Below are 60948 nucleotides of genomic sequence, written 5' to 3'. Positions count from 1 at the left end.
TCCAGACCTCAAGGACGAACTCGCCGCTTGACTATGCATGGTTCTGTCCCAGTTCCAGTCTGCCAGGCTCCAAGTCCAAAGGGGTGCGTGCCATCTGGGTGTCATGTCAGCTGAGTTCCTTGGGTTCCAAGTGCATGCTTCTGAGATACACCCGACCATGGCCCATTCAACAGGCTCCAGCACTGAAGTCTAGGGCAGAGCTACAGGCATTTTTAGGACTTCTTCTATCATGCCTTCCTGCCAAACAAGGCTTCTGTGACTGAGCCCTGCACCAACTACTCAACAAGCACACACAGTAGTCATGGACTAAGCAGCACCAGGCTGCATTCAACAATATTAAGTGCCTGCTGTCGTCGGACAGCATCTTGGTGCATTTCTCTGAGCACCTTTGATTGACCTTAGCTTGTAACATTTTGTCCTATGACATCAGTGCCTTTTTGAGTCACCATTTTCCCAAGGGATGGGAGGCGCCAATTGTCTTTTACTCCTGGACCCTTTTTGCATCAGAGCAGAACTATGCTCAAATTGATAAGGAAGCCTTGGCAATTGTGGTGGGAGTGAAAAAAAATCATTATTTTCTATTTTTTTATTTTTTTTTATTTTTCTATTATTTTCTATTTAGTCGCCCCTTCTTGATCTACTCATACAAGCCTAATGGCTTGAAATCCATTTTCATGTGGAATGTTGGTATATAGGAATTTCACATGCAAAGTGGCTAGAATAGTATTCTCTAGAAGGTTGTTCAGACTGTATTTCCCTCAGAAAATCTGTGGTGTCGTGAGCATTACTAGGAGTGTTGATGGCATAGGGTCTAAGAACAGAATCCATATAGCCAGATACCCCTGTGATAATAGTGCTTATGTCTGAGACAATGGGGCATTCTGAGTTGCCAGGTTTGTGGATTTTGGGTAGAAGATAAAAGGTACCTGGTTGAGCTACCTTTGGTGTGCCTGAAAAGTTTTTTTCTTGAATGTGTGTGGGCAATTCCTTCATAATTTTGTGTAGTTCTTTTTGCATTTCTGTGGGGTCTGGGTCCAGTTGTTTATCAAAGGTGGCATTGGACAGTTGTCTTTGAACCTCCTGGATATAGTCTGATCTATTCATGATGACAACAGCTCTTCCTTTGTCTGCTTCTTTAATTATTATATCTGGATTGTTCCTAAGGCAGTCTATGGCTTTCCTTTCAGCATAGCTGATATTTTGCTGTGTATGATGTTGTTTGATGATCACATCGGTTTGGACCTTGTAGCAGATGTATTCTATGTAGAGGTCCAGTGTGGCATTGCAACCATCGGGGGGGGGGGCGTGTGGAGTCTGTTTTCTTGTAATGTTGTTTTGTTGGTATGTGGTGATCAGCATCCTGTTCTTTGGTGGACTGGAGGGATGGTAATTACACTGAATTCTACATTTGGACCGAAACCACTGCAACTGTTGCCCAACTCTGACTTAACCTTATAGGCTCCATCTGTATAATCACCAAATATTGCTGAGATTTGCTATCAGCCTCACTAAAGCAACATTTTTGGTAATAATTTTTTGTTATTAAAATACAACAATACATCATCAGAGTCAGAAGTAGAATATCTTATTTCAAAGTAGCAATCTTAGAAGTGAGCCAAGGAAACTGTACAGGTTTACTCTCTGGCAAGTGCTTTGAGAATTATGGGTATACGCAATATCAAAAATGTTAATTTCAATCGACAATTTGCATTACCATTCACTGGATCTTGAAATTACATTGGGGGGGTCCATGAAAGCTAAAAGAGTGGGTTATAACTACTGTAAGCCTTGTAAAAATGTTTATTATTAAAAAGTGTGCTACTTGCTTTCACCTGTGTAGAAGGCCTAGCCTTAAAACACTGCCCTCTAGAGCAGGGGTAGTCAACCTGTGGTACTCCAGATGTTCATGGACTACAATTCCTATGAGCCCCTGCCAGCAAACGCTGGCAGGGGCTCATGGGAATTGTAGATCATGAACATCTGGAGGACCACAGGTTGATTGCCCGGGCTCTAGAGCAGCCTTTTTCAGCCTTTGGACCATGGAGGTACTGCTGAAATATTTTTCAGACTTTGAGGTATCAGGAAGTGATGTCAGCTGGCCACGCTTCCCTGCCACACCCCCAGAACTGAGAAGAGCCTCAGCCAGCAAAGGTTTAATTGGCTGGGGGCCTTCCGCATCCTAACCCCTCCTGGTCCATCCTTCACCACTTTGGAAGGGGCAGGTTAACCTGCCCAAATAAGGGTAGGCATTTTTTTAATCAATCCTTCCCTTTTTGCTCCGAACCAGAAACAGCAGGCACAGAGTGGGAGGACTGCAAAACAAAGTATTACTACAAAGTTATTAAACTCTCTGCTAAGAGCGAGTTGCATCAAAAAACAGCTCAAGCAGGTCTAGGGAACATAATGTTCATAAAAACAATTTACAAAAAAATGATTTGCCCCCCCTCCAGTGTGTGAGAGAACAAAACAGAGTTAAGGAAGCTTTGTTCTAGCAAACAGTGCCTGGGGCTGAATTTCTGTGCTACAGGAAGGTTATAACAGACAAAGACACTAAATTTTTCCCACCTGCAGAAGCTGAAAAATTCTATAACAAAAACTGCTCTGTAATTAACTTTAATTACTTCAAAAACAGTTCCACTGGCCTTATAAGGGTTGATCTTCACATTATCCAAACAAATCCTTCCAGATAATCTCTACAACCCCTCTGCGCTGGCTTTTTTATTTTATTTTTTCATGGATTGGTTCAGGCTAGTATATTTACCCACATCAAACACCATGGGGGAACGCTCTGGTGATTTCCAGCAACCCGCTAAAAGGTAACACAGCCATTCACAACCATTTTTAAAAGCCCACATGCTGCTGTTTCAGGGGTGATTTAAGACCCAGTTTAGATGCTCTAAGAGTCATGTCTGACCTGATGACAAAAGCACCTCTCAGCAGCAGCTCACATGAGCATTGAGAATAAATATTTAGCCACCATACTGGCATTACCACTGTGAAGCCTTTCAGTATAGCTGAGCAGACGCCAATGTTGTTTTATCCTTCTGGCTCATCTGCCGGAGGGTGCCACTCCTCTGCTAGCCCAACTGCCCCCCACGCACACACAACACCACTTCAAATGGTAAAAAAAGAAAGTTGTTTGGTTTCTGCTCAGTTCCTGAAGGCTCACTTAGACTGTTTATGCACTGGAGATTATATGCTGGGCTGCAGGCTGGAGTTTTAGTCATGGCATGTTGCCCCACCTCTTCCTGTACCCACAACGGGGGAGCATTTGGCCAGGTATGCCCTTGATTTGTGCTCCTGCACAGGAGCTGGGGCACTGATGTTCCCAGTGCGTAAACGGTCTTAGAGGAGCAGTGTTGGTTGGGGGTTTCCATCTTCTTCAAGGAAATGGCAGAAGGTTCCAGGAATCATAACATTTGGCAGCTCAGTGTTAAAGATTGTGTTGTTTGGAGAGTTCTTTTTAGAACACTAATCCCTTGTGTTGTATTACTAAGTTCAGTGTCCCCAAATGTTAATAAATGTTATTTATTTATTTAGATTTCTATACCGCCCTTCCCTATGGCTCTGGGTGGTTTACATTAAATGTTGTCGAATACTTACATAGAATATTATGATAATACTATAAATAACAATCATAACATGGCATAGCATAATCATAACTTAACAGATCTTGCACATATTTCACATCATTCATTTCCTAACCCTTTAAAATGGAAATACTGGGGATTGAACCTGGGACCTTCTGATTCTAAGTAGATGTTCTGTCACTGAGCCCTCTACCACTGACCTCTCCACCAGCCACTACCCTGTGCTGGTTCTGTAGATGGGCTAATTAACACTCTGATATAGCATAAAGCAGCTTCATATATGTCGACATGTGGAAATATAGAGGGATCCCATCTTGCTTTTTATGCTATTTCAAGAAATGCTCTGCAGTTGGTGCCTTGGGGATTTATATAAAGGGAGAAATGAAGGAAGTGACAATTTATGTAGAAGAAAAAATATTGTACCTGTGTCAAATAAATCATTGGCTCATGAGATTCTTTCCTCTGAGTAGGGCTCTATTTTTGTTTTGTTTTTCCTCAAACTGTCGCTGCAATTTGCTGACACTTCAGGTCTTGTGTCCTTGCAGGTTAGCACTACTCAACAGAGTTTATAATGACTTTGATCATGAGCTAGAAGTCTCAGATCTGTTTGGCATGTCATCCATCACTGACCTCAAAGGGTCCTATACAAATGCAAGGTTTTGATCATGTAAATATAACAGAGTTTACCAAGACCAGATATATGCACTGAAGATAAACTAGTCTGTTGTCTTTTATGAAATATCAGTACAGATTTTACTCTCAAGGTTCCATCTTTTAATTTGACAGGGAATAGGCTCTCACAGTTAGAAAAATACTCAATTTTCCAGTTCCTAGAAATGTCTTCAAACCCCAGGTACACTTCTAGAGGGGACACCACCTAAGGATACAAATGCAGCAGAAAATCACACAGTGGGGAAACTGACAGCAGTTTCCAAAATGCTCACTCCTAAAGCATGGTTGGGGAAGAAAGTCAACACATGGAACATGATAGAACTTGGCTATGCAGGTATGAATCTGCTGATGGACCCAGGACCATGGGAAGCACACCTAGCCTCGAATCGGGCCAGGACTTTTTCTGTCCTGGACCCTACCTTGTAGAACAAGCTCCCTGAAGAGCTGCAGGCCCTGATGGAGCTCTCTAAGTTTTGCAGGGCTTGCAAAATTGAGCACTTCCGCCAGGTGTTTTTCTAAGGCCAGGTGGTGGTCCCGGGGTTTAAGATCAGGTTCCCCCCTCCCCTTAGGGCAGCGGTCCCCAACCCCCAGTCCAGGGACCTGTACTGGTCTGTGGATCAGTCGGTACCAGGCCGTGGCTCCTCCTCGTCTTCCTCCCCAGCTGCTGCCTTGGGGGCTGCCCTGCCACTCTGCTGCCAGCTTGCCTTTGGTGCTCTCCAGCAGCCGCCATAGCTGGGGCTCCCCCTCGGCATGGCACTGTGCAGCTGCTGCTGGCAGCACCCCCCAGTGGGTGGCGGGAAGTCAGGGGCGCTGGCAGGAAAGCAAGCAAGCAAGCAAGCAAGCAAGCAAGCAAGCAAGCAAGCAAGCAAGCAAGCAAGCAAGAAAGCAAGAAAGAAAGAAAGAAAGAAAGAAAGAAAGAAAGAAAGAAAGAAAGAAAGAAAGAAAGAAAGAAAGAAAGAAAGAAAGAAAGAAAGAAAGAAAGAAAGAAAGAAAGAAGCAAGCAAGCAAGCAAGCAAGCAAGCAAGCAAGCAAGCTGGGAAGGACCCAGAAAAGAATACTGTGAAAGGCAAGTGTGAATCAAGACAGAAGGTTGTATGTCAGAAACAAAACTAGGACACAAATGTACTGGACAGGGCAGCCAGTGTGACATATGTCTCAGAACATCAGACTAAAGCCAGAAAAAAACAGGATGAGCAGTTCATGAGCTTACTGTGTGACTTTGAGCCATTCACTCTCAACCTATGTTACCTCACAGCGGTAAAGGTATATAAGATAAAACAGGGGAAAGATACACATAGGACAGACCAAAATCCATGAAGAATGGGAAGGGAAAAAATAAACCTGGGCAGATTTTTAAGATTTAATATTTTAAAACCTCTAATTGTTACTGATCTGTTTTTCTGGTAAGACCATAAAATATGAAATGGCTGATTTTCTTCTTGATGCATCACGTAGCCTGACCCTTTGCCTGAAGATTCCACATCATGCTTTTCCTGTACTAGTCTGGAAAAGCCTCAAAGATCAAGTTTCTAAAGTCTACAGAGATCAGTTTCCCTGTAGAAAATGGCTGCTTTGGACGGTAGAATTCCAGCCAGTCGGGTGAAGGGCCAATCGGAAGGTGCAAAGTGCCTTCCAATTGGGCCCTCACCAGGACAGAACAATTCCATCCAGTTGGACGGCACAAAGCGCCTCCCGACCCACCCACCCACTCAGTCCAGCCAGGGGCAATCTGGAGACATTACTGCCAGTCTGCTCCTGACCACCGCAGGGAGAGGAGGTCAGTAGGGCTACCAAGGGGGATGAGAACAGAGGCTTGGTTAGGATGCACCAGCCCTTTTCACCCGAAGGCTGTCCTAACTGTCATGTCCAACTGTAACTTGGCCTCAGAACCCTGACAGAGCTGGCAGGAGGCTGGTGAGTGCGCTCCCCCCCTCCCTTCAGGCCTGCTGGGAAGGAGCCTTTAACAGCCCCTGACTGAGGCGTTTCCGAGAACAACACAGGGGAGCCTCAGGGCATGGGGGTGGGCATTCCTTTTTTTGGGGGGGGGTATTTCTCCTTCTGCCAAACGGCTGACAGGGAGGCCACAGAAAAGCCCCTTCTCACTTAAAATACTGCTCTGGACAGGGGTTAGACACAGCCAACCCACGTGTATTTCTTATTTGCAACTCTTTGCAGGTTTGAGGCCACTGCACAGTGTTATTCTGCAGACAAAACTGTACATTGTTGTGGAGGTTCTTTTGTCTCCTGTTTCATCTGAACAACAACCCTGTGCAATGGGTTTCAAGTCTTTCAATTCAACAACAACCTGTGTGGGAGGCCTTACATTTTTCTTGTCTATCACAACCCTGTCCAAAGTAGCCCTTTCTGCCTGGGGGGCTGATCTTTATACTATGAAGATGAGCTGTAATTCCAGGAGCTCTCCAGCCCCCGCCTGGAGGTTGGCTACCCCTGGGTTCGAAATATTCCTCGAGTTTTGGAGGTGGGACTTCAAAATCATACAATGCCTCAGAGTCCAGCCTTCGAGGAGGCCGCAGGTGTGCTTCTGGGCCCCGGGGGGGGGGACGCCTTTCCACCAGTCCCAAAAGCACACCTAGTGTCCATTGTATTTACAACGGGCTTGGTCCCTAGTACTAAAATAAATCCCTCCTAACTGGAGTAACCCCTCCAAGGCTCTGGAGTAAAGCTGGGGTTACTAATAATTCTGGCTGATAATGACTATTCGAAACCCTTCCCATACCAGTTAATAAATTGCTGAGCTGCTTTAAGAGGGTTTTAAAATTTGTAACTGCATTTGCCTTAATCAAAATGTTTTTCCTTTGATGTTTATCCACAAACAAAATGCAATGCAATAGTCCAGCCTACAGGTAACTTGGACATGGATCACTATGTCTAGATCCGACTGATCCAGGAACAGGCGCAGCTGATACATCAGCCAGAACTGGACAAATGCACTCTGAGGCACAGCAATGAGCTGGTTTTCCAAGATGGTAGCTGTGTCAAGCAGCATTCCCAAGATGCAAACCTGGAATTTCAAGGGGAATACAGCAGCATCCAAGATAAGGGAGATCTGAAGCCCATAGTCTGCCTTTCTACTAACTCAGAGAGCCTTTTTCTTGTTTGGATTAAGTTTCTGCTCATTCACCATCATCCAGTCCATTAACGACTCCAAGCACTGGTGCAGAACATCAACAGCATCCTCAAAATTAGCTGGAAAAGGTAGCGCTGACTATCTTCTACATATTGGTGATATTGCAGTTCATACCTTCTGAAGACCCAGTGACTTCACATAGATATTAAACAGCATGAGGGATAAGATGAATCTCTGTGGTACCACACAGGCCAGCAGCCACAAGTCAGAGCAGGAATCCCACAATGCTATCTTCTGAGACTGATCCCCTCCACCAGACTGCAGTGCCCTTTAGAACCAGCACTGAGAGATGGCTCAGTAGAATACTGTGGTCAATACCATCAAAGGCCACGGGAAGATCCAACAGAACTAGCAGGGTCACATTCCCCATGTTCAGTTCTCAATAGAGGTCATCAACCAAGGTGACCAAAGTAGTCTCTGTTCCAAATCCTGAACTGGGGCCAGATGGAAATGGGTCCAGAAAATCAGTCTCTTCTAAGAACTCCTGGAGATGAGAGATAACAACCTGCTCTAGCACCATGCCAAAGAATGCAAGATCTGAGATCCACTGGAAATTTTCTAACATAGTAGGGGCTAGGGACAGTTTTGTTGTTGTTTTCAAAACAAGTCTAATCACACATGAGGTTATTTTCAATTCTGATTTAATAGCTCAAAGACCAGGTACATTAATCCACTCAGTGTGCAGGCGAATGGAAGAGACTGCCAGTTAGAGGCAGCATGCAAAAATCCCAACTTTGTATTAACGTACCTAGTACAAAATGCTAGTTTTAGTACTCTTCAAAAAGCCCTGACGGGATTGATTTTGTACCATTTCCTAAATGAAATAAGGCTGGCAGGACCACATAGATATTTTAAGGCATTAGCATTTTTTGTCACTTGATGAGAAAGCATTTCATACAAAAACTCATATGATCAGCAAAACATGAACGCTGCTAACTTATTGCCTGCCTGATTTTCATTTTCCATCCAGAGCTTTGAATTATTAATCTCCTTCTAAGTCAACTGATGTAATTTCTCTTCAGAGGAAAACAAAATGCTTTGTATCTCCCCCCCCCAAAAAAAAAACCATATTCTGAAGGGCTTTCAGAGATCTAAAGCGCCAAAGCTACTAATCACCCTTGTCAACAAAAGGTTAGCAGAGTAATAAAATGATACACCCTTGTCAAAATTAAACTGTCACTCAGAGCAAGAAATATAGACCCGGGGACATTGACTCCCTTTTTAAAAACAGACAGAAAGAGCTTGTAACTGACACAGCCATTAGGGAATGGCAAAAGGGCCATCCATAAATTATGGGGTAGGAACAAAAGAGCATCCAAGGTAGGATCAGACCTAAAGTTAAACATTCTGTTCTCACAGTGGTCCGCCAGGCACTCCTGAGAAACTTACAAGTCTGACTTGAAAGTAATAGCCCTCCTCTATGGCAGGGGTAGTCAACCTATGGTCCTCCAGACATTCATGGACTACAATTCCCAAGAGCCCCTGCCAGTGTTTGCCCTTTACCGCAGCTGTGATGAAATCAAACGGTTAAACAACGTTCAACACTTAAAACGTGAAAACAGGGAGGGTGGCTGGGAAACTGTCCCGGAGGCAATCAGCGGCGGAATAGCCGGGCTTGGACAAGTAGCGCCCCAGGCCCCGCCCCTATGTCATGCATCACTGCCACACCGTGCCACCGCACATGCCAGGAGCAGGCCTCGCCAGTCACGCCTCTTTGTGGCCCGCCCTCTACTGCATCAACTGGTGGGTGCTGGTAAGTCACGGCTACTCTTTATTCCCCTGCATCTGAGCTGCCAATCTCAGGGTGGGGCTTGGGAATTTTCCAGAATTACAACTGATCTTCAGAAAATATAGATCCCCCTAAAAAAAATGGCTGCTTTGTAGGGTGGAATCTATGGGGCTAGGGACTGAGGTCCTTCCCCTTCCCTCCCCAATCCCCACCCCTCCCCAATCCCCACCTTTCCCAGGCTCCACCTCCAAGATCTCCATGTCTCCCTACCCAGATCTAGGAACCTACATTCACTACCTATGCAAAACCACGAGCCCCTTTCTGGAGGTGGTGAGGAAGGTACCCATCCAGCTGGATTTGATCAATTTCCAAGTAAATGTGCTTAAACCTGTGCAGCAAGCAGAAATGGAAATGAAAACATTTGTCACTTTAGAGGAAAGCATGTTCTGGTGTTTTAGATGTGCTGTAAGACTGCATTTAAACTGACTGGACAAATGACTTTTTTGCCTTCCTGCTGTTATGGATTAATTTTACATGTTGTCTTCTGAAGTTTCAACTTTTTTCCTATAAGCTATCTTATCTAGAGGAAAGGCAGGGTAGAAGTAGTTTAAATAAATAAAAATAGCTTTGCACAGGTGTACTGGTAGCAGATAAATATTCACATTTATCTTATGAATGCTTATGACAGCTTTTCTCCATTTTTTTACCATTGAGAAACCCCTGAAATTTCCATTTCTTTCTTTCTGGTCCGTTTCACACTCTTGTTAAGTTTTCTCAGGTCCTGCCTGTCTCACACACTCATTCTCATTATCTTCTTTCTTTCTCCCCTCCCCAACCCGCTGGGCCACCCATTCACTGGCTCCTACTGTTCCTGCTTCTGTAGCTTGCAGGAGGCAGTAGTTCTCGTTCCTCCTTCCCTTATACCCACCAGCGCACCAGGAATGCAACCACTGACTCAGCTCCCCAACTATTCCTCCCTTTCCAATATCAGAAGCCACTAAGCAAGCTTCTCCTCCAATTATTGCCTTCATGGTTTCGAATGCAATAAGGTCAGGGTCATGTTCAGTGCCCAAGCACAGATCGTCTCACTGTGTTGTTGGTGAATTTAAGTCTTCCTCCATTTTTGTGTAAAGTTCTCAGATTTTTTTTTACAGATCAGGGAGGGGGGTTCCCTCGTTTTTAGAAAAATCTTACCATGTAAAAGGACCCAATCCATGGCTTGAAGTATCCTCAGATTGCCCTCCCATCACTATTAGATATATATATGTTGTCTCACTATGCATATGAAACACTCACAATCATAGGGTGTCATACTTATGCTGTGTTAGCCACTGCTGTGTTAAGACAAAGATGCATAGTTACCATATCACATCTAACATTCCTATATTTAGTAAGCAAGCATGTTGTTTTTATATTGCTAACACCCACCTGAGGTACTTGGAAGAAAAGTGGGTATATACATTTTTAAAAATAAAGGTAGCCAGCATGCGCATACCAAGCATACCTAATCTGGCATACTATTAGATATAGTTGTGTGTGTGTAAAAATGGCAAACAGAAACAATCATGATAAATAACTGCAAGAACACAGTTAAGTAAGTTTGACATAAACACAAATCCATCAAAAGAATACAAAATTATGTCATGAAAATATATACCACCTCTGATCTTTAACGAATATTGACTCCAGTTTCATTGGAAGAGCCTTGGAACTCAATTAGATTGAGAACAATATTTCAAGGCACTTTGATCCAGCCCAAAAGATTTAACCTGATGGCAACAACATTGAATTTTGAAAGAAACCTGCATTTAACTATTACTTGGCATTTTTTGTTATATACCGCTAAATACTCTTGATTTATAGTCAATCAAATAGAAGAGTTCTGTTCTATTTTTCTTAATGATAAAAGTTAACGATTACCTGGCAATAATGGCTTATGCCAAGGGCCAAAAAATGTTATATGGAAGATTAAAAATTAAACTATTACTTAGATATATAGAGACTTGGTTGAGTTTGAACAGCACATTCTGCCATGAAAAGAATATGCATACTCAAGTTCTAAAGCTTAAATAAATACTGGCGATACTTTTATGTTCAATTAAGAATTTATACTGGAAGCAGACAAGATTGCCCTTATCTGCTATGCTCGTTGTCAGATCATTAAAACTCTTTGCTCCCCTGTGGTTAAAAGAAAATACTAAAAGTCTCCAAGATAGGAAATATGATAAAATTAAATTTTTAATGCTGGTTATGATTCTTTGTATGATAGATATGGAAGGAAAGGATTGTCAACCTTCCAATGTTATCTGGAGATTTCCTGGGTTTACATCCTACTGAAGTCCCTCCCCTCCTCAAACTCCACCTATCTCAGGCTCTGCCCCCAAAATGCCCAATGTTTCCCAAGTCATAGCTGACAACCCTATGGACAGATCATGCATAGAACCGAAAGAATACAAAAACTCTGGAAGTTATCAGGTTACATCAGCCTTTCTCAACTTTGTTACCATTAAGAAAAACCTGAAACCCCAAAAGTGGCACAATCATACTGGACATGGTTGGAAGCATGGCTGTCTTCATGCCCACCTTGATTGGGTGAGGGGTGAGACCAATCTCTTTAACTTTTTGCTTAGTAAGGAGAAACTTGGGCCTCTTCTGCATGATGGATAAGCAGATGAAAACTCACTAAATACTTCGTTGTTTTTCTGATCTCTGCACAGAAGAGTAAATTTACTCCGCAAAACTGATTTTGCTCTGCATGGTGAACTGCCTCTTCGGTGCTTTAAGCATCTTTTACGTGTTGTTTCTGAAAGATGCTTTTCACCTATTCATTTCTGTCCTGCCTGCTGAGACAGCCTATTAGTCATGCAGAGAAGCTCCTTAGTTATGGAGATTAGTGACTGCATTAGAGAACAAATCGGAGTTGGCAAAACTACAGGGGGCAGGGCTATGAATTGTTTCATGCAGAGAGCATTGCAACATAGTTGCGGACTAAACTGATTTGTTTTTTAAACTGTTTTATTTGGCTCGGTGCAGAATACCTCCTGACCTCCAGGACTGTTTTCTTAATCAGAAGGCCCAGCTTGTACTTGGCTATCCCTTGAAATATTGCCAATGCTGATATGTCAAACTGACCTGTTCTCAAGGCTCATGTCCCAGTTGGGGCTCATGTCCCCGATCCCCACCACCACCACTGCCATGGTGGCAGAGCGCTCCCTGCGCTTCTGGCCCTGCATTGTATGTGCGGGGCTGTTGCATCGGGGTAACCAGCGTGCACCAGGGAAGCCCCTCCCCCGTGCATACGCAGGGAATGGCAGGGCTTTTTGCCCACCGCAATGGAACAGCAGCAGCCCACTGTAGCTGCCGCTGTGCATACTGGGTCTTTGTCAGATACAAGAGTCATGATTTGACTGTGAATTTGGCAGAGCAAGAAGCATGCCTTAAATGCTTGAGTATACTAAAGAATATGAGATAAATTAATGTGTTAAAAGGGAGACATTTATATTAATGTGATAGAGTATAATCCAAATTTAGTAATCAACGTACCCCACCAGTTTCCCTACTGACCTCTGGAGTGAGAGATTTAGATTTCATCCCAAAACAAGTCTTTGTCGCCTTTAATAATTGGGAAGCATCTGGACTAACATGCTGGAACAATATAGTCTTTCTTTTGAAACTCTGTTCTAAGTGTTGATAGAATAATTGTCTTTCAGTATTCACAAGCAAGGAATATTGCTAGTCCAGAAAATAAATAAAATGGTTCTAAGGGATTCGCTTTGAAAAATTGGTTGTAGCTGATCAAAGAGTTGATTTTTCCCAAAACGTATTATATTTTACAGTTTATTTGTAGTATCAAATATCTCCTGAATTACACGTGGAAAAGGAAGAAGGACGTAAGGAAGGCTCCATCACAGGCTGATGCAGAGATTTTTGTTTTTAAAGGTTCCTTTTTTTGTCAATTTGAAAATTATCAAAAACTTTAATAAAGTGTCATACCAGTGGGACTTCTAGAGGTCTGTAAAGAATTTGCAGGGAAATGTAGGTATTGCAAGAAGGAAAAGGAGTTGTAGTAAAGGACAGCAACTTTTCTGGGCTCTGGTTATTTAAAACGTTAACTACTGACCTCCCTTTTATACCAAAAGTATGTTTCCTCAATTACGTTGGGATAATCAAAGTCCAGGGGCAAGAAGACCAATCCAGAATCCAAGCCCAAAAGTAGTCTAAGGCCAGGTAGCAAAGGTAGCCTTGATCTCACTTGAGAGCTCATTCCACCAAACCATACCATGGCCAAAAAGGCCCTGGCCGAGGCCAGATGCACTTCTTTGAGGCTGGGGACTACCAGCCTGTTGATATTGCCTGAGCACGAAGAAGGAGGAGGAGGAGGAAGGATTGGTTCTTATATGTCGCTCTTCTCTACCCGAAGGAGTCTCAAAGCAGTTTACAATCTCCTTCCCTTTCCTCTCCCCACAACAGACACCCTGTGAGGTAGGTGAGTCTGAGAGAGCCCTGATATTATTGCTCAGTCCGAACAACTCAGTCAGCCCAAGGTCACCCAGCTGGCTGCATGTGGGGGAGTGCAGTATCGAACTTGGTTTGCCAGATTAGAAGTCCACACTCCTAACCACTACACCAAGCTGGCTCCAAACCAAGCTGGCTCTTTGGGTGGCATACTCAGGTATTTCTGCATTGTTTTAACATATCACATAGTGTATTAATGCTTTCTTTTAGATTTTTTCAATCCTACTCCCACTACATTGCTTATTAGATGTCTCATCCTATTGACCATCAGGACTATGATTCACTCTGTGTCTCACTAAGAAAGGTAGACCATAAGAACCGTCAATAAATATGCCGTGGACTTGCAGACAACGTCTCCTCCTCTTTTCACCAAAAATCTCTGGAATGGGACCCTCACTCATCCAACTATTCTAGAACATGAACAGTCATGGTCTTCAATGGAGTAATGGAGATGGAAATAAATGATTTCATCTCAGAGGAGACGATGATGCAATTCCAAAATTCAAACGCTATTAATAAAAAGATGCGGAGTACAAAGTATGCCCTTTAAATACCAACTCTTAATTGCTGTAATGTGAATATGAAAATCAATGGTGTATGTTTATATATTAGGCATTTCATTAAGTTGTCTTGATGTAAATAGCACAATCAAGTCTCTTATCAAGACTGATAGCCATTTTCCATTCTGGTATTTGTTAATAATAACTGACAAAATACCAGAGCCTCTCCATAGCTGACAGGATCTTTGTAATGGCTTTTCAGCACAGATATATTAAACACACTTCAGTTAAGATCCAGATTTTCGATTAATGTCTGATGAGACAAGAATAAAAGGAGGCCATTTCCTAGGCAATAAGGAGCATAATATGACCAGAGGTAGCTAAATGCTGTTCAGTTACATGGCATCTAAAATACTTTCACCCTGTTGCCCTCACAGCTGCTTTATCATGTTTAAATTCTGCAAACATCATTTAGAAGGGGCATCAACATTCCCCCAACCACTGCTCCCTGTATCTCATTGCATGCTATCCCGGGAAGGGGCGGGGTTCTCTCTTGACCTCAAGGAACCTAGAAATAACTTCTCACAATGTTCATTTCTATCTACCACCAGATTACTTGGAACCATATAAGCATAGCATATTGAGAGTGTTCAGTGATCTTTGAGAAGTAGAAGCAAACATACACAATTACTTACTATGTTACAGATTACTTTCATCATTTGCACAATGCCTTGGTAAAATCCATCACGTATAAATGATATTACAATTAATTCTAGGCACTTACTACAGGTACTCAGTCCATAAATTTTATTGGCAAACATAAGCTTTCATTGGCAAACATAAGCGGCCTCCCGCACATGCGTTTCGCCCCTCCCCATCGCCCACACCACACCCCCAACCCCCCCGACAACCCGCGGCACTTCCTGCACTTCCCCCGCCGGGACCCCGCGACCAAACGTCCGCCTACCCCGCCTATGCGTGGGGCCACGCCACCGCCCGACACCCATACTCTGCCCATTTTTTAAAATGGGCTTTATCCCTAGTCATATAATGAATTCCGTAATGTAATACTTTTAAGAGTTCCCAAAATATGAAAATGTCTATTACAATATTTCATAAGTGTATTCCTGCTGTTTATTCAAATCACATAATTATTGTGTCTGCTTTATTTAACCATAAACAAAATTATTCCGAATCAATCCTAGACACTTCTGAAAACTGTACCCTTCCATTTACTGGCTATTTCTAGTTCATATATTTGATATTATTTCCATACTAGTGGCAGAGCCCATTATATATGACAATACAATGGGCAATAGCCCCTGCTCCCTGCCTGGGACAGGCATCGGCAGGGGGAGGCAGTGCCAACAGGGAGTCCTCCCCTTCCACTGCCATCCACAAAGCACCTACCAGAGTCTGCAGAGGCCTTGGCAAGTGCTTTGCAGGGGGAAGGGGGGGAATGCTGGTAGGGAGCTCGCTCCTGCTGCCGCTGGCCACCAAAGGCCAGCGGAAGCACCCAGGGGGCTTGATAGGTGTTTGGTGGCACAGGGCGGGAAGAGGTGGTGTGGACATGGTCCCTCCAGCTGCCAGCTGCAAAAGGTGGACAAAGCCCCATGGAGGCCTTTGCGGGGGAGGCACTGGCAGGCAATGCAACCCTCCCCCCACTGTCCCATCAGCCCCACCAAGGCCTGGCAAGGCTGTGGCCAGACCTAGCTCAAGGCAACAGGAGCGCTGGGTAGGGCCTGCCTCCCTGGTCTCCCCACCCCCACTTGCCCACACTCTCAGAGCCGCCAATGTCCCTCCCAGCTCCAGCTTACCAGGCTGGTACTTCTTCCAAATGGAAGAAGTTGGAGGGGGACGTAGCCAGAGGTGGGCTGTCCTTCCTGAAGTTTGAGCCTAGTGACACCTTTAAGACCAACAAAGTTTTATTCTGAATATCAGCATTATGCTGAAGACGACAGTTGGAGAAGTGTGCATACACAAAAATAGCTTATACCTGTAACTTTGTTGGACTTAAAAGGTCCCGCCGGACTGAAACTTTGATATGGGGATCAGGTTTTGGTGCCACACAGTGCAGAAGCAAGTTCAGCACCACTATATTACATTTATTTGCTGTAATACTATTTATGGAGAACTCTTAGGGCCATTTCGCACAGAGCTCAAAGTTGCTATTTGGTTGCTGTTAGCGAAATCGCTACTTCAACTAGCGAAATGTAACTAGCTGTGCCCGTAACGCACAGCTGCGGTTTTTGCGGAATTTAGCACTTTCACTTCTCGTCACTTTCGTAACCCACAGGCTTCCGGTTCTCCGTCTTTTCGCTACAAAGGAGGTCCCTTTTTAGCGCTTCTGGCCTCCCGTGCCCGTCAATCAAACTGCGGGCACACCTTTGACCTCGACCCTAAAGCCGGACTTGTCGGGGTCCCCTTTTTTAAAAAAAAAACCCTGGGAAACCCGTAGCAACGCGTTATCGTCAAATCATTGGCGCCCTTGGAACGTGTTTTCTATTGTTTTCTATGAACCAGAGGTTGATGCATTGATATGTTTGATAGGTTAATCCCCGCCCACAGTACACGCCCACAGGTTACCTGCTTATATGCACCTGGGCAGACACGCGGTCGGCCTCTCTTTGTTTGCGTAGCCTACTGCCCGCAGCACAGGTTAACGTTGAAATGGAGAGGATTATTGTTCAATTGTTGGCTCAGATGATTGCGGTGGTCCAGCGTATCCGCACCACTGTGCAGCATAGGAGGGCTGCTTCAGAGGAATACCAAGAACGTATTGCCAGAGCGATGACCAGCAGCACAAGATGTTCTCAACGGGCAACCATGGCGGCAAAGAGGCACTGGCAAGCTCTGGCAGAGGTCCGGTTCCCCCCCCCCGTTTCTGGGCGGACGAAAGATCCTCTGACTGGTGGGAAAATTTTGTGTGGGCTCGCTGGGATGATGACCACTGGATTGCCAACTTTAGAATGTCTAGGGGGACATTTTTTGAACTCGTGGAGGCTCTACGTGGACGCATGGAGAGGCAAGTCACTGGCATGCGGCGCCCCGTGCCAGTGGAAAAAAGGGTGGCGGTCGCATTGTGGTACTTGGCCACCCCTCAGTACTTCCGGACAGTAGCCCAGCAATTCGGACTCGGAGTCACTACGGTTGGCGATATCCTTAAGGAGTTCTGCCTCGCCATGGAGGCGGAATTGTTCAGCAAAGTCGTGTGCCTCGGAGACCGGCTTGGAGCGGTGAGTGTCATTCTATCCCCTTTGCCCTTTAAATTTTTTTTCTTGTTTGACAGGTCAGCAACGAAGACGCGATACACCCCACGCTGACATGCCATGGCTTATATTCTTTTCTTTCCCTTATTCCAGAGTATGGACGGGTTTGCCAGGCTTGGATTCCCGCATTGTTTTGCGGCCGTCGATGGAAGCCACATCCCTATCCGTGCCCCCAGGGGAAGCATAAAGGAGTACGGGAACAGGAAGGACTTTTGTTCTGTTCTCCTGCAAGGAACTGTGGACTTCTCCGGCCGGTTTATCGATGCCGAGGTGGGGTGGAGTGGCAGGAGGCATGATGCCCTTGTTTTCAGGGAATCGAACCTCAGGAAAGCCATGGACGAAGGGGTCTTTGTTCCAGGAAACCCCACCGCCACCATTGAGGGCGTGCATGTGCCGGCGTTGGTGCTCGGTGACGGAGCCTACCCATTACGACGCTGGCTCATGACTCCCTACAAGCGGCCAAGGACAGACGTGCAGAGCCACTACAACCTCAGTCACTCCCGGGCAAGGAATGTAGTGGAGCGTGCCTTTGGACGTCTGAAGTCCCGGTTCCGTTGCCTGATGTCCCGACTCCATGTGCATATAGACAATGTGACTCCGCTGATCATCGCGTATGTCATTTTGCACAACATATGCGAGGACAAGGGACATAACATCCCCTTCCCTGTGGATGAACCTGATCCTGTGGTCCTTGAGGACACTCAAGACATCCCTGAAGCAAGGAGAAAAAGGATCTATGCTGAGGGGTGCAAGGTTCGGGACGCCATAGCCACCCACATCTACAGAAACAGGAGGCGTGTTTAATTGTTTTTCCCACTCTGTTGTTGAATAAAGTTTTGTGTTCTTTGTTTAACCTTGTCTTGTGCGGTTTGTGTACTTTGCCAGCAAAAAAACGGGGATTCTCTGGTCCAAAAGCACTTTGACAGCCCTAAATGCTAACTCCCCACTGAAATTGACACACACAATACGGAAGCGCTGAACGGGGAAAGTTCGGGGAGGCGGGTAGCCAGGAAGTATTGGCGACCCCTGTCAAACCGGAGGATCAATCCACTTATGTTCCAAGGAATAATTTTATTGGTGGGCAGCTTTGATACATTTAAAATAGGGGTGGTCGATCGGAGCAACGTACGTTCGTTCCCTAACCGTCATTCCGAAGATGCCGAAGCCACGGAAGGGCTCCTTCTGGCAGCGCGCCGAGGCTGAGGCACTTCTGGAGCTGGTGCTCCAATCGAAAAGTGTTGGCCGCCTTATGGCCAGCACCCACTGCCACACCAAGGGTGCTTACCTGGTGTTGGCATCAAAGCTGAGGGAGAGGGGCTATGTCCGGACCTGGGAGCAGGTCCGGACAAAATTTAAGCGAGTGAAGCTGGACTTCCTCAACAGTCTGGAACAGTGGGGGGGGGGGTCCCGCAGCCAAGCGGGAGGACGGTCTTCCACGACCAGATGGTGAAAATATGGGAGAAGGCTGGGAAGCCCCCCCTGGAAATGACGAGGCATATGGGTAAGTGCTGCCCTCGTTGTGTTTTGCCCTTAAACATGCATGGCATGACTAGCTGCCTCTTTCCCCTACAGTCCCCAATGAAATTCGAGAAAGTACTTAGATGCTGTCAACCCCCTCTGACTTAGCCCGCCAGTACTGTGTAGAACCACTTTGGTTATGTGCTTTGACTCTAACTGTGGTGTGTCTACCAGCTGTGTTTCATCTCTGGTTTGTGTGCTTTTAATTATGATTTCTCTTTTTCTTTGCCCAGCCACACAATCACCATCCAAGATGGCAAAAGCACCTGAGCTTGAGGAGGGGGAGGAAGAGGGACCTTCCACCTCAGGACAGGCTGCAGGTGAGAGTTTTATGTCTGTGCGGGAGACCCATGTGTGTGTACCCCCATGGAGCAATAAGGGAGCCTGCTGTGATGCTTCCATTTGAAGTGTTATTAAATTCTTTGTTTGATTTCTATAGCAGAAACTATGGAGGCAAGGCTGCGTGCCATGGAGGCCAGGGTGACTGCCTTAGAGGCTGAAGTGGCAGACCTGAAAGGGGAGTTAGAGCAGCAAAGGCAGCAGAGGGAGGCGGAAGAACGTAGGTTATGTTCCCCACTGCCCAACTCTTCTCACACTGTGGCTAAGGCCCACAAAAAGTGTATGCATGTAAACTAAAAAAATAAGAAAATATGTGTGGCACTAATGTGTACTTTTTCTCCCTCCCCACACAGTTAAGAAGAAGGAGGACGAAGACCTCTTCCGCCGCAAAGTTAGGAGGACCATGGGACGGTTGTGCAGGAGAGTGAGGGAGATGGAAGGGGCTGGGGAGGGGAGCGGTGGGACCTAAGTTTTGTTTTCTTTTTGTGTTTTGGGGTGGGGGGTGTTGGGGGGGTTCCCAGTTACTTTGCCCATTTTTCTATCCCTGTTAAATATTTGAATTTGTTAAAACACAGTTGGCTTTCTTGGTGGGTGGGGGTGGTGGTGGGGGGGTCCAAGTTACATTCCCTTGTTTTTTTCCCCTGTTGAACTGTTTCTGAAAATAAAATGTTATTTTAACTTTCCTGAAAAAGACTCCAGTGTGACTCCTTGCACACCTTTCACCCCAAACTCCTAAAACACCTTTAACCTTTAAAACACCCTCCAACCTCCAACCCACACAACGGTGCCAGAATAGGCACAATCAATAGAGAGGGTACACAGAGACAGAGTCAAAAACATAAACTTTATTGAACAGGCGACAGCAAACACAGATAACCAGACAAACTGGCCCAAACTAGGAGGGGGAGAACTTGTCCGCGGGTTTAACGACTCTCTTCCCCAGAACAGTCCTCCTTCTCGTTTGGGTCGCGGCATTCTGAGAGGGGGTGGGTGGGGTGGGTGCTGGAGGTGGTGGGGGGGTGTGGGTGGGGGGGGGGACGTGCACTGTAATCTGAGGAGGGGTGGCCGCCTCCATAACCGCGACCGCCCTCTCCATCAGCCTCCTTATCATTCGAACCTCCTCCACGCTTTCGCGTAGTGAGTTGTTCGAGTCTCTAAGGATGGCACGGAATTTTTTGCCCTCCTGGGCCACGAGGGAGAGCATCGCCTGGTCTGCAGCAGCGGCACGCCTGGACTCCTCCTGGCAGTGCTCCAGGATCCTTTCTCCCACACTAGTCAGGACGGAGACGCGCCGCAGCCTGCCGCGTTCCCTGGCCAGCCTCTCCTCAGCCGGGAGAGCACCCCTGGGTGGTGAGCCAGCTGGCTCGTCGTCTTCTGAAAGGACCTCTGTTGGCAAAAAAAGAGAAACAGAACTGTTAGTAACAACGAGACAGTCAAAACCCACCCTGGTGCACATGGTGGCCTTTCTTGGTTACATATTGTTAAACAAAGACTCAGAACAATGCCAGGGGAGCACATGGTTATTGTTTGTTTGCCCATGGTGGCCTTTCTTGGTTACATATTGTTAAACCAAGACTCAGAACAATGCCAGGGGAGCACAAAAATGAAAAGGAAGCACACAGTTATTGCACACAGACATTGCCCTGCAGCCATGGCTCGAAAGGAACAGTTCATGCACGCTCACCATCTTGTATCTGTATACGCCTGCGCACGGCAGGAGGTCCAGCCACCCCACGCTCCTCCTCCTCCTGTGTCCCGGGTATGAAATCTGAAAAAAGGGAAAAAAGAACATGATTTAGGACCAAAGTGTGGCAAAGCAAGCTTCAAACCCTAAAGCAGCAACGTTGAGGGACTCTCTTCTGTCTCTTGGCAGTGCTGCTGCCCTGCACAAACAGAAAAGCACAAAGCAGTTAACCCCCCCCCCCCCTTATTGCAACTGATACTTACCAACATTTGTGGACGCCCCAGAATCACTGTCCTCTGCTACTGCTGCAGGGGACTCGAGGACCACCGTCCCAGGCATCTGTGTCTCTGTGGAAAAGAGCAGAAAATAGTGAAAAAGGAGCAAGCATACAACCTGAACCACACAGCAAGCTCCCAAAGTAGTGGCTAGAGCACTGCAGAAGGCCTATGGCTAAGGCATGCATCAAAACTGTTTGGGTTGTTGTTTAAACACAACCGTTTTAAAAAGCCACCCAAACCAATCCACAAACATCCAAGCATAGCATGCGTTGCAACGAACACAAGGCATACAATAGTGAAAAAGGAGCAAGCATACAACCTGAACCACACATCAAGGTCCCAAAGTAGTGGCTAGAGCACTGCAGAAGGCCTATGGCTGAGGCATGCTGCAAAACTGTTTGGGTTGTTGGTTAAACACAACCGTTTTAAAAAGCCACCCAAAGCAATCCACAAACATCCTATCATATTATGCGTTGCAACGAACACACGAGAAAACGATTCCCAAACGTCAGAACACACATTTGCTCAATATAAAATATAAAAAAAATAAAATATAAAATAAAAAGAAAATTACTTACCGGAGGCAAGGGGCGTTTGCTCAGGAACCTCCTCCGGCTCCCCAGGAGCGATGGCCATCAGGTCCACCGTGACCAATTCCGCTGGTCGTTGCTGGACGGGGGGTGGAGGCCGAAAGCTGGACGAGGTGCCCTCGCCGGGATCCTCCTCAGCGGGTGGTTCCTCGACCGGGGCAGCCGGCTTCCGAACCACCTTAAGGCTCCTCCCGACGCGCTTCGGCCTGCCGGCTCCTTCCCCGTCTCCGTACAGCAGGCGCTGCTCCTCGAAGTAGGGGCAGGTCACCTTTTCGTTGCCGGAACCCTTGTTATGGTTCACGGCTCTCATGTACTCCGCCCGCATCGTTTTGGTCTTCGACCGGCATTCAAGGCCGGTCCTGTTGTGGCCCAGGGCACGCATCTTTATGGCCACTTGCTCAAAGACCTCCCTATTCCTGTGAGAGGACTGGAAGGCGTCCTGGATTTTTTCTTCCGAGAAAATCGCGATCAGGTCCCTGATCTCCGCGTCCCTCCAAGTTGGGCCACGGCCGGTTGCAGGGACGGACGAGGCTTGAGAAGAGGATTCCATGGTGCTTTCGCTAGTAGCTGAGCAAAATGGTGGTGCGAGGTGCAGGGTGCAACGGATCATATACCTTCCCGCACACAAAGACAAAGGGACTAGCCGGCTCCTGATTGGTAGAGGGCAGTAGGGGACACGCGCATTGGCCACATTAGGTCACATGTCACATTCAAAACTCCTCGCGCGGGAACAGGATCTGCTCCTAATGGCCAGATTAGCGCCTTTTGTTTGACTTCTCGCATGCGCTGATTCGTCCACACGCGGGAAGAGCAGTTTGAACATGCAGCGGGAGCCATTTTAGTGAGATGTCCGCCATTACAAAAACGCATGCCGGTGTAAAACCGAGAGCAATTGCAGTGGTACGCGACAGTTCCCCAATAATATTCACCAACCAAAGCAAAAATAAATGACATGTAACTGGCGAACGTTCGTTGGCACGCTCAGCGGAAGGTTTTTTAAAATGAACGGCGGACGGCGACTCCGCTTGCCGGAGGTCTAGCCGCCGATGGAAGGGGTTGTCCGCACCCAAGCACAACCACGCACCCGGAACCACACAAAGACCCACTACACATAAACCGCCCCTCATGAAATCACCTCGAATCATATCTATTGAACCCCAGTAATCTAAACAGGAGACTGCGAGCGGCGAACGTTCGTTGGCACGCTCAGAGGAAAGTTTTTAAAAATGATCCCCGTACGTTGACTCCGCTAGTACTGGCCGAAGGTAGACGGGGTTTTAAGCTTTGGGCAAATGTTTGGAACGTGACGGTGTGTGCCACTGTGCTTTTGAAAAACTATTGTGGTGTCCGGGCAGAATTTCAGAAAGTGATCGTGCTTGAAAGCCAGTCGCTGTCTCGTTGCCTCGTAGATCCCCGCTCGCTCGGAGAAAAAAAATGGCGGACAGTTCGCCGGAAGTTAGGAGGAAAGGCTCGGGAGGAGGGACTTTGAAGAAACCGCAACAATGGTAACGCACAAGTCTGTGGCGCTACTGTTGCAGATTGGTTGCAGGAGTGTATCGCTATCCGGAGGGTGAATCCACTTTTCTGGATTCCCCTAGAAGCGCTACAATGAAGCGCTTTTTGCGGGTCGGTTGCAGGACTGTTGCAGATTGTGTACGACGTCGTGGGTTATGGCAAATTTGTAGCGTTTCCAATTGGCAACCATCCTGCTACTTTGAAGCCGTGCGAAATGGCCCTTAGATGTTCTCCTTTTAAATTAGTTTCAACTCAAACATTTGTTTTAAGGGGTGGAATAGCTTTCTTTACTTTCCCATTCATGTATTCTCTACACCCTTGGTTCTATCATGCTTCTGATTTTTTCACTTCCATGGCTGTCTGGATTAGAAGAGCAAATACTTTCACAAAAGAAGCTCTATCAAAATATCCCCCCACCCAAAAAAAAAGGCCAGCCCTCAGATGTAACACCTGCTGTAGTCTTCCCTGATTACCCCTGCAACAAAAATACTGAAGGAAGAGATACAAATGGGTAGCCATGTTTGTCTGAAGTAGCACAATAAAATCAGAGTCCAGTAGCACCTTTGACCAACAAAGATTTATTCAGGGCGTGAGCTTTCGAGTGCAAAGAGTGACAAAGAGTGCTTGCACTCGAAAGCTCACGTCCTGAATAAATCTTTGTTGGTCTTAAAGTTGCTACTGGACTCTGATTTTATTGAAGGAAGAGAGGCATCTTCCCTTCTGCTAACTGACAGATATTTTGATATTGTTTTATTTTCCCTTTATCTAAGAATTTTCTAAAACTGGTTCTTTCTAAAGGCCATTCTTTTATTCCATTGATAGGCTATGAAGTTACTCCTATCACACTTTTGGCTATGCTGAAGTGAACCAGAAAGCTCTGTCCTTGTTATCTATCAGTGGGAGAATCACTCAGTACAATGAGAAACATCCCTGGTCTTTTATTTAAGTGGTTTCCTTTTTCTTGCCTAATATGGGGACCCCTGAAAAGCAAACCATGGATTGCTGAACAAAAGCTTCCCATACCTTTGCTGATACTGCATTCCCTGATTATGTATTGGTCTGTGAGATAAGGGACCAGCTGTGAAGATAAGGCAGTACTGCATGGCAGACCACATGAAGTGCATGTAGAATATCCCAGCATCTTCAACTGAAAGATTTCAGATAGCAGGAGCCTGGAATATTGATCTAAATAGCCCACTATTTTTCATCAAAAGAGGCAGAGTCACATATTCAGCAGATTCCACAGATCCATTCTTCTGAGAAAATGATCCTTCCCTCCAGCTAAAGGAACCTTCTGCTTAGTTTCAGAGGACCTATAAGATAGAGTTGTTCCACCAGGCCTATGGTTGAGGCCAGGAAACCAACTAACATTGAGAATACACTGGCCTCCCTGCTGACATCGACCTGCCCAATATAAATCAGCCTCTCCCCCCAATGTCTTTAGGAGGTGGCCTTTAAGAAAGTCATTTTAACCTACATTTATAATGATGTAAATCTTAGGATTTTGTATAGTTTTGTTTTTTGTTGTCACCCACCCTGAGCAATGTGGAAAGAGTGGGTTATAGATATAAAGTTATCATCACTATTAATATTGATAGCAGAAGAAGCCATCTGCAGCAGTGAAATATTCCTTGCGCCAGAGAGTGCCACCATACATGGAAAATGCCCAATCCCATATGCTAAAAAATATCAGCCTTCTGTATGCAAGCAGAAGAGATGGCCAAGTTTCTCCTTCTGCAACACCCCTTCAAGGGATACTGCTCTGCATGCTCTCCCTGCATTTCATGGGGTTGCATGACGAATCCAGCTGATCCTGGCTCAGGGGGGCTAATAATTTTGCCAGCATTCAATTACCGGTAAAGCTAGTCTCCTCAATTTTTTAGTCATATATGTGTGTGTATAATTAATTTAAATAATGTATATTTGGGTGTGAGCCTCTTATGGTGCAGGGTGGTAAGGCAGCCAACATGCTGTCTGAAGCTCTGCCCATGAGGCTGGGAGTTCGATCCCAGCAGCCAGGTCAAGGTTGACTCAGCCTTCCATCCTTCCGAGGTCGGTAAAATGAGTTCCCAGCTTGCTGGGGGGTAAACGGTAATGACTGGGGAAGGCACTGGCAAACCTCCCCGTATTGAGTCTGCCATGAAAACGCTAGAGGGCATCACCCCAAGGGTCAGACAGGGGATACCTATACCTTTTAATATTTGGGTGCAGTGGGTAAGAGCATGATGTAGTGATTAATAGTACCCTCTAATCTGGGGAAGGTGCATTTGATTCTCCATTCCTCCACATGCAACCAGCTGGGTGTATTTGGGCTGTCACGGTCTTCAGAGCTCTCCCAGCTCCACCTGCCTCACAGGGTGTCTGTTGTGGGGAGAGGAAGGGAAGGCTTCTTCAGGCAGTAAAAAGTGGTGTATATAAGAACCACTCTTCTTCGATATCAGAATTCATCCCTAAATGTCTACAGCAGTGGTTCTCGAACTGTAGACTGGGGTGGGATTGCAGCTCAGTGAAAGTGCTTCTGCTATGCATACGGGAAGGCCCAGGTTCAATTCCCAGCAACTCCGTTAAAAGGAACGAGGAAACAGGTGATGGGAAAGACTTCTCCCTGAGAGTCTAGAGCAGGGGTAGTCAAACTGCGGCCCTCCAGATGTCCATGGACTACAATTCCCAGGAGCCCCTGCCAGCGAATGCTGGCAGGGGGCTCCTGGGAATTGTAGTCCATGGACATCTGGAGGGCCGCAGTTTGACTACCCCTGCTCTAGAGAGCCACTACCAGTCTGAGTACACCAGCCTTTCTCAACAGGTTTATGTTTGTTAAGAAGCATATCAAGCAATGACTTGTAAAACTTTCCCAGGTGAATTGGGAAGCCAGGAGGGAGGAGGCAGACAAACAGGGTGAGGTGGGAGAAGACTTTTGGGGAGACTTGATGGCAAATTCCTGTTTGTCTGTGCATAATTTATCTTATGGCCATTATGCACATCTTTGTGCTCAGTCGTGCCATAGATCTATAAATAATAACATTCAAAACAAAGTTTTCAGTGTGATCTAATGTACATTTCATGCTAGGAGGAAGGAACGTAACATGGAGTTACTTTGCAAGTGAGGTTCCAAAAACAACAGTAAAAGCATTCCACTTCCAAAACTTTGAGAACCCCTGGCCTAGAATATAATTCATGTTGCAGTATTAAATTCTCAAATGCACATCTGGAGCAGCAGAAGCTGAGAACTATTATGGGGGGGAAACTACTGACTGTGCATAGTGTAGGATTTGACTCTTAGGTATGCCACAAGGAGATTTGAGGTTTGTTTGGAAGAACTGAAGTCAAAAGAAAGGAGCTAGAAAGCCCTTGTGTGTTTATAAAGCAGCGAGTGCAGTCAGGGGTGGTCTCAGTGAAACTGGGACCTTGGAGAAAAGTCCAAGACAGAGCCCCAGAATCACAACCACTGCCACCCACTATGGGAGCCAAGCAAGGTTACTGCTACCATTGGAAGACTGGTGCCCAAGCCCCAGGGGGTGCGGAGAGGTCCAAGCAGCAGCCGGAACCTGCTCCTGCTTCCTTTCCCTCTTCTTTAACAGGGAGATGCGATGGCCATTCAGGTGTCAAGCATGGGGTGCTCCTGTTGTCCATTGATTAAGACCACCCCTGAATGTAGCTCTTTGGATACTGCCCCAGCTCTGTATAAGCAACAAGAGAAGAAAAGAAAAGAAAAACCCTGGCTGGATTTCATCACAACTGTCTCCAATTATTGTGTGTTTAATAGTAATTCACATACCCTTTCTTTTTGCTTCCAACCTTTTCATTTCACCTTTAAGGTGTTCACAGTCCTTGCACATGGCGAAGAATGATTAATAGCTACTATTGATTTTTCCCCCATCCAGAGTAAGGAAATACAGTAGCATGAAGGGGACAAAAGAGAGAGAGAGAGAGAGAGAGAGAGAGAGAACTTGAATGGCTCAGAATGCTTTTCCTTCTGGAAAGGGTAGCTGAAGAGGGCCAGCTCCTGTGGAATGTCAGTGAGTTTGCAAATCTTAACAGTCTCTGCACATGCTTTCCTCTAAAGGTGACAAATGTTTCCATTTCCATTTCTGCTTGCCGCACAAGTTTGAGCACATTTACTTGGAAATTGACCAAACCCAGCAGAAAGATGGGCTGGAACAGTTTATTTTACTTCTGTACTTTGCCTGATCTTTATAGATCACAACGCGAGCCACACCATCAAGTGCTAAGGAGTAATAAACACAGATGCACAGCTTGCTTTTCAAAGATACGTGATAATTAGAAGGGAATTCCTATTCTGCCAAAGGAGCATTTTTCACTAAGCATGTCCCAGAGAAGGTTTAACTGGTCATTAATTAATGCTTAACTGGCACTTAATGGCCATGAGGTCTTCCAGTGCTGCCGCTTGTACATTCAAATTAGCCCGGCACTTGCTCTGCGGAATGGAAAGAAGGATCATTGTTGATCTGGCAAGATCGTTCATTATTTTGGCATCTTAATTCAGCTGCATTGGAGGGCAGTGAAGTGAGATATCATCATCAGCTGGAAGGAGAGTTATGTCAATAGATTAGATGAGTGCTAGAATGGAAAGTCAGGGACAGATTAAAATTGAGGAGCGGCGGGATTCGTATTGGATTTGAACGGAGCCGCTCTTGCACAGAGTTGTCCGCAAAGATGCTGCGGGAATGAACTCTGTAGCCAGCAGCACTGCATCCCAGGCTAGGCACACAGATCATCCTTACCAAGGGACCTTCCATGTTAAATAGGTGTTCAACAAGTATCCAGAAATTCACCAAGTAAACAATTTGCATTTTGCAAGCAGGGATGCAGCTACGTGATCTGGCTGCAGCAGTACGTCCAGGTACTAGCTAGACGTTGGCCCCTTCCTGCTGGAAATTTGCAAGGCAAGCTCAGCAAAATGGCCAAAAGAGCATTGGCCCAAGTTGCCAAGCAGCTTCTTAATTATACTGAGCACCGGTGATATCGTCACCTTCCAATAGTTTTACTTTTTAATTATTGTTATTTAGCCATCTATGGCAACTTATGACAAGCCTGTAAGGCTTTCAAGGCAAGAGATATCCAGAGATGGTTTGCCATTGTCTGCCTCTGTGTAGCCCCTCTCAACTTCCTTGGTGGTCTCCCATCCAAGTAGTAAACGGAGCCAACCCGGCTTAGCTCCTGAGATCTGATAAGGTCAGACTAGCCTGGAATGTTAAGGTCAGGGCTATAGTTTTACTAGAATCATAGAATCATAGAGTTGGAAGGGACCTCCTGGGTCATCTAGTACAACCCCAGAATCAGCCTCTCTGTCAGATGGCTATCCAGCCGCTGTTTAAAAATGTCCAAAGATGGAAAACCCACCACCTCCCGAAGAAGCCTGGTCCACTGAGAAACCACTCCAACTGTCAGGAACTTCTTCCAGATGTTTAGACAGAATTTCTTTTGGATTAATTTCATCCCAAGAGAGAACAACTCTGCTCCATCCTCTATATGGCAGCCTTTTAAATACGTGAAGATGGTTATCAGATCCCCTCTCATTCGTCTCCTCTCCATGCTAAACAGACTAAGCTCCCCAAACCTTTCTTCATACATCTTGGTCTTCAAACCCCTCATCATCTTTGCTGGCCTCCTCTGGACACACTCCAGTTTGTCTATTAGCTGAGAATAAAATGAAGTGATAGCAATCTTAACACCTTTCTCCTGGGCTGTTAAAACAGGTGGGTGGAACTTTACCAAAGGGAAGCTACAACTAAGGACAGAGGAGAAGTATCAAAGGCCATGTAAAGGAAATGGTGCCCTGAATGTTGTAGGGATTGGGTCAGTTAGAGATCATATGCAATTTAGGGGCAATTTGTTACACTAAAGACTAACAACAGCCCAATACTACTATTTGTAACAAGTGACAAGACTAGTGAGAGGTCATTTGTTAATAGGGTTGATCCTTAATTCATAGGACAGAGCAATTTCCTATTGAGCACCTCCTGAAGATCAATACAACAAACACTGCAGATAATGAACACTGCAGATACAAAGGTATGAATTAGACATCTCCGTTCCCACCTCTATTTATTTAGCACGGGTACAAAAACAAGTAGACATGTCTTTAATTATATCAACTGGCTTGAGCACGTTGTAGGAACAGTGCCTGGAAATTACACCACACACATCTGCTTAGGATGATAAACAGATGTAAGCGATAGTGCCGCATAATGAGCCAACATAATGAGGCCAAGAAAGCAAGATGGCAATAGTGTTGTAGTCCAGATCATGAGGATTGTCTACAAAATCTGTCCAACAGCCACCTCAAACAGGCTGCATGCAGCGATGGCACAGAACTCATCTAAATGGGCAGACAAACGCAAGTGTGCAGAAGTGGCCAGACAATGAGATAGAAACACTAAGTCAGAATACAGAGGAGGCCTGTGAAGCACCAGCATCATGGGATGTCCAACCATAGTAGTTAAGCAGAACCACCAACCTGGGCTAGGATCGCTGAAGACCTGCCAGATTTCATGATGCTCTTGTTGCTTTCTCAGGTGCCTGAAGAGAACTCTGTCAAAGAGAGATAGTTCAAAGCAGTGGTCCCCAACCTTTTGATCACTGGGGACCGGTCAATGCTTAACAATTTTACTGAGGCCCAGGGGGGGAGGCTTTTGCCGATGGACGTCGCCGCCGCCTGAACTCCTGCTCCACTTCCTTTCCCGCCGATGCCCCTGACTTCCTGCTGCCCGCAGCAGCTGTGCAGTGCCATGCCAAGAGGGACCCCCAGCCATGGTGGCCGCTGGAGAGCACCAAAGGTGAGCTGGCAGCAGAGTGACAGGGCAGCCCCCGAGGCAGCAGCCAAGGAGGAAGACAAGGAGGAGCCGCGGACCGGTACCAACTGATCTGCAGACCGGTCCCGGTCCCCGGACCGGGGGTTGGGGACCACTGGTTCAAAGGACTAATGAGCCTGAGTTGTTCCTGTAGGCCAAGAAAGAGCTTAACTGGAGACCTGGGTGACCTCCACAAAAGATGACTGCGACACTATTCAGTGATGTATTGCAGTGTCCAACCATGTGCAGATGTGGCCCTCCTGAACCAACAAAACATCCAGCTTTTCCTTCATGCAGCTTTCTTGAATAGATTTCCAAACAATCCTGGAGGGAAATGGCATTGCGCTACCTCTCCTGATTAACAGAAATGTGAGAACTAAAAAAATCATCAGCGTGGGCCACAGGGGAGGACTGGCTTCTCATAAACTACCAGTCATTTATAAATTGTAATCCAAACTAATCGAATTACTGTTCTTCTGACCAGTATTCCACATCCTGCTGCAGACAAACCATCAGTTCAGTCTAATAGGTAGGGTTGAATTGAGACTCTGAAAAACTGTGCCTCCAATCTTGACCAGGGTTTAGACTCAAGGACATTCACCGATTGCACCATTGCAATATACCTTTATTTCACAACTCCAAGATGAAAACACGTTGCAGAGAGTGCTCACCCCAGCATCTGTCCATGGTGAGCGCAAAGCAAAACCAAACGTGTGTGGCTGCCTGACATGTTGCAGGACTCACTGCCAAAATGTGTGGGGCAGGGGTAGTCAAACTGCGGCCCTCCAGATGTCCATGGACTCCAATTCCCAGGAGCCCTGGCAGGGGCTCCTGGGAATTGGAGTCCATGGACATCTGGAGGGCCGCAGTTTGACTACCCCTGGTGTGGGGTGACGGCACTAGTTTGGCTTGAGGCCATGCTGCACTCGACTGCAGATACTGCTACAAACTGCTGCCTCCGGGATGCTTTCTCCCCTAATAAATTGTTTCGCATAAGAATAACGGGACTCTGGCCTACCAGCAAGCCCCTATCAATAAAGAACAGAGGCAGGGAAATGCCCAGCGTGTCCACTCTCCCAACATCGGATTCCAGACACACAAGGGAGGAAAATACAGACTACCAGGTGGTTCTTTTCAGCAGCCAGACCACACCCCCCCCCCCTAACACGGAGACTGGCCCCTCCGCTTCCTGAGCTTTTTTCTTTTTTTTTTCACAAAGCTAATCATGTTTTTTTTTAAAGAAAAAGCTTTCAGTCTAAACTTCAGTGGGAAAGAAAATCTTTCAAAGCATAACTAGACAAAGACTGCCCTCTAGAGAGCACTGAGCTTCCAAATGCATTTGCAAGCAGGCGCCTCGCTAGAAAAGGGGAATCCGTGTGTTTGTTATGCTAAAACAGACCCGCGGTTAGAGGCCTTTGTGGCTTCACGGGAAATGGGTCCGTTCAACCGTCACCCACTGGCCCACTGCTAAAGCGGGACACTTTCCCCTTTCTTGTACAAACCGTCGCCTCCTGCTTAAGCATAAATTGCCTGCATTACAAGTGGGTTTTGTTTCTTTTGTAGGAAATCTGATGGGTGGGCATAGATTGTGGTCGATGGCTTACTGCTGGAGGTGTCATGCTCAGCTCCTAAGCATATGTGGGCAACCACATGGTTCAAATTCCTATGATGTTGGAGACCTTCCCCATCCACAGTGAAATGCACAAAGTAAAAAAAAAGATGTATGCTTACAGATGGATTTATTTATGCAATTCACTTAAAACATTTTGCTGTCGCCTTTCGACCCAATACGGGTCCCCAAGGCGGCATGCATAAAAACAACATAACGTCAGGACAACTAAAAACACGGAAAAGTTTTTTAATCATCCAATAAGGACACAAAAAATAAAAACAAAAACAAGGAGGAGGAGATCCAATAAATGTTTTTTTTTTTGGGGGGGGGGGATGTCACACCAAACAAAGAAGTCCTCACCCGCAGGCAAAAGACATCAATAGAGTTATACAGAGAAATTGTCCTGGGGAGAGAATGCAAAAGTTCCGGCACCTTCAGGAATACAACCCCATCCAGAACGGGGGATGACTCATTCCGCAGTAGTATCTCCATTTTTCACAGCTTCATTTTTACATTTATTCCACTTTCTGCATTCACATATCCTGACTAACCCTTGTGCTTTGTTTCAGCCTATATCATCCTAGTCCTTATTGCTTCCTCGATGTGTGCACTGATTTATACTCTCAAATCCATCTTGGGTCTCAGTGAGAAAGGGAACATATCGATACAAAAAACAAATGGCTTTTACATGTAAGGATAATGGAGAATGACAGAGAAACCTGTCCATCCCAGCACATTATCAATCTCTAGATGCTACCGTAACTACTTTAGGTGAATTATAAAGAAGGATGCTTCTGTCTGCGTCACTGAGGACAGTAGCAGAATATCTGTTTTGCATGCAGAGGGCCCTAAATGTAATTCCCCAACATCTCCAGTTAGGTAGCAGGTGATGTGAAAGGCTGGAGACCCTGGAGAGCTGCTGCCAGTCAGAGCAGACAATACTGACCTTGACAAACCAGGGGTCTGACCGAGGCAGCTTCATGCATTCATGTGCTGCTAATCCATGTTAAACGTTCCAGAATAATGATATTTATTACACATGTGTCATGTTCTTCTGCTGTGAGACTGAAAACAGGTTTTTTGCTATACCAACAGCAAATCCATTGGGCTATCAAGGTCAGTATTTCCTACTCTGACCGGCAGGGACACTCCAGAATCTCAGGAGGTCTTTCAGGTTAACTACTGTTATTTATTAAATTTCTATACCACTCTCCCATAGTGGCTCAGGGCAGTTTGCATACAACTGAAATTAAAAGTAGATGAAAACCAACAAAACATATAACAGGATTTACAGCATAAAACATAATAAAAACATAAGTAATGAATTCAGCGGCATTCTAGTCATAGCAGCCTCCAGATCATTCACTGTTCGTAAATCTCCTAACTAGATATCTCTCTATGGAGGTGTTTTTGTAGGGGAGGACCCTGAGTGCTATGAAGTTATTGCCCCAACCAAAGACCTGGTAGAAGAGCTTCATTTTGCAGGCCCTGTGGAACTGTGCCCACTCCAACAGGGCCTGGATTTCCTCCAGGAGCTCATCCCAACAATTACTGTATTTGCTGGCGTATAAGACTACTTTCCCCCCCTGAAAAACATGCCTCCAAGTGGGGGGGGGGGTCGTCCTATACGCTGGGTGCACTTCAGTTGGGATAGACATAGCTGCCCATAGTGGCCTCCCAATGCCCCCCCCCGGTGCCCATAGTGGCCTCCTGATGCCCGCCCACCTCATTCTACATACCACCCAGTATCTCGCAGTATCCAGCACAGCTGCGGTGGGTCATCAGAATGGCTGTGGCGAGCATCAGCAGCAAGACAGGGGTGCCAGCCTTTTCGGCGTGACCGGCCTGTTCTGCTCAGTGGGAAGCAGTGGCGCTCCAGCCTGCCCCACCCCTTGTCTACGCAGAGCTCGCACATGTGCACTTGCACACTACTGCCGGTCACAGGGAGATGCAGGGGCAGGGCGGGTATATAACAAACTCTATACTTTGAGTGGAAATGTTGGCGGGTCGTCTTACATGCCCAGTCGTCTTATACGCTGGCAAATCACCCTTAATCTCCTTGGCTTTAAAACACACACATGGCAAACAGCAACACAATGAGTTGATTAACACATATCATTCAGTCCCGGAAAGCCAATCTGGGAGAGTACTGCGGTTATGAGTAGGGATGCCATGTCCTACTCCCTACATCTGGTCTGAATCACCAAGGGAAGAAGTTACTGATAACACAACACATAACACAATGCTGTTTCCTAAAGGATTTTGCCAACACAACACTGTACCAGAAGAACTTCCTACACAGAAATAGTTTTCGGTTCGTTATGGCAAGGGGCACATCAAGGTGCAATGCACCTGCATGAAACTCTTCACTCCCACATCTTATAACACTGCATTGAACTGACTTGCACCCTTGTATTACTGGCCAGAGTTAAAAGCAATGGCATGTCTCAGGTGTTCATTTTCGGTAAAGTGTTTTAGTGGCTTCCTGCAATCTTTGTTCAGGTCACTAAACAGCCTTTCCCATTTTGCTGAAAAGGCCACCATGGAAGGGATGAGGGAATAGTGCTTCCAAAATCTCAAATTGCAAGGTTCAGTGACATGGAAACACAAACAGTGTTGTGCCCAGCCGGTTCTCATTCATTCCCTCGTCCGTTGATTTAAAAAGTGTCCTTAATGGCACTGAGTGCAGTTGCTCCAATGTGTCAAATGTGCATCTAGAATTTATAGCTTGCTGAACAAACTTCTCTTTTATGATCGCCTCTTCTGTTCCCAATGCATGACAGTCATCGGTTGGGTTAAATGAGGACATCGGGAACAGCTTTGTAAATCCAGGAAGCTGCTGGATGAACGGACACCTTTGCTTAAAAGGATTGTGCCTCATCTGTAAAGACATTACTAGAAGTTGTGTTCCCTGGGCTCAAAAACATCCAAGGCTCATAATAATAAAAAATCCTTAACACTATTTCGCTTTCTTATATTTGGGAAACAGCCTCCTGGGAGGAGACTGTCCGGGGCCCTGTCCATCCAGGTCCTCCCTGATTGGCCCTCCCCCTCCAGTTCCCACCCTCCCTCCTTGCCTGCTAGAAGCCTTGTGGCTGCGGCCTCCATTATCGCCCATGAGGAGAGAGGCAGCAACAGGGCTTTGCAGCCCGCAGGTACACTCCTGCTCAGAGGGAGCCAGGGGGGAGAGTTTGGAGCCTCCCTGTGGAGCCCCCCACCTCCTGTTATTCATCTGCTGTGGGGATTAATTTTTCTCCAGGGAGGGGTGGTGTTGGAGGGGTTTCTGTTGCTGGGCGTTTTCAGTAGATATTTCTAGTGGGGAGGTCAGCATTCCATGAAGTTATTGTCTCACCTCAACTCAGTTTTGCAAGCCCTACAGAATTTCTTGAGAGCTTGAAGGGTCCTGATCCCCCCAGGCAGAGCATTCCATCAAGGGAAAGGGAGAATTCCAGCTTCCACCCAGGGATTCTTCTAATATCTCAGTCAAGGATGACTTTTCCTCCCCAATTATATTTTCAGTCTGCACAACACTAGGTAGCTTCAATTGTTCCCGATGTCCGGAAAGGAGCCTACAAACACATGCTCTGTGCATGCATAGTTGCCACACTCATGCCCGCCCCAGTGGGCATACATAGGCAGGGGGGCAGGGTTGGCTTGTACTCCCAAAGTTTCCTAGAAGTGCTTTCTGAAGAGGGTTGCTGTTTTGCTCGATGCTGTTTGCAAGTCATTCCAAACCCCACTGATTAAACATTTTTTGGTGGGGGGGAATAGTAATAATGGGAAGCAGTGTCCAGAAAACTTTTTCAGATAAGGTTAAGTAGCACTATTTTATAAAACAAACAAACATCAACAAAAAGGGAGAAAGTGCAACTACTAAGTGTCAATGTATTTTTTTACAGCTTGGGGGTCTCTTTTCTCCAGGCCCCCTCCAGAGTTCCTAAGAAGACTCTGAGCATGGATACTGTTGCATTTGTCTCTGAGCAGCAGCAGGAAAAAAACCAGGATACCTGCTGCTGACTCCTCTAACCCCTCTTTGATTACATCAACCACCAGCTGCTCAAGACTTTTAGTTGGACGTACACCTGGGAACAATTCCGGGATCATCATCATAATTATAACTATTTAGAGGAATCTCGATTGCCATTTCAGCATTAGGCGGCGCGGCATCACCTCGCCCTCCCCCAGTCATTTCCGCCCGGTCTCTTAATGATGAGTTTATCTATTTTATTAAGCAGGCAATTGTCACTTCTGTCACCCGCCGAACAAATTTGCTACCAACCACTCCAGCTGTCAAAGAACTCCCCTGTTCCCACAAGCGCACCTTGCTAACCCAAATGATGGGATAGTGCTGTGTTCTGGTCATGATGCCACTTTTTGACATCTTCTTAAATATACATCCTTCTATTAAATGGCACTAAAAACTAGTTTTACATATATAGGAAAAATTATATACTGCAGTTACCACCTCTGACTGCAGGTGGTCAGAAGATTTTTTTTTAATGTAACAAAGCAGGGAGAAAAATTCTCACCTAGCTGTCCCCCCGACACACTTTTTTTCTAAACACAAGGAACATTTTACCTGCAGGAGCATTAAAACTTGTCTCAGCTGATTAGTCCGAGGAGGGCTATGCTATGTGATTTCTCTCCCAGTGTAGGGAAACACCAAGCAATCATTGGCTATACCTTTACTCACAAGTCTACCTCTACTCACAAATGCCAAGGATTTTCCCCCCTGTGCATGTGAGCTCACAACTGCACATGTATCAACTACCCGTGATTTCATCCATTTGCTTTCTGCCCAATCTCCCACATACAAGCATAGCCATTAAAAGTTTCCCAGTGAAACACAGTAAACATGGTCATAACATTTTTGGCTTCTGCCCTTTGGGCACAGATCACGACAAGGGAAAAACTCTAAAGTTAGATAACAGGAAAGCATCCTTCTCCTCAGGCTGTGTGGGAAAAGAGCAATTTCCCATTATCTTCAACTTCTACTGCCCAACCTTCTCCAGCAATACACATTCAAGATAAGAGGTACCTCATTTGGTGTCCCTTTTTGTTCATCAACAAAAACCAAAGACTAAGCTTGGAAGTAGAGGAAGCTGTAATCACGACAATGCCCACAAATGAAAAACTGATTTCAGCAGCAAGGAGGAGAACGGAGGAGAACGGGAATGTAGCTTTCACATATTCCTCAAAGGGCTTCAGGGAGAATTACAGTTGGGCAGACGTGAGAAAGTTCTTATCATCTAGACACAACGGTGATGTCACAAAAGCCACATTATTGCATCATTATGCACCTGCCACATGAATGATGTCAGCATGTTATGCCTGCGGTTACCAGAAACGGATGTAAAAAATCCTGAACCTCTGTGACAAGGAGCAAAGCAGAGGCTGACATCACAAAAGCAAAACCAGCAGCAAGTCAATGCTTAGCCTGAAGAAAAGCCAGGCAGGTCAGCAGTGGAGACCAAAGGCATTTGGTGGAGCAGACAAGAGAATGGCCTTCCTAACCCCCAGTACTGGTTATCCAGATCCCACACTGTCTTATTAAATGGAACACTACAACATATGCTGCTTGAGAACACTTTCTAGGTCTCATGTCTATCCAAAGCTGTATAGCTTTTCTAAGATTCAGGAGAACATCATATACCTGGCTTTCTTAACCCTGGGGTTTCTTGATGGTCCTGGAAGGGTTTCCTGGATGGGTGGGAGTTCATGATTTTTAAATATATTTTTAAAATTTGTTAAACATTTCTCAGACATGATCTCATATGGGCATGTCAACCCACCCCACCCTCCCAAAATGGCCAGTGATGGCCTCCTGGGAGTGGGAAGGGGAAGGACGCTGGGCAGGTGTGTCCACGGCTCTGCTTCCCAACCATATTCTGCACAACTGCACCACTTCTGGGGTTGTTTCAAGGGGTTCTCAAAGGTTAAAAAGTTGAGAAAAGCTGAGAGTCTACTGCTTCTAGATGTGTAGATACTGCCAGTGAACTCCACAATCAATTCCAATTGACAATAGGCCAGGGGTAGTCAAACTGCAGCCCTCCAGATGTCCATGGACTACAATTCCCAGGAGCCCCTGCCAGCGTTCGCTGGCAGGGGCTCCTGGGAATTGTAGTCCATGGACATCTGGAGGGCCGCAGTTTGACTACCCCTGCACTAGGCAACCACCTCTGGGAGAACATTCTGCTCAACAAACAACGAGAGACGGAGCAAAAAAAAGTGTTGTGGGCGGCAGCCCCATGGTGGGGAACTCTGTGCCCTGCCAGCGCCTGATGCATGTATACTTGCTGTAGTCATAAAAGTGAATAAATGAACATGTAAGAGAGATAACTTGATAAGCAGCTTTGAATTAGGTTTTAAAATATGCAGCGTTCCCAGATTAAGTGGCATTCTGTCAAGGAGCCAATTTGTCAGTGCCTCGCACATGATTCTGTATCATAATCCAACAGCATGTCCTTTTACAGTCCCCCTCTTATTTCTCGTTTCCGTGCATAAAATATGCCCTTTGCTGCTAATACGAGCTGACTTTTGGCCACCCATCCTGCCCTCTGTATCCCTCGAGGGAATGGGTTTCCTTCAAAGTTTAACTGACAGCACCGTGGAGCTCTTCACTGATTTCAAAGCGCATAATGAACATCTTGGTAGGGCTGGCTTATCATCCAAGACAAAATTCCCAGCGTTGAAAACGAGACTTCTAGTGCTGTGGTCGTATGCGCACCAACTTGGAAGTAAATCACAATGAAATTGATGGAAGTTACTTCTGAGTAGACATGATTAGGATCAGGCTGCCATTTATGCCAAGGAGATGTTGGATAGTCCCAAACCTTTGGCCAGCAATGTTGTCCAAAAACAGAGGAGGAGGAGGAGGAGGAGGAGGAAGAGGAAGAGGAAGAGGAAGAGTTAGTCATTATATCCTACTTTTCACTACCCTTAGGATTCTCAAAATGCTTTACAATTGCCTTCCATTCCTTTCCCCAAAACAGATACCCTGTGAGGTAGATGGGGCTGAGAGAGCTCTAAGAGAACTGCTCTGCAAGAACAGCTCTAAGAATGTCAAGCTAGGAGTAGCTGTTTATAGAATTTTCTGCAACCGTCTTTGGTTGGCTGTAATGGTATTCAGGTTAAACATATATACCAGATTCTCTGTTAAGGGATTGTTCTTGTACATGGAAGTTTCCAGTTGAAAAGAATGTGAAATTTGATGTCCCTTGTTAAAGCGATCGAAAAGCGTTGGGATTGATTAAGAGTTCTACTTATTAAAGAACTAACTGAAGATTGAAGACTCCCTGGAGGTCCATTTACAACTTAGAGGTTGACAACCCTAGATGTATTCTCCTGGGCATAACTTGACAAGCACATGCCCCCTACTAGTTAACCTCCCCCCCCCATTACTACTAGCAAGGAAATCAGCCAGCTCCACACTTGATGACTGTCCACAGAAGAAGCAAACATGCAGGGGACAGGGCTGTAAAAAAGCAAAGGGAAAGAGGAGGAGGACGAAGAGGAGGAGGAGGAAGAGTTTTTTTATACCCCACTTTTCTCTACCCGAAGAAGTCTCAAAGTGGCTGACATTCGCCTTTCCTTTCCTCTCCCCACAGCAGACACCCTGTGAGGGAGGTGAGGCTGAGAGAGCCCTGATATCACTGCTTGGTCAGAACAGCTTTATCAGTGCTATAGCAAGCCCAAGGTCACCCAGCTGACTGCATGTGGGGGAGCGCAGAATCAAACCCAGCTCACCAGATTAGATGCTGCCACTCTTAACCACTACACTACATTTAATTAGCAAGAGCTTTGAGTCGGCCACGTGCAAAGGAAGTCATTCATCGTGAAGAAGTGGTACGACTCTATATTCTTATATCCCAATATGATGCTCTGATTATAGATGTCTTCTTAATAGCAGATACTGATCCTACCTTATCAACAGATCTGTAAGACTACTTAAATCGATTGCCTATTTTTGTCATTGTTCTGCAATCAAGGTAACATAAAAGTGGCATTTGAGTGGCAAAGTAAATTAGAGAAAAGGACAAGTAGATTCTTCAAAGCACAATGTTTGAGAAGGAAAGAGAATATAAGGCATCGAAAGCTAATGATCCATGCAGCCCGATACCAAACTTCACAGTCAGAAAAGATCTTTTGAAATAGAAATATAGAGAGAACATATTGTAAGTTATGGGTGTTCCTTCCCAAACCACTGTATCTTGATGGTAGTGAACTTGACCTTGAAAATTCAGCTCAGGAGTTGATACAGGTGTGAAAAACCTCTTGCAAGGTATCATAACTGTACTTTCGCCTTTGGAAGAGCAGGACAGAAATGTTCTGACATAAAATATAAATATACAAAGATTCAGCAACCAAAGACATCCAATGGAAAATAAGTTGTCTTTCTCTTCACTCCTAGCAATGTCAGTGGAATGTTCCAGAACAGGTTGTAAGATGGTTTTATCCTCCATTACAGAGCAGAACAAACAATCAGAAATTAAAACCATTTTTTGTATGTTTGTGTGTATTTACAGGACACAAAGGCTAGTTCATATTTACCAAACAAAAGGGAATTCTTGAATGTTATGTGAACACCAAAGCATTGTCCAAATCAGATTCTCTTGGATTTCTTGACGGCAGTGGAATGGTTTCCTGAATGGGTGGGAGTTTTAAAAAATTATTTTAAAATTTTAAACATTGATTGGGTGATATGACCTCATGTTTACCTGCCTTCTCTCCCATAAGGGCCAATGATGAGCCTGGAAGGGGCGAGAAGGGGAGGGGCCCGAAGTGGGCGTGTACACAGCTATGCTTCCCAGCCATATTCTGTATGATCGCATCACCTCTGGCTTGTCTAAATGGTAACCATTGTGAATGATCACACTGGTGCCTTCCCCGAGAACAAACACCAGGCATGACATCATAACAAAGTTGAGAGAAACTCCTTGCTGCTGGGGCAGCTGGTTTCAAGAATGGTGAAGCAGCTTCAGTTCAGCTACAGTACATGAGTCTGAAGCCCAAAGTCATCCCAGAAAGCTTCCACAGGAGCTGGGGGAATGGAAGCTGAGTCTCCCCAAACTAGCCACTATACCACAGTGGCTTTCAAATTTATTCCCCAGAGGGCATTTCCTACAAATGTGAAGGAAACCTCAAGTTTGTTAAACAACAAAAACCCAGGAGTCTTCAAAAAAAACACAGTAGAAGCTAGGCATGTAGATTGAAAGCATGAGTGCCCAGAAAAGATCTTACAAGACTACCTTATAATAACTTGGTCACCACGGTGGTGATGGGAGATACCAGGCAACCACAACTGAGTCTTCCAAGCCTTGGTTTTTGCAAGTCAGGGATAGGGAAAAGAGAGACTGAAAAGGATCAAAGATGGCAGGAAGGCAAGGAAGTGGACAATGGAGAATGATAAAGGTTTTGAAATGGGGAACCAAAAATGCCTCCGGATTCTTGGTCCACTAGTCTCCGGGGCAGAGAGTTTCTTATTCTTCCCCAGGTCATGTTTCTGGCTCTCCAAGCTCCTCCTCCAAGACTTCAGTCCACAACCAGCTTAGTGGGGGGTCTTGACACGTAGTTAGATAGATGGGAGAGAAGAAAAGAGGAGAAGCTGCCAGGAGGAAGAAAAACTGAAGGAGGGATTAAGATAGGTAGGTGAGGGGGTGGGAGGAGGAAGCAGGGAATGGGGGAAATGAGATGCCCCCACAAGTCTTTATTGATCCCTTCCCTGTAATGTTTATTTGATAGTATTCATGGGTTTTATTAAAATATGGCCCTCAAAATTGAATGAAAGAGCTACTTCCAGATTAGGCTGCATTGTTCATGCTTAAAGAACAGAGCATTGGTGAATCATTGCATTTTTGTAGTAGTTATTTAGTTTGCAAATGTAAAACAATAAAAAAACAGAGCAAAGGTAGAGGCACAGAGGCATTCCTAAACAACAGTAGATCTGCTGTCTCCAGAACTCATGAATGAGATATAATTGCAAGGCAAGAGGTACAGATTCTAATGCATGAAGAATACATAAACACATACTTCCATTTTCCTGGCATAAATAAGGCCACAGCTTTTGCTGTTATTTAAATGAGTGCCAGCACTAAATGCAGGAGTGGACACAAACACCGTCCCTCCTCATCCTGTTGCCAGGGGCCACAGAACTATGGGGAGGTTAATCCCACCAGTAGGCCCACCCGTGAGGTTTGAGCAACAAACCTTTCAAGCTCCCCTTACCCACCAGGCGTGATGGTCCCGGGAAGATGAAGTCAATGAGAAGCATCATGGATGTCAGCCTCTATTGGAGCTCCCCGTGGTCACCTTGCCATGTGTGGTAGCCGTCTTCCCAGATGGAAAGGCACCACTGCTTGACACATGCGCAGCCTCTTAAGGAGGCTCCTGCCACTATGCAGAACCTGGCACATGGTTGTGGGATCTGCCCCCCAATAATCATCAGCTGTGACAAGTGAACAGAGACAAAGTGGAACTACAAAGTGGAACTACAACCAAAACAGACAAGGCAATCTCTGAAAAACAGGTGGGAGGGCAGGAAGCAGCAAGACTAGCAAACAGTGGGGAGCAGCAAAGAAGGCCTAGTTCCTGCACTGGCCATCCCTTTAAAACTGGCCACCCTCGCCTGACCCCATCCATAAACACGCGGCTCCCGTGAGCCTCAAGGCCTCATCATGCTTGGTGCTGGCCACATGAGATGTGGTTTACCTTCCTCATTTGCCGGTGCCCCCTCACTTGAGCAATAGCAGCCACGTGCACTGGGGCAGTGGCTGCACTTCACAGTCATCTGTCTTGCCTCTCCCTCTGTGTCTTCCAGAATCTGAATTACGGTCTGAATTTTTCTGCACAGACACATCCCTGCTCTCATTCTTTAGCTGGGTGGGGGCTCACCAGTTCCAAACTCTGATACATACATGACCAGAACTATTTTCTGAAGGGTGGCCCATTTAGAATATATGTACAGTCATTAAGACACACGTCCATTCCTTTTATCATGTAAAACAAACTGATCCACAGGGGTCAAAATCTAAGCCGGTGACGCTATGTACACATGCACATTTAGATGCACACCAAAATGCACACTTTAATTTATCCCCAATTCCATTCAGGCCCTCACTTAGATCCAGAAAATGATTTGTAACAATGTAGTCATGGCTTTTGAAGAAGAAGATGGTCAATCTTGGGGCAATTTAAAGCCAGTTGGAGTCATCTTGTCCTGGTACAGACAGAATCCTCTAGATTCCTAGAAACTCTCAGGATGTTGATGATTCTTCCTTTAGCAGCACCAAACTCAACAGACAATCCAGAATTAATGTCAGTTCTTTTGATTTAGTTGGAAGTTAGGGCACCTTACCCTGTGCCTTTAATACATGGCGCTATTATAATCTCTCTTACCATGACAGATGTTGAACCAAACAAACATGAGCTAAATATTTGTTCAGTATACAGTTAATCGAGCTTCAAAGAGATTAATTTGGGGAATGGCCTAGTAGGGCATACCAGATTCAAATAATTCATGGCTGAAGTTTATGAAGATGGAAAATAAAACATGGAAGTGAACTCAGGCTGGTGGAATAAACATACAATAATTTAAAGAAGTCTAGCCCACCCTACAGCTGTAGCTTATAAGTAACAGCTTTATTATAGTTTTTGTCATGTGAACTTGCAAGATTGCCTCCTCTTCTCCATTCAGTTTGATATTTTGACAAGACAATTCTACGCTTTTTACTCAGACGTAAGTGTACATGGGATTGCAAAGTAAGGGTGCATGGGATTGCAAGCACAGACTGGGCTAGCTCGCCCCTTACGTGATCACTTGACTTTTCAATATGATAGCCCCACAAAGGCCCAGTCTAAGTGCTGCATTCACTCAGCTGCCCAGGTCCTCACTCAAACACAGTGAACAGCCTACATAAGACCAGTCCTGTGGCAGCTGCACTGGTTCCAGTTGAATTCCTGATCTGGTGCAAGGTTCTGGTACTAACCTTTAAGGCTACACGTGATCCAAGTGCCATGTATCCATGGAGCCGCCTTTCTGGATACGTTCCCCAGAGAGTGCTTTGGTCAGCCAACACCAACAAGCTAAGGGTCCCTAGCTCCAGGCAAGTACTCTTGGCCTCAACCAGGTCCCTCGTAATGAAATGAGCTCACGGGAGAGATGGAACTTACGAAATTCCACAGGGCCTGCAAGATGGAGCTCTTCCACCAGCAGAATGTACATCAAAACAGCTGATCGGTCCTCTCCTGCCCACCCACCCACCCAACCCCCACCTCCTTACATTTTTGTATTGCCAGCAGGCCAGAGCTTAATAACTATCAGTGTTGATCATTTGGTATTTTAATTCTTCTTAATTTTGAATGTTATATTAATATTTTACTGTTTTTATCTTGTATCAGATCCCAGGGCAGTTAGTCTGAGAGGTGCAGCATAAAAATCAAAAACAACCAAACCAACCCACCTACCCACCTACCTACCTACCTACATACATACTCAAGCAAAAAGCAGCTCTAATAGATTTCTCCCTCCTGGCTTTCTCCCCTTACTGTGTCCATCAAGGCTATCTTATTATGACTGTCTCTGCTTAAATTCCACATCAGTGGTGTTTGCTGGTGGGGGCAAAGAAATACAAAGACAACCCCATCTCATTTGATGACTTCTCAGGGACAATCTGGCCAGGGTCTGACAAATCACAGCCTGTCTTCTAACATTTTTGATAGTAAATATTGTCAAGCTCTTCTCTTTCGCCTGCAGTCTTGTTTTTAACGGTGGTTTTATTCTTTGTGCATTGCCTTGTGTCCTTGCAAAAAAAAAAGCGATTCATCAGTGCAAAAACAAATACCACCATGGTTTATTTTAGAAACTTCAGAACCTTAAACATATGTGGGAGCCTCAAAGTTCTTGGGAAATGCTATTAATCCCCCACCAAAAAACAAACAGGGAACTACATATATTGATAGCGATTCATGTCAACCTGCTCAGCAACAGCAAAAAGTATATTCTTAATCAGGTCAAGTGCTTCACAAAAGCACAGGACATTAAATTCAAGGCCAACAAGATAAAGGATGTAAGGTTGAGGAAAGGGAAGGAAAGATGAGTTGCTTTTTCTAGCAGCACTTCAAGGCAAGAGAGAGAGAGAGAGAGAGAGAGAGAGAGAGAGAGAGATCTATTTGACTAGAGCAAGGGCTGGTGCAGTCTCTCAGTTGCTCCCCTTACTGCCAGAGCTGCAACTATGCCATTTAATGAGATAGAAAGCTGAAAATGGTCCCAGCTATTGGTCTGTAGATGCTATCAGTGATTGGCAGTGCAAGATGACTTTATCATACAACAGCAAATATGTCCAATTGCCATTTATAGCAAACCACAATGTGGAGCGAAACAGAGGCAGCTCGGGAACTTAATCACCATATAAAATGCATAAGCAGGTAACCCAAACTTCGACAAAGCTTGCCAGAGATGGTATAATCCAGCAAGAATTTCTACAGTCTGTTCTTATATCCAAGAAATCTGTTGGACTCTCAAAGCTTGGATCCGGACTTATAGAACACAGTATGACTCAACAGAAATATTGAGTCAAGTATGAAATGGTTCCTAATGAAAAAATGCTGGAATTGCAAATAATTTGGTGAAGTCAGCCTTGAAATGGTTCCTAATGAAAAAGTGTTGGAATTGCAAATAATTTGGTGAAGTCAGCCTTGAAGGGCTGTTGTTAAGCTGTTTAAGCAGCTGGGCTGTACGTGCCTGATCACTAGTGACACCTAATGGTCACGCTGGAGTTGCAGTGGAAAAATCCCAAGCACATAGCTGGAATTCCACTGGTTTAAGCTTGGCTTCTGCCCACTTCCTCTTTGTTCAGGAAGAGCTGATCAGTGTGTTCTGAAGCAAGGAACAGACTCCATTAGGCTCTTTTCTCTCTCCATCTGCTGGTGTGTGGGCATGTAGTCGGTTTGCAGCCAGCCATAGAAGCTTTTAAGATGCTGCTTTTGTAACTACTTTTTACTCTGTCTTAGTAAGAAGACCAAAGCAGAAGAATATATTTTCATGGAAATAATGTTTCCTAGTAAAGATTTCTCTCTTTTAAACCTCAAAGCACTGTGAGTCTGTAGTTACCCAGGCCTTATCCACAAGGTAACTAATAACCGCATCCTTTCAAAACACTATGTTACTTTGCAGTTCTATTTTGATGAAGGGACACAGGACCAAGCCAGGTCCAAAGGTCCCAACAAAAAGGTGGCCTTTTACCAGGATTGGGTCAGGCTTTCAGAGAACAGAAACTTGCCGCTTTACCTCACAACAGCTCTATTAGGTTAGGCTGCAAGACTGTCACCAGCCTGGAATCAGCCAGCAAGCTTCCATGTCTCCTCAATATTATTTTGACCTTATTAGCCACTACTTCCCACTGGGTCTCACTATTCTGGCATGTGCAGACTATTCAAATCCACTGAGAATACATTACCAATTATGACTAGCCCCAGGCCCACCTGTCTAGCAGTTGTGTGTTTGAGGCAGCTCTCAAACCATTTAAAACAAGGGAGACGTGCAGGAAAAACAAAACAAAACTTAAATCTCAGCATGAAAACTAAGGGAGCAGTAGCAGAGTCTTGATGAAGAGTACATTTGCAATCCCAGCTCAGGCAGGAGGTGCCCACTAGACCTCACCTGGTGGAGGTGGTGGTGATGTCATCCAAAGTTAGGGTTACATTATTACAAAATATAATCTTTAAAAAAATCTAAGCTTGCATGTCCAGAATAGTGGCCACAGTGGGCCCCTACTGGGTTCTGAGCCATAGTGCTCCTCCCACCCATAGAATTGCTACATGGGGTGTGAGCATTTCCCCCTTTTTCCCCTCTGCAGCCAATAGTGGTTGGGGAAAGGACTTCTACTGGGGAAAAGGAATGGGGGAAGGTTTAAGCCCCCCCCCTTCTCCAGCATAGGCCAAATACAAATCAGGTCTTCTAATAGCTAGTTTACATATTCCATTTCCAACCATGGATCTCCCAAGTAATTGATATTTTGGTCCTTGATTGCTAATTGGTACTGGCAGGTGACCTATACCCCCTTCCGATATGGCTCGGGGCAGTATACATGTTAGGTTAAAATTAACACTAGATTAAAAACCAACACAATAACATCAACAATTAAGAGTATAAAACATAATAAAAGCATAGGTAGCAATTTAGCAGCATTAAGCAATATCAGCCTCCAGATATGCACTGCCTATACGTCTCGAGACTAGATACCTCTCAGTGGAGGTGCTTTGTAGGGAAGGGCCCATGAATTAAGTCATTGGCCCAACCAAACGTTTGCTGGAAGAGCTCTGTCTTGGAAGCCCTGCAAAACCGTGCCAGCTCTGACAGCCTGGTTGAGTCCAAACATGCTTCCTTGGAGCCAGAGGTTGGAATTTGCAGAGCAAAGTGCTCTTTCAGGGGGATTCCAGTTAATTAATCTTCACTTGTACAAGAATTGCATTGTTTTCTTTGAGCATCCATGCCTGGTTATTGTCTTGAGTTACAGCTATTATACAGCAGCTACATTACTCCATATCCTTTTACCTACTGTATCCATTCCTAAAGGAGGACAATTTTCATATCCAACATACTCTGACTATTTGGCTTTAAAAACACCAGACAGCATCAAAGAATTACTCCACCGCAGTTATAATTCCAGGCAATGAAACAACCAGCTCCCTAATGCAATAACCTGTGAATTACCAGGCAATGTAAGTCAAAACACGACGGAATCCAACCCAGGCTGCAAGCAGAGAGCCCTTGGCCATCTCTGCTTCCCCTTCCAGATGGTGCCACCATCTGCTGCATGCAATCCAATAAATACTAGATTCTGCCTCATCCCCAGATAAGAAGAGCACCTGAAAGAGACTCCGTATCATCATATAGTTTGTGTACCTCTGCTGCCTATATAGGACACGAGCTGCTAGAAAGCTCTCCCATGCAAGCCCTGTTGAAATGAAGGGGAACTAAGCAATCAACACCTCTCCCACTTGTGTCAACTCTGCTCTAGTCTACTCTGAACAAACCTGGAAATCAACATACAATTCATCTTGCTGTTTTCCTAACCTCGAATAAAACTGCAATCCCACAGAAGCCCCCACACACACACATCACACTGACTCACATAAACAGACTTTTTGGAACAGAGTTCAGGGATAGTCAAACTGCGGCCCTGCAGTTGTCCATGGACTACAATTCCCCTGAGCTCACGGGAATTGTAGTCCACGGACATCTGGAGGTCCGCAGTTTGACTACCTCTGGTCCAGATCAAAGGCGCTTCCCCCTTACCTCTGCTTATTTGAATAGCTCTAGACTTCAAAAGAACAGGGGCGCCAAATTGTCAAACAGTCGCCTTTTAAATAAAATATTCATGGGATTGCTTTTCTTCTACCGTATATTTGCCTACTGTTTAAGGCAAATTATTACTTTAATATCAAAATGACTTGAGTCACACGGGCCTTATTAAGTACCTGCCTCAGCAAATGAAAGCATTATTCACTACGGGGAAGAAACATACCTGATTGCTTGCCTTTGGCATTCAACTGGGAATGGAGAGCCGTCCTCAGACACAAGAGCAAGAGCCTCAGTGCCGAAGGCATTTCAACACGGGGCTATTCTGTTTTCCTTACAGATTCAGCCTTACTGAATCTAGCCAACAGCACAGCAGGGGCTGAGGCTCTGGTCTAATCATATCAATCAGTGAATAGAACATACCTGGGCTTAGCAGCCAGGTGAGCCACATGTGGAAGGAAGATGAGAAAGAGAAACAGAGCAGTTAAGAGCAATATGGAGGGACACTAGAGGGCCAAGGAGCCCAGTAATAAGGGGAAGGGGTAGAGATTACAGTGGGAGAAGATGGTATAAGGGAAGAGGTAAGAGAGGTGGGTATGCTCAGACCCCTTTTAATCTCTGTCCCATCCCACTGTACTCAGGCTAGGGGTAAGAAATCACCTTCAACACTGATGCTGTACAATGCCAGGTCGATTAAAAACAAAAGCACCACACTGCAAATCTGTTTTGCAGAGCAGAAAGGAGACCTGGTGTGCCTGATGGAAACCTGGGTCAGGGATGGTGAAACAGTTGCCTTAAAGGAACTGGCCCCTGCCAGGTTCTTCATCCTCCATCAGTCATGGGGCAGGGAGGAGGGGCGGCAATTCTAACCTGGGAGGATTATCCCTTCAGAGCCCTTCCTGTGCCATCAATCCCAGACATGGAATACGTTGGCCTTGAGTGGGATGCAGCTGAGAGCTTGGCCATCTAGGTGTTGTACCGGGCACTCAATGTACCTCTAGGTGCCCTGCCAGCCCTGCTGTAGGCATTACAGTTCCCCAGACTGCTGATTTGGGAGGACTTTAATGTCCATGCTGTTCTCTGGAAATGGGCTAGACCTGATATTAGCCATGATGACACTAGGAACCTCGCAGTTTGTCACCGGCCGCACCCATAAGGCAGGCCACACCCTGGATCTCATCTGTGCTGTGGGATTGGAAGTGGAGATGATAACAGCTAACCTTGTGGTCAGACCACTATGTCCTGAAGGCCCAGCTAAGAATACCTTCCCCTGCTCAGTTGAGCGCCAAGCAAATTTTGGCTGATGGATTTAAATGATTCCAGGATGTTTGGCAGGACCCAGTGCCTCCCAGGTCTTCTCCAAATGAGCTGGTCAGTGACTGGCATGACAGGATGCTGACAGCCATTGATGAGATTGCCCCCGATGCCCACTCGGTCCCCATCAAAAGCTGGCCCCTTGGGGGGGGGGGGCTTTGTGAATTAAAACAGGAACTGAGACAGCTAGAGCAAGTTTGGAGGAAAACGAAGTGTTAAGAATGTCCTACAGGGCTTTCATGAAAACCTAAGAGATGGTGTTTTACTGAAGTCAGTAAAATGCAGCTTCTACTTGGTTTCCATTGCATCTGCAAACTTGCACCCAGCACAATTATTTAGGGTAGTCTGGTCGCTCACCACCCTCAAAGAAGGGTGCCAAAACAAAGAGAAATTGGATATCAGGTTTGAGGCATCTGGGAGCCATTTTGCGGATAAAGTCTCAACACTCCATCACAACCTTCTGCCAACTTTTGACACAAAAAAAGGACTAGAGGCCCTGTGGCCACCTCTGAAGGATACACTAGACAGCTTCAGATAACTCTCGCTGACTGAAGTGTACAGGATACTGACTTTGATGAAGCTAATCAGTTGTCCCCTGGACCCCTGCCCCACATGGCTGATCAAGAGGTCGGATGTGAGGATAGGGGCCCCCCTCAGGGAGATAATCAACCTCTACCTTTCAACCAGAGAATTCCTGGAGGGACTGAAGGAGACAGTAGTATGGCCTCTGCTAAATAAACCTTCCCTGAATCTATGGGAGCCCATCAACTACTGCTCTTTCTTGCATTTAGTGTTCCTAGGGAAGGTGGTGGAAAGAGCTTCCATGTGCCAACTGACAGGACTCCTGGAAGATGCTGCAGTCCTAGACTCAGCCCAGTCAGGCATCTGACCTCCCCTGGGGTTGAAACAATATTTGTCACCCTGATCGATGACCTCCATCACCAGCTGGACCACGGCAGGTTAGCACTGCTAATATTACTTGATCTCTCACCAGCATTCAATACTGTAGATCATGAGCTACTAACTCACCTCCTTGATGACACTGGGATATGGGAGACAGCCCTTAAATGGCTGATCTCTTTCCCCCAGAGTCATGGACAAAGGGTAACAATTGGAAAGAAGTATTCTTATCACTGGCAACTCCCATGCGGTGTGTCATTAGGAGCAGTTCTCTCCCTAATCCTATTCAATATCTTCATTTGTCCTCTCACCCAGCTGATAAGGAAGTTTGGACTTTGATGTCACCAATACCCAGATGAAACCCAGCTTTTCCTCATGATTTATGACCACCCTGACACCCCCCCGGACTCATTAGCCAGATGTCTGGAAACAAAGACCAACTAGCTCAAGCAGAGCCATCTGAAGCTTAATCTTTCAAAGATGGAGGTCCTGTGGTTTGGTAGGAAAAGTCCAGGCAGTGAAGCATGTTTTCCCTGCCTGGATGGGGTTCAACTACCAGTTGCCCACTAAGCTACTAGCACCCTACCTGTCATCTTTAGGCTGTATTTCTGCAACTCGCTGTACGTGGGCTTACCTTTATCCCTGACCCAGAAACTACAAATGGTCCAGAATGTGACAGCCACGGCTCTTATGAAAATATCTTGGAGGGCCCATATCTGGCCCGCACTCCAACAGCTGCATCGGTTACCAGTTGAATACCAAATCAGGCTTAATTTTCTGGGAATCACCTACTAAGCCATATACATTCTGGGCCCTGAGTAGTTGAGGAACCACATAAGGGAGCACTAAGCACTATAGGTACCAACCAACTGGTGATCCCTTTCCCCTCCCACAACAGACACCCTGTGAGGTAGGTCAGGCTGAGAGAGGGAGACATGAAGCACCTAGGCAAATATGAATTACCGGCAGGAATGTAAATTCTTCATGGTTTTAATAACTGAAACAAACTGTTTTATGATTGTGACTGTGGTTTTACTGTACATGCTGTAAACCGCCCTGAGCCCACAAGGTTGAGTTTAACAAAATTGATTGTCCAGGTCTGCCTTGGGGAGTTTTTGTTTGCTTGCATCATTTTCTACTTCTGCAGCCCTAGCCCTACTCATGTCATCTTTGCCTTTTCATCATATTATTTTTATCGTACTTTGGGTCCACTTGAGTGTCAGTGCGAAAGGTGGGTAATAAAAATAGTAACAAAATAACATAAATAAAATACAGCTCTGTCATCAAAGACAGATGCAACAACAGGCAAACAGAAGAGCAGACAGGTTGGAACAGGCCTTGACAAGACAATGTAAGATCTCCCAGGCTGAACAAAGTCGTATATTGAAACTGATCTAATATATCTGCTGCTCATCTGTGACTGAAAAAACAGGAGAAGTTTCAGCATCTGCCTGATCGTGGAACACAGTATTTACTTTTATTATTTATTTACTGTAGTGCAGTGGTCCCCAACTCCTGGTTCGGAGACCAGTACCAGTCCGTGGATCAGTTGGTACTGGGCCGCGGCTCCTCTGCGTCCTCCTCCCCAGCTGCTGCCTTGGGGGCTGCCCTGCCACTCTGCCGCCAGCTCACCTTTGGTGCTCTCCAGGGGCTGCCATGGCTGGGACTCCCCCTCGGCGTGGCACTGTGCACCTGCTGCTGGCAGCGCCCCCCAGCGGGTGGCAAAAAATCCAGGCAGGAAAGCAAGTGGAGGGAAAGTGAGTGGAGCAGGGGCTCAGGTGGCAGCGACATCCCTCGGCAAAAGACTACTCCCCCCCCCCGGGCCTCAGTAAAATTGTCAAGCATTGACCGGTCCCCGGGGATAAAAAGTTTGGGGACCACTGCTGTAGTGTAGTATAGCCAAAATATCCAAGAATTCTCTGGCAGCCAGGCAAGGGATGGTGGGAGGTGGTTTGCCATTGCCTGCCTCCAAATCTTGACCTCGAGGGCAATTCCGCACATTTAAAAAAATAGCATTACGCCAGCAAAATGGCATACCACTAAAAATAATTGCTCCTCCATCCATTCCTCACCCTCTGCCTCTCTCACTTTTGTCTACCGCTTATACTCCACATGCCTGCTTGAAATGGTAGAAGAGAGCAACGCGCTTTACATGCGACTCTCTTCCGCCTGTCAGTCAAGTCAGGCAGCCAATCCCCTTTCTCCCTGCTTTAAAGGGCCCACCATGCAAGCTAACATTTTTTTTAAGTAAGACTTCTCCATAGTGCTTTTTATAATGCCACCCCTTATGGAATCAAGAGTCTGTAACCTTTAAAAGATTAATCACATTCCTGATTGGGGGTGGGGGGTGCTTTAGAGAGGCGTGTTTTATGTTTAAATTGTGGGGAATTTTATTTTTATTTTATTTCTTGCTTTGCCTGCACAATTGAATGCCTATTAGTTGCTCCAGGCAGTTTGCTTTTTTAAAAAGTCCCCAGAAGGGATAGATAAGCAGGTGCAAGCGTGGGAATTTGAGGTGGAGATAGTGCTACTTTGCTTCCATACATTTCCTTAGTGTGTGGCTTGCTGGTTGCTCTGCTGTAGCTTGCGCTTTTTAGGCTGGTGAATCCACTTTATGCGATTCCCCAGCTAACGCTTTAAAATGGAGGATGTAGCTACCGGTTTGCTGCTTGGACGCTGGATGTTGGCAACGTCATGCAAAATGCCAACAATATGGCATCTTCATAAGGTAAGCATTTCATATTTATCAGGTGCAGAATGGCCCCTAGTTTTCCTTGGAGGAACTACCACCCAAGTCCTTGGAAATCTCCCATCCAAATACTAGCCAAGGTTGATCCTGCTTATCTTCCAAGATCTGATAGAATTAGACTTGCTTGGGCTCTAGAGGTCAAGGCATGTGACAGAGTAGGAGGCCTACATCGAGATTAGGAGGTCAGAAGTTCTACATGCCTTAGCTAGAAAGACAGACAAAAGGGAAGGATCAAAGTCTTAACTGCTTGACTCACAGTCCCATTTACAGCCCACTGACAGATTTGGTTTTAAGGTTACCAATTTCAAGGCTGGACTGGAGGTCTCCTGGAATTTTAATCCATTTGCAGGCTACAGATATCAGTTCTCTTGAAGGAAATGGTGGCTTCAGGGGGTGGACTGTAAGGTATCACATCCGTCCCCTCTCAAGAGCTGCCCTCCCCAGGCAGCACCTCTAAATCTCCAGGCATTTCCCATACTGGAGTTGGCAATCAGGCTGCATTCAAGGAATCTAGGAAAAGCCATGTGCCTCCTGATGCAAAGTGAGACCAATGGTGTTCTGAAACACCAATTGCAGACTAAGCAGGAAAGATCATCTCCCTGAAACAGAAATCTCGATTCAGTCATAGAATCATAGAGTTGGTACCTCCTGGGTCATCTAGTCCAACCCCCTGCACTATTCAGAACACTCTCAACCCTATCGCTCATCCACTGTAACCTGCCACCCCCTTGAATCTTCACAGAATCAGTCTCTCCGTCAGTTGGCTATCCAGCCTCTGTTTTAAAATGTCAAAAAATGGAGAACCCACCACCTCCCGAGGAAGCCTGTTCCACTGAGAAACTGCTCTGTCAGGAACTTCTTCTAGATGTTTAGATGGAATTTCTTTTGAATTAATTTCATCCCAATGGATCTGATCTGTGCCTCTGGGGCAAGAGAGAACAACTCTGCTCCATCCTCTATATGGCAGCCTTTTAAATACTTGAGGACTTGAAGACATACATCTGTAGATCATCTTTGCTTAATCCCCATGGATTCTATAAACCAATTTCAGAGGTTTAATATCTACTCTTCCATAGCTGAAACTATACCTATTTGGGAACGAATGTGCTAACAAGGATGGGGTTAAGAAAAAGTCTGTATTGTTTTCTCTAATGGAAAGGCCAACGTATGGAAGAAATATGTGCAAGAGCCACCGATGTAGAAAGAAATGGCTATAGCTTGTGACAAGCAGACATTAAGCATGAGCCGAGAGATGACATTCATTTCCAAGAGGAAAAATTAAGATTAGTATTGCAATGACACAATGTTCTCTGGAGCAGTTATCACAGAACACGTTGGAGACAAAATATAATGCTAAGTTGCTTTGGCCCTCAGCAGCCCTGCTTAGGAATGACAGAGCAGCCTAATTAATTGTGTTTAAAATGCAAAGAGACGGGTGGTGGTGGGGTTTTCAAAAGTCAAGTGAAAATCTTTCCAAACCCTGAAGGAAAAGCAGCTGGCCAAGACTTGATTAACCTTCTGCAATGTGCTACCAAAGTGAAAAAGGACAACTACCTGTTTTACTGGAGTAGTCACAAGGGTCCATCCCCTGTCACCGATCCAGGGACAAAAATGACTGCACTTAGCAAGAAGATTTAACCCCACCAAGGACCAAGACAGGGGAGTTGGGGGCAGGAAATAGCTGACTGGTTTTGTTCAGATTGCTGAAGGGGATATTGCCAGAGGCACAAAAGTCTGCATGCTCATCTTTCTACCACCACCCGTAAACAGTTTTGTTAGGCTGCAATACCCATTTGAGAACTGCAAGCAACCAGAATCAACTTGCTGTGCATATTTGGCCCCATAGATACTTACTATGTGAGCATTTCTGGCCATGGGGAGGCCTTCTTCAGTGTGCAGTTCAAGTGTAAGTGCTACTAGGGTTGCCATGATGTCTCACATAAATGCTCCTGTCAAGATTTGTGTTGTGTTTGTGGTTCGGCCAAGGGCTGAGTTTGAGGTCTGAGGTGGATAATGTGGATAATGTAACTGACCAATGCGTGGCTAGATCCCGTTCTGACCAAGCAGTGATATCAGGGCTCTCTCAGTCTCACCTCCCTCACAGGGTGTCTGTTGTGGGGAGAGGAAAGGGAAGGATATTGTAAGCTGCTTTGAGACTCCTTTGGGTAGAGAAAAGTGGCATATAAGTACCAACTCTTCTTTTCCATCAGGCTAATGAGTGGAATGACCCTCCCAAACAGGCAAGAAGCTGAAAATAAATGTAACGCTGCAATATCACCTACTATAGAAGTTTGGCTCACAAACCAGGGCATTGCCCCTTACATCCCCAACATGCCTATGTCACTTCTAGGTGACTTAGCCACATCACATTTATTTCCAACTTCCTCTCTCCCTATGGATCCAGTGGATGCTACTTTGTGCATTGAAAAACCTTCAATTGACCATTTCCGCACATGAACTCTTTGTTAAAGGGGAAAGAGGTTTTACCTCCAGGATGTTCATAACCCTACCTCCTTTCAATCACCATGAAAAATCACTTGGCTTTGACCCGCAGGTAGTGAATTCCTTGGTTCCAGATTGGTCCTGGGGCGAAACCTTATTGCCTGCCAGTACTTAGTAACAATCCTATACAACCAGATGGGTGTGTAAAATGGCTTCTACATGGCCTGTCATGGCATAGGCAGGATTCTGGTCACGTATTCTGGGCTGCAAGTGGCCACCACCTTATCTGAAGGATTGATACAAAGCAGAAAGAAAATGGCAAATAAACAACCCAGCTCTTTAACAAGGAATAGAGTTTGTGGCAAACACTGTCATCCCTGCACACACGACCACCTTGAAAAGGGAACGCACGTTACTTTCGCAATTCACCTTACAATTGGCAATGAAAACTAACGCTTCAAAATGTGTACCCTGTTGAGTAATTGGAGCAGCAATGCTGCTTTTAAATTTAGGAAACAGCAGGAACCAAAAAGGTAACAGAGTGGAACAGAAAGCGCACAACCATTGACACCTTTACTCTTGTCATATTTCACTTGGGCAAGCAGAACTGGAGGAGACGATGACTATAGAATCAGGCCCTATATTCTGAGACCGAGGAGCATGCTCACGTGGTTTAAACTTCCATTCTAGACAGGCATAAAAAAGTAGGTTTATTTGCAACACCAGCAAACAGAATGAGTAGAGTAATCGTAATGAGAAGCATGTATGCACAGAGACTCAGGCCCTTTCTTCTAGATCTTCCCTCCTCTACAAAATTAATAAATACAGTCACAGTCTCTGTACCCAAGCACACGGCTCATGTCAGATTCCAGGTGCCTCCTGTATAATTGTATTTCTCTCGCTGAAAGAAGTCCCTGCAGGTTGCTGCCTGAATAACAATTAGTTTTCTAATAAATAAAGAGGCAGGAAAGGGAAAACACTATTAAATAATCATAGCAGAGAAGAAATAATGACTCAGGCCAAAGAATTTTTTTCAGAGATATTAATGGCTGGTTGTAGTTAATGGCCCTTGGTTTAACTTCAGACCATCAATTCTCAAAGCCATCATTAATCCTGGGAAAAAAACAACTGAGCTTTGATCATTATTGCTTAATTACATGGGAAAACAGACAGATTGTTAATATTAATTTGCATTACACAACTGGTCAGATGGAAATTTGCCAAGGCACTGTGCTGCCACCACTCAATATGGCTACGAAAGGAGGGAGTGGAACTGATATGTTAAAGTATTGAGGAAGGTAGCCTGGGACTGTGGAATCTGTGCATGACAGAATCAGCCATATTTTAGCCTCTATTGTATTTTGTTTCCTGAAAATCCATCTCCCCCCAAAAATTTCCATTTCAGGTTCAGCTCACACAATGCATGCTTAAGTTTCTAGCAGACGAGTCCTATGAACACTTTCCTGGGAGCAACCCCCACCACATGGATCTACATGGATCTAAGTAAGATTCTGAACAGATCTATCTATCTGTCTGTCTGTCTGTCTGTCACATTTTTATACCGCCCTCCCTGAAGGCTCAGGGTGGTGTACATGGAATGGGAACAGTAACAGTACAAAGAAGTCATAAATAATTAAACATGGAACAGTGGAAAAATAATGTAACAATGGAGCAATAATGGAAGACGATCATTCATAACTGGAACTTGTTGATGGGTCAGTACAGGCATTAGCTTCAGTTTCATAGGAGGGGAGGCTCGGGGGCTCAGTTGAAGAAGATGGAGCTAAAGGACTTCAACCAAAAGCCTGGTGGAGGAGTTCCCTTTTGCAGGCCCTGCGGAATTGTTCTATATCCATCAGGGCTCTGATCTCCTCTGGGAGCTTGTTCCACCAGGTGGGGGCAAGACTTATTTAAAATATTTTAAGGTGGCTCTCTAATTTTGTAGTTCTCGGTATCTCCAACAAAAAGATCTCTACTGTCTGTGTGTGGAGTGGGGGGGGGGGGGGCAGGTTGTTCAATAGAAACTTAATGAGACGTTCTTTACCAGGTGATGTAATTTCCTTCCACGCTTGAAAAACCATTTCCACATGTTAAGCCTCTATTAAAGAGGTAACATTTTCGCCAAGCCCTGTTGGCAACTCCAAAGCAATTATGTGTCACCATCACAATGTTGTACAACCTCCTGTCCAAGAAAAAAAAAATACTTTGTCAAGATTCTGTTCCTTTGATGTTCAAATGACATTCCGGTTCAACGAAAAAAACCAATCTTCTGTATGACAAGGTTCAATGCAAGAACATTGGACTTCAAGCAATCAGCCAAGTGTGTTGTTAAAAATTAATTATTGTAGGCATTTCATTATTGGCTACTGATTAATTATTGAGTGGTCTCTTAATTAACATTAAGCAAGCATACACAGATATGGATGGTAATGAGAGCCATTCCCCAAGTATGGCTGCCTGTAAATGAAAGCCAAAAAGCATCCAAAGAGAGAGAAAGAGGGCACAGAAGGGGCTTTAGTCCTTTACCACAGGGGTAGTCAACCTGTGGTCCTCCAGATGTTCATGGACTACAATTCCCACGAGCCCCTGCCAGCATCTGCTTTCTTTGACACTGACAAGGCAATGCACATGCCACTGTTTCTCGGGATCACAGAAAAACCAGTCCACCTGTTCATTATTATAACATCCTGAGAACTTTCTTAATATGGCCACTTGGAATAAGCTGTTCGGATGGCGTAGAAAGAGGGTTGCCAGATCTGGCTTGGTACAGCTAGCTTGGTGTAGTGGTTAGTAGTGTTGACTTCTAATCGGTATATAAGAACCAACTCTTCTGCTTCTTCTTCTGCTTCTTCTTCTGCTTCTGCTTCTTCTTCTGCTTCTTCTTCTTCAGTTTGGTGTAGTGGTTAGGAGTACGGACATCTAATCTGGCATGCCAGGTTTGATTCTGCACTCCCCCAACGTGCAGCCAGCTGGGTGACCTTGGGCTTGCCACGGCACTGATAAAACTATTCTGACCGAGCAGTGATATCAGGGCTCTCTCAGCCTCACCCACCTCACAGGGTGTCTGTTGTGGGGGAGAGAAAAGGGAAGGTGACTGTAAGCCACTTTGAGACTCCTTCGGGTAGAGAAAAGCGGCATATAAAACCGACTCTCCTCCTCCTCCTCCTCCTCCTCCTCCTCCATCTTCTTCATCTCTTGTTGGCCTCTATTCAACCTCACACCCCAAAAGCATAAGGACACTGACCCTGCCACAATGTCATGCCTGTGGAAATTCAGTGTTTCCTCTTGAGAGTGCCCCGAAAACAACTTTAAGGCAGCTGAGCATCCAGAACCAATCTCAGACTGTCTCTAGTCCCTGAATGGTCTTCTCTGTAATGTCAGAATGGAGCCTGGCAATATTATATGGATTGCCATAGAGCTAGGAGGGTTGACAACAACCTTGGGGGGAAATGTTTTGCCTCCTCAATAAAATTTGTGGAATGGACAGTCAAAAATACATCACCTGGACCGTTTCCACATGAGGAATTTGCCCCTGAGCAGCCTCTAGTTGCTGGTAAGTTTTAGTGCTGCTTCCATATGATGTCATCAGCAACTCAAAGCCATACAGGGGCTCGTATAGATTTTGGGCAGATTTGCCTCGCGATGAGGGAAATAGCTAAAACTGTATTTGCCACTCCTTATTGCACTTCACATTAGGGAGAAACCAGGGGCAAGCCTGTGCAGAGGGAGAAATGTGCAACAGTCTCACTAGCATTGTCCCACCCTTACACCCGCCCTCCTCTCTCCATTTCCTGCTTGCGAGAATTCTTTTTTAATGGTGTGGTCCACATTGCTGCGGGACCGCAAGGTTACATTTCCCAAGTTAAAATAAGATGTTCTGTTCATTGTCCTCATCTGTTTTGGAATCGAGCAGCCAAGACATATCCCTGTTTGTGTTTTCTGGTGTTTGGGTATTAATGAGGAAAGAGTGGTGTGCTTGTGATGAAGCAGCCCTCTCCCAATCAGCTAGGCATTCATGCACCTCGTTTTTAAACCTTACCGTTCACACAAAATCGCTCATTGGGGTCCAGTTACCATAGCCAGCCTCTCACAAATCTACCCCGATGTAAATAGAGATCAAAATACCAAGAATCCCCAAAAGAGGGGATGCTTTATTGTTGTGGCATTACTGCACAGCAATGTGAAAGTGCCAGAGGTTTTTTTTTTTTAATTTAGGGACTTGGGGGAGAAGGAAGTTTGAGTCCCTGAAACAACTGCTGTATTGGGATTGGTGGTTTGTGGTGATTGACAAGCTGAGGAGCAGGGGAAGAAGTTTGCTTTGTTTTTTCTTGCCACCTCATCGGGAGGCAAAAAGCTGCAATGAGTTGGTGTGAAAATGCAGTAGGGGCCTCCAGTCAGGAAACTTGCAAACATGCAGCTTCCAACCACCCATTTGCAAACAGTATGCAGCGCGGGTTTAACAGTGCCGGTAACTGTGGAAACAGTGCCGGTAAATAAGATATCACGGCATCTCAGGTCCTTTCTTCCTTCTTCAAGAATCTGCCCACCGGTCCTCTTTATATGGTGCTTTTTCCAGCTGCTTTTCCCCTTCCTGCACAGTTGGTCAAGGCAAGTTCATTTCGTATTCCACATTGCTCTTCTCCCCCCCCCCCCAAGAAATTGTTTTTCTGCTATCTGGGTCAACTAGAACTGCTCAACAAGAGAAGGGCAATTTTTGCTCCCGTTCCTCTTCAAAGCTGTCTGCGTCTACTCTTTTGGGCTGCAAACAACTGCCACTTCCTGTTTCTAACCTCCTTGGTAAACATCCATTTCATGGCCCATTGGGCTGAGCATGGGAAACTAAATAACCCCATTATCAGTTTGCTGGAAGGAACAGTGTATAGATTGCCCCCTCCTACTCATTCCAATATGTCTGCAATATTTTTTTAAGAGCCATTCCATGATCCTAGCCGATGCATAGAGAACCCAGGGTAGCAACGGTCGCAAACAAGTCAACGCATGTTCTTTATTGGACCCTGAAATGGACTTTAGAGACACAATTCTTCTTGCTATTTCTGAAAATCTTATTTCTCCTCTTACACAGCACCACTCAGCTCTTTTTTTAAGATTTAGATTTCACCCTCACTCTGCACTCACTGGTACCCTACATCACCATCCAAGAAGATGCTACATTCTCGTGCTCAGATGCCCTCCTATAAGGGCTAGAAAACTTATATCATTTTTTCCCCTCTCAGCCAAACTTACCTCACTGGGCTTTTGTGAGGATGAAATGGAGGAGAAGAGAATTATGTAAGCCACTTTGGGTCCCCATTGAGAGAAGGCAGTGATTACAAATTGAATGAATGAATCAATGAATGAATGAAGTGGCCTCTGACATTATGTGTATCTAGTTCCTCCTCGTTTTCTGATGAACGGTGGGCCTCTAGATTTTTCCTTCAACAGGAACGTCAAGAAGAGTTGCCTTCATCTAGACAG

At 45.5% G+C, this 60948-nt stretch overlaps 2 long non-coding RNA genes across 2 annotated transcripts; one reads left to right on the top strand and one right to left on the bottom strand.

Annotated features, from left to right (window-relative positions):
- Positions 1-19079: 19079 nt before the first annotated feature.
- LOC143842687 (uncharacterized) lies at positions 19080-19678 on the top strand. Its single transcript, XR_013233288.1, has 3 exons — positions 19080-19261; positions 19381-19500; positions 19634-19678. It is a non-coding gene; the product is annotated as an uncharacterized LOC143842687 (long non-coding RNA).
- A 7927-nt stretch (positions 19679-27605) lies between these two features.
- On the bottom strand, positions 27606-37035 carry LOC143842686 (uncharacterized). Its single transcript, XR_013233287.1, has 3 exons — positions 36810-37035; positions 29826-29899; positions 27606-27889 (listed from the first exon to the last, which is right to left on the bottom strand). It is a non-coding gene; the product is annotated as an uncharacterized LOC143842686 (long non-coding RNA).
- Positions 37036-60948: the final 23913 nt, after the last annotated feature.

Source organism: Paroedura picta, chromosome 8, assembly GCF_049243985.1.
Source record: "Paroedura picta isolate Pp20150507F chromosome 8, Ppicta_v3.0, whole genome shotgun sequence".
NCBI classification, from domain to species: domain Eukaryota; kingdom Metazoa; phylum Chordata; class Lepidosauria; order Squamata; family Gekkonidae; genus Paroedura; species Paroedura picta.
Note: the sequence above shows the minus strand (reverse complement) of the source record. Positions and strands in the feature narration are given on the sequence as shown.